Source organism: Magnolia sinica, chromosome 10, assembly GCF_029962835.1.
Source record: "Magnolia sinica isolate HGM2019 chromosome 10, MsV1, whole genome shotgun sequence".
NCBI lineage: Eukaryota > Viridiplantae > Streptophyta > Magnoliopsida > Magnoliales > Magnoliaceae > Magnolia > Magnolia sinica.
Genome location: NC_080582.1, coordinates 81,484,976 through 81,547,316, shown reverse-complemented (window position 1 = coordinate 81,547,316; position 62,341 = coordinate 81,484,976). Strand labels below are relative to the sequence as shown.

General features: G+C 41.1%; 3 protein-coding genes across 3 annotated transcripts; 2 read left to right on the top strand and 1 right to left on the bottom strand.

The window, feature by feature from the left end:
• The first annotated feature begins 17,383 nt into the window (after window positions 1–17,383).
• On the top strand, window positions 17,384–52,682 carry LOC131217145 (uncharacterized protein At2g24330-like). The gene is made up of 6 exons (XM_058211931.1): window positions 17,384–17,756; window positions 36,598–36,884; window positions 38,961–39,105; window positions 50,770–50,879; window positions 51,116–51,530; window positions 52,258–52,682. Exons 2-6 carry the CDS (start codon window positions 36,615–36,617, stop codon window positions 52,506–52,508), a joined length of 1,191 nt encoding a protein of 396 aa, XP_058067914.1. The 5' UTR covers window positions 17,384–17,756; window positions 36,598–36,614; the 3' UTR covers window positions 52,509–52,682.
• On the top strand, window positions 24,030–31,780 carry LOC131217146 (uncharacterized). Its single transcript, XM_058211932.1, has 2 exons — window positions 24,030–26,414; window positions 31,147–31,780. Exons 1-2 carry the CDS (start codon window positions 25,521–25,523, stop codon window positions 31,234–31,236), a joined length of 984 nt encoding a protein of 327 aa, XP_058067915.1. The 5' UTR covers window positions 24,030–25,520; the 3' UTR covers window positions 31,237–31,780.
• LOC131217640 (uncharacterized) lies at window positions 34,315–35,421 on the bottom strand. The gene is made up of 2 exons (XM_058212576.1): window positions 35,050–35,421; window positions 34,315–34,899 (listed from the first exon to the last, which is right to left on the bottom strand). Exons 1-2 carry the CDS (start codon window positions 35,419–35,421, stop codon window positions 34,315–34,317), a joined length of 957 nt encoding a protein of 318 aa, XP_058068559.1.
• Window positions 52,683–62,341: the final 9,659 nt, after the last annotated feature.

The window sequence follows — 62,341 nt, the reverse complement described above, 5'->3', positions numbered from 1 at the left end:
AAAACATGAATTGTGTCCTGTTTCCTTTTGTGTGGCCCACCTGATTCTGGATCCGTCTGGATTTTGATACCTGCGACAAGGTTAGCTGGGCACACAAAATGTACGGTGCGGATTCCACATAAGCATTACCGTGGGGAAACGGATTGGCTACTCCCCCTCCATCATCCAATTGCTGATGGTCGGTGCTCTGTGAGCCCCATCATGATGTTTATGTTTCATCCATGTTGTCCATCTATTTTTCCATATCATTTTATGGTATGAGACCAAAAATGAGGTATATACCAATCTCAAGTAGACCACAATAAAGGAAACAGTGTTGAATGAGCATCGAACATTAAAAACCTTTTGGAGGCCATAAAAGCTTTGGATCAAGCTGATTTTTGTTTTTTCCCTTCATCTGGGCCTGTATGACCTAATCAAAAGATTGGATGTCAAGTAAACAGTGGGCCTTAGGAGGATTTTAATGGTGGATATCCAATCACTATTATTTTCCTGTGGTGTGGTCCACTTGAGATTTATATCCCTCTTATTTTTGGAATCAAGCCTTAAAATGATCTGTAAAAATGGATGAACGGAGTGAATGAAACACATACATCATGGTGGGGCCCACAAAGCACCGACCATCAGCCACCGGGCTGGTGGCAGGGGGAGTAGCCAATCCGTTCCCCACCGTGGGACCCACGCAGTTCCAAGGCACGGCAATTCATGCAAACAAACCACCTTGGCTTGATTAGGTAATGTTGACCTGTTTCTTCCACCATTTATTTACCAAATCTACTTCTCGTGGGATTTTCAAATTTTGAGGTTTTTCTCATATATTATTGGGAAAATCTCCCTTAAAAAAAAAAATCAAGAAATTATTATTTTAAAATTTTAAGTATGATTACTATTGATAAATTAAAATTTTTAATAATTTTTACATGAATATGGGAATATTTCCATGATAAATTAGTGAAAAGTGAAGACTGCTGATGTATTGGAAATATCTCGATACTAATGAATGATTAATTTTTTTGTGATAATACATCCAGTTATTGGCGTATGATGTCAGTTCTGGTGAAGATATTAAGCAAAAATTTAACTTCAAAAAAATAATAATAATAATGAAGGGGTAAATTCAGAGAGCTAAAGCACGTCACCATAAATAACATTAGTCTTAAAGACATGCTTATCTCCATAAGTACGAATCTCGCATTGGGTCTCAATAAATAAGTCCCTAAGATAACACAACTCTATTTAATAAATTATGACTTTCATTGGGTACACATGATCTCTGCTAGATGAATTGAAGCTCACATGCACTGATTTGCCTAAAGGGAGGTTGCATTGAGAAAACTAAAGAGAGGATATTGATTTTTTTAAATTTTTTTTTGAGTGCCATTTGAATGAAATAGAATGAGCTTTTATAGAAAAAATATATATATATAATAGCGGTTAGGGCTTGAGACACATGCAGTTAGTGCATTAATGATCTATTAGTGCATATTAACTCAATTAATATTGTGTTAGTGGATGGCAGCTTTCTACCTACATGCACATGCACATGATCACGCTCAGGTAGAAAAATACACAATAAGCCAAGTCAAAGACAACACACCGTGCCTTGCCTTATCATAACCATAGTTGTAGCTTGTGGCTTGCACATGTGTGAGGTTGATCCTATGGCATATCAATAGATTACTATATATATATATATATATATATATATATATATATATATATATATATATATATATATATACACACACACACACACACACACATGTATTAAGTGAATGATTCTCATATAAGTTTTAGATTTTTTATCACCTCTCTAATGTACAAGTTCTAACGTAGGATTGTTACATCGGGTGATATTGGATGTGGGTTTTTTCAAAGCGGGGTCGTTGCATCAACAACCTGAACCATTGGCCACAAGCTGCACTTGCCCGAACTCGAGGGCAGAGAGCACCATATGAGTTCGTGGATCACACATTGGAACTCATTACTAATTACTTATTTTATGAGGAATAGACTTATTGGGTAATTCAATCTTTTGTTAATATTATACTTTTTAACCATCAACTATTTTCATTGGGGATAAAAAATACAAGTCCGCAGACTCGGACTTAATGCCTCGGATCACAAAAGGATGTGTCAAGTCCGAGGCATGGTGCGCTAAACCAAGACAAAGGTTGAGTCGGTTCGGACGACTCATCAGCGTCCCGGGCATGCGTCGGGCGGACCACCCTGCCAGACCGACCATCGCTAGGACGAGCCTCATCCCGGATATCTTGGGATAAGATCTCCGACCCAAGCTCACGGGATCGGATGAAGGCTCAAGATGGGCACGATCTTATCCCCGTGATCCCGGAGAAGATCCCGCGCTCAATATCGAGAAGAGAATCCTCGTGCGACACACGCCCCAGTAGCTATAAAAGAGGGACCCTGTCACCTTGAGAGGTACGGAACAAATCCTCTCTAAAAAGGCTCCTCAATACTCTTAGACCTAGAATCCAGGCGACTTTGGCATCGGAGGGTCCCCTGCTCAAGCGGTCTCCTTTGTCCCTTTTTCTTTTGTGCGGTACACGAAGGTCCAAGAGGAGGAATCGGACATTTGCATCAACTTGGCGTCTGCTGGGAAACGTACAAAAGCCATCTCGTATCTCTATACCGATTTCAATGGTGATGACTAGAAGGACGGTCCGAGAAGAAGATTTGAATGAGAATGCGATTACAGGGCAGCGGGTCCAATCGCGGTTCCCGCAGCCCGAACCCACCTAACAACCGCCGACGAGGGGCGACCGAAAAGCAACAATCAACGGGTCGCGACGATGGGCGGTTGGACAAGGAGGTTCAAGAAATCCGCTCCGATATGAATATGATGAAGCAGATGCTGGAACGAAGCAGCAAATGCAGCCACTCCCGCATCCTCAAGGGGAGACAGCGCACGTACCGGCGGCGGCGGTTGATCCTCAACCTTCCGCGCCGCAGTCTTTCCGGCCGAGCCAACCCCAAGGCGGATCAGAACCATCTCCAGCGCAGTCAGCCAACGCTTCCCTCCCCCCGACTGATCTTCGGCACGAGATAGAACGAAGAAGGCGCAATCGCCCATCCATGGAGGGCACGGCAGAGAGCAGTGAACCTTGGAAAGCCGACATTCAAAATTTTAAAAGAGAAGTGCGGGAAGAAATGGCGAAAGAGATGGCGGACATAAAGCACGGCCGGAATGTATATCCAACCGGATCCGAAGCGAAGGCGTCCCCCTTTGTGGACTCGGTACTGAAGGCCCGGTTGCCCGAGAGGTTTCGATTACCTCAAATCACTCCTTTCGCCGGCAAGACCGACCCAACGGAGCACATCGAATGCTTCAGAACCTATATGGAGCTCCACGATGCCTCGGACGCAGTAATGTGTCGGGCCTTTTCTCTTACATTGACCGATGTAGCTCGACTGTGGTTCAAACAGTTGAAACCAAAGTCCGTCAGTTCATTCGCTGAGCTGAGTGACGCCTTCCTCACCAATTTCATCGGCGGAAAGAAGAAATTGAAGCCCCCTGCACATCTGAACAACGTAGTTCAAAAGCAGGGAGAGCTACTGAAAGATTACATCAAGCGTTTTAATTTCGAATCCCTTCAGGTTCGAAAACATTCGGAAGAAACGGCTCTCAATGCGCTCATGCAAGGAGTTAGAGATAAGCCATTCCTGGCATCTCTAGACAAAACTCCGCCCGATACTCTGGCAGAATTTATGGCACGGTCGGATAAGTATGCGAATGCCGAGGAAGCGCGAATCCTGCGTGAAACTAAAACCTTAGCCAAAGAGTCAACCAAAAAGGAAGCCGACTCGGCCGGAGGAAGGAAACGCAAGGATGATCAAGCGCGCGATGAGCGAAGGTCGGGAAAGCGGCCGGACCGAAGATTTTCCGCGTATACTCCCTTGAACAAGACTCAGGAAGAGGTATTGATGGAAATAAAAAATGAAGGCTTTGTTAACCGCCCAGTAAGCTCAGGAGTAATCCTAATCGGCGGGACAAGGATAAATACTGCCATTATCACCGTGATCACGGACATAACACAAGTGATTGCCGTCACCTAAAAGAAGAGATCGAACGACTCATAAAAGACGGCCGACTCAGAGAACATATGGTTAAAGCTGGGGCAGCTGAGGCACGCCCGACCGAGAGCCAGCCTATGGAAGAAATCCGGACGATTATCGGCGGTCCACAAGGTGGGGGCGACTCAAACAATGCACGAAGGAATCATGCAAGAAAACTTACTCAGCCTCAGTCCGAGCTCATGATCATAGATCGGCCACCAAAGGAGAAGAAAAGAGAAAGATATTGCATCTCTTTCACGGAGGAAGATGCCCGAGGCATCTATCACCCCCACGATGACGCATTGATTGTCACCCTGACTATCGCTCCGAAAGGTGTTTCGGATACTCGTCGATACGGGGTCATCTGCAGACGTGTTATTTACCCAGGCGTTCGACAAAATGGGGATCGAACGGTCCACACTACGCCCAGTTCGGACCCCATTGATCGGTTTTTCCGGAGGACAGGTACTGCCTGAAGGGATTGTCTCGTTGCCGCTCACTGCTGGTAGTGCCCCATGTCAGACGACGATGATGGTTGACTTCTTGGTCGTCGATCAACCCTCAGTATACAACGCAATACTCGGCCGACCTTCATTGAGTCTCCTCCAGGCCGTGGTATCCACATACCACCTTTCAATGAAGTTCCCGACCGAGTCGGGAGTCGGAATTGTCAAAGGAGACCAGCAGGATGCAAGGCGATGTTACATGATAGCCGTAAAAGGAGCCGCCGACAAAAGTCCGACCAACATATTAACGATTGAATCATTGGACCCTCGGGGCGAGAATTATGAACGAGGGCAGGTCGAGGATCTTGTCTCGGTCCCCTTGGCCGAGACAGATGGATCCAAGACAGTGCAAATTGGCTCGTCTCTGCAATCCCCTTTGAAAGAAAAGCTAACCTGCTTCGTAGGTACGCCGACGTCTTTGCCAGGAGTCATGAAGATATGCCCGGGATCGACCCCTATGTGGTAACTCACCGACTTAACATCGATCCGTCGTATCGGCCGATCCGACGAAGCAATGCCCGCCGGCCCTGAACGATACGCTATCATTGAGGAAGAAGTCGACAAACTCCTCCAGGCTAATTTCATATAAGAAGTACACTATCCAGAGTGGGTCGCGAATGTCGTGCTCGTAAAGAAATCCAACGGGAAGTGGCGGGTCTGTATTGAGTATACTGACTTAAATAAAGCCTACCCAAAGGATAGCTTTCCGCTTCCAAGGATAGACCAGCTAGTAGATAGCACTGCCGGACATGAGCTCCTTAGCTTCATGGATGCTTATTCAGGATATAATCAAATTGCAATGCATAAGACAGATAAATCAAAAACTACCTTTGTCACCAACAAAGGCCTTTATTGTTACTGAGTGATGCCATTTGGTCTGAAGAATGCCGGCGCAACCTATCAAAGATTAGTTAATAAAATCTTTGCTCGGCTTATAGGCCGAACCATGGAAGTATATATTGATGATATGCTCGTCAAAAGTATACACGCGGCAGATCATGTGAATGATTTGGAAGAAATGTTTCTCACTCTACGAAAGTTTCGGATGAAGCTGAATCCGAATAAATGCGCTTTTGGGGTGCGCTCTGGAAAGTTCCTCGGTTTCTTGGTTAGTCAGCGAGGAATAGAGGCAAACCCTGAGAAGATAAAGGCTTTGATTGATATGGAATTCCCTAAAACCATAAAGGACATCCAAAGGTTGACTGGACGAGTCGCAACACTTAATCGGTTCCTGTCCAGAGCCACGGATAAATGTCTCCCTTTCTTCAGACAGTTGAAAGGAAGACAAACAATGGACTGGACGGAAGAATGTGAAGCGGCATTCCAACAATTAAAATCATGTCTCGGTTCTGCACCTCTCTTATCAAAGCTCGAATCGGGGGAGTCTCTGCTCCTTTACCTAGCGGTGTCCGAGGCAGCGGTTAGCTCGGCCTTGATAAGAGAATCCGAAGGAAAGCAACTACCGGTTTACTACGTCAGCAAAGCATTATTGCCGGCAGAAACAAGATACCCAAGCCTGAAAAAAATTACCTTGGCTTTAATTACTTCCTCTCGCCGACTCAGGCCATACTTCCATGCCCATACCATCATCGTAATGACCGATCTTCCGCTTCGCCAGGTATTGCAGAAACCAGAAGCTTCCGGCCGACTCACGAAATGGGCCATCGAATTGAGTGAATTTGACATTCAATACAGACCGAAGGCAGCAATCAAAGGGCAAGCAGTAGCTGATTTTATCGCCGAAGGAACTCCACCATTCGAGCTCCCGGTCAACGATATGCCAAAGGATGTTGCAGTTCCAACAACAACCGCTCTCCCGACCCTTACCTACCCTATTCCTTGGAAACTATTTGTCGACGGTTCTTCCAACTCGAAGGCAAGTGGGGCTGGGGTTGTGCTGGAAACCCCCGATCATACCTATATACAGTATGCCTTACGACTTGGATTCCAAGCGTCGAACAATACGGCGGAATATGAAGCATTGTTACTCGGCCTCCGTCTCGCCGCTAGCTTGGAGGTCACGCACCTCAGTGTTTTCAGCGACTCTCGGTTGGTTGTTAATCAAATTCGGTGTATACGAGACACGAAAAAGACCGATTAAGGGCGTACATGCGAAAGCAAAAGAACTTATCAACGGATTTCAACTCTGTCGTGTCACTCGGATCCCTCTGCGAAAGCGTCGCCCCTTGAGGCCATCGTCCGGAGTATTGTCTCGCATTGATTGCCCGGGCGAGATAGGTGATGACCGATTCGGGGATGTGATACCGATTCGGATTCTGTCTAAGTCGGGAAAAGCGAGGAAGCCGGACCGCTTAAATCTTCCTCCGATCCTTCTCCTTCAGACTCGGCATGCGCCGGTTCGTCAACGGGACCTGGGTCGGAGGTTCCCTCGGCAATCAACATTTCATCTTCTTCCTCCTCATCTTCCTCCATGCCCCTTGGGAAGTTAGGCCTTCCCGGGCGGGTTAATAAAGACGACCCACCACGAGAAGGAGCAACGAAGGTAGGGCGCTCCGCCGGAGCTTCAGCGACTCTCTCAGATAGAAAAGCAGCGTTGGCATCCACTGCTATCTCCGTCAGTAAGGAAGGCGATTCCGCAACATTCCAAAAACGTTGCGCTTCGCCTTCGTCTCCGGAAGCTCCCCCCTGGGGACTTCGAGAACCCCTATCCGCCATTATTATCTAATAGAGAGGGAGGAGAAACTCACCGGAGGGAGAAACGAAAACGGAAATGGCGGAAGGAAGCGCTGATTAAGAGAGAGGAAAGGAAGAAGATGAAAGACTGAGAAGGCTCCAAAGGGAATGAAAAGTAGGAATGGCAATAGAAGTTCAAAATGCGGACCCCCACCAATTTATAAGATCGCCATACGGCGGGAGTAATTAATGAGGAAATGATTCGACGCCTGCATCGATTCCCCCACTCGACACGTGGCGCTCGTCGACTGACGACAATAATGCTCTTGCTACGTGTCCAACCCTCATTGGCGGGATGAGCGACTTGACGGCTGACGGCGCATGCGATGTCAGGAACCGAACCGCCTCCCGTCAAAGGCGACATGGAACGCATTAAATGACCACCTACTGTCTCGGACTGGGTTATGAACCGACTCAAAACTCGCTACTCCTAAGTGTCATATGAAATACACGGAGTAGGGGGGGCTTACTGTTGGGGATAAAAAATACAAGTCCGCAGACTCGGACTTAATGCCTCGGATCACAAAAGGATGTGTCAAGTCCGAGGCATGGTGCGCTAAACCGAGACAAAGGTTGAGTCGGTTCGGACGACTCATCAGCGTCCCGGGCATGCGTCGGGCGGACCACCCTGCCAGACCGACCATCGCTAGGTCGAGCCTCATCCCGGATATCTTGGGATAAGATCTCCGACCCCGAAGTTCACGGGATCGGATGAAGGCTCAAGATGGGCACGATCTTATCCCCGTGATCCCAGGAGAAGATCCCGCGCTCAATATCGGGAAGAGAATCCTCGTGCGACACACGCCCCAGTAGCTATAATAGTAGGTCCCTTGTCAGCTTGCGAGGTACGGAAAGATTCCTCTCTACAATGCTCCTCAATTCTCTTAGACCTAGAATCCGGGCACACATTGGAACTCATTACTAATTACTTATTTTATGAGGAATAGACTTATTGGGTAATTCAATCTTTTGTTAATATTATACTTTTTAACCATCAACTATTTTCATTATCTGAAGGCCCATTCAATTAATTGAATGGCTTTGAATTTACAGTGAAGTTCATCTTTTTTTAGTATTAATTACTTACCAAAGAAGTTAGCTGGAAAGAAGGCTGTCAGAAGGTGATAGCTATGCCTTTTTGGCAGACTCCACTGAAAAAATGAAACGGATTCTATAAGCCCTGCTGTGATGTATGTGCTTTATCCATTGTCCATTTATTTTGCCAGTTAATTTTAGGTCACGAGCTTAAATTTTGAGGCAGATCCAAAACTCAAGTGGACCACACCACAATAAGTAGTGGGACCATTGAAACTTATGTAGTTGCCATCATAATGTTTATCTGAGAACCTATCCTATTCGTCTGGTCACACAGGACATGGATGGAGGGAAAACACAAATATCAGCTTGTTATTAAAATTTGCAAGTACCCAAGAAGTTTTCAATGATTATCGTTCAATTTTCATTGTGTTTTTGTGGTGTGGTTTACTTGAACTCTGGATCTCCTTCATTTTTTTGGCTTGTGTCGTAAACATGATATGATCAAATGAACGCATGGCATGGATATAACATATATATCATAACGACAAATGCATGGTTTTGGGACATGAGCCTAACATTTAAAATTTAGGCCAATGTTTTCAATGGGACTAAATGGTATGGACTTGTATTAGATGGGATTAACTCAATTATTGCACAATAATTGCATGTGGGGAAATGCCATAGTATTTGGGCCATCAAATCTCCATGTTTGGGATAAAATTCTTGTTATGGGAAAAATATTGGATTAAAAATTTAATTTGGTGGACCATGGAATTGTAATCAACGGACCAAATTCACAATGAATGTCGGTCACTTGTGGATATAACTAGAATATCATGTGTAAAAGGTGTGTATGGATGAACAACAGGGATAAAACATGTGCATCAATGTGAGGCCTACATGTGTAGTGGATTTCAAAATTCACAGAAATCCTACTGGAGACCAAATGGAATTCCATCCCACCCAATCCTAACTCTTCATGTCATCCTCAGACACTTAATGGAATTTGCACATAGGGCTGTACACGAGCAAATTTAGCTCGGAAGCTCGCTCGACTCAACTCAAAAAAGCTCGACTCGACTCGGTTCGAAACTGAGTTCAGGTCAAGTCGAGCTGATTTTTTGAGCTTGAAAAAGTGCCGAGCCGAGTTCGAGCTTGCTCGAGCTCGACTCAACTACTCAATATTGGCTTGAACCTGACTTGGTTCGACTCAGATCGGCTCGGATTAAAAACCAGGTATATTAATAATAGAATATATTATATATATAAATACTCGGGGGTGCTTTACTCTTTTTTAAAAAGCACTAAATTCCCAAATCCCCAAATCCGTCCAATGTCTGACCCTCTCTCTCTCTCTCTCTCTCTCTCTCTCTCTCCCTCCCTCCCTAGTGTCTAGCGTCCGTCGAGAAATCGCCTCAATCATATAATACTTCGGATCCAGAAATCTCTTCTCCAAAAACACCGAGAAGAGAGAGAGCAAAACCCCGAGATTTGCAATAGAAAAAAGCAAGGAGAGGATGTCTTGTACTTTCAGCGGCGACGAAACTGCTCCCTTCTTCGGCTTCCTTGGCGTCGTTGTTGCCCTCTTCTTCTCCTGTAATTTCTTTTCAATGGGTGTGCACACCTCTCGTCGGGGCATGCTAGGTTGTCGGCTGGGATGGCAAATGGGATCGTCGATGATGCTAGCATCCAGTAATTTATCCCTCCCTATTCATTTTTTCCTTTGTAGATCTGGAGGTAGAGTATGGTGACCAAGCAGTTAGCAATGCTTCAATTTTTTATTTTTATTTTTAATTTATAATTTGGATTTTTGAAGATTGGGTCTTTTCTAACTTGTGTTACGAGCTCAAACTCAACTCAAAAACTCGAACTCGAACTTGGCTTGAACTGGACTGAGTTGCTGGCCAAGCCGAGCATGAACTGTTGTTCCAAGCTCAAAGGTTGAGCCAAGCCGAGCACGAGCTAAGACGCAAGTTGTCTGAGTCGAGCATGAGCTAGGCAAAGCTCGGCTCAGCTCGACTCGTGTACACCTCTATTTGCATGGGACCAAATGCAATTATATCCCACCTAATCCCATTTAATACCATGCGCCAAACACCCCCTAACGACATGATCATCATCATCACTATTGATGGACTATATATATGCTAGGGTCTTTTTATGGAGATTGATTCCAGCCCAGTCATGAAAATAGGTTACAGGCTTACTATTTGCCCTAGAAAAGCCCATGCTAAAATGCTTATAGCTGAGACAAATTACGGCTCATGATCTAAAATATTCTATTTGGGGGCATCCTTATCCCAATTGTTCACTGTGGTGTGCCCCACTTGAGTTTTGGATCGACATGATATTCAACCACCAACGATAACATGGTAGACAGATTGGATGTTATAGCATTGAGGTGAGTATGCACATTCTATATTGAATCACAGTGTAATTAGATATATCAATTCCATGGTCCTTTAAATAGTCCATTAAGGGCCTCTTTTGTGTGTGGGCTTAAATGGTATGGAATTACATTAGATGGAATTAACATCATTATTACATAATGATTGCATGTCTTGAAATAACATGGTATTTTAATAATGTAATTCAACATGTTTGGGATCGAATTCTTCATCTATGAGAAAAACTTGATATTAAGTGAAACTTATGTTTAGCAGGCCATGGAATTGCAATCAACATAGTCGATTTCACAATTGTTGTAGGCAACTTGTACGCATATAAAACTTGACCGTCACGTGTAAAGGGTACATATAGATGGATGGAATAGATAAAACACCTGCATCAATGTGGGCTTGGATTTTGAAATCCAAAAATCTTGGTGCACGTACTGTTTGAAACCGATGATATGATGCTTGGATTAATCCAATCCGTTCGATAGTTTCCAAAAACAGTATGAATTTTGCACGGAGCAAATGCAATTCCATCCCACATTTTGAACATACTCAGAACATGGGTGCAATAAAAATCAACCCATTTAAAAAGCTTAGGTGGACCACAACAAGTGAATGTACAAGTTTTTAAATGTGATCTTACATTGCACTGGACCACAACAAGTGAACGTAGAGGTTTTAAACGAGGGTGGCAACGGGCCGAGTTCAGGCCTACAAAATCAGATTTTGAATAGCATTGGCCTAATGGCCTGGACTAAAACAATTCAAAATTCGAGCCAAGACCAACCCCAGCCCTGGTTAGTTGACAGCCCTAGTTGTAGATGTCATTTCAATTTACCACGTGCAATGTCCCAACTAATTTTTGGATTAGAGATGAGATTTTTACTAATGTACAACTCACTTCTGAGCCATGCGCCATACTAAGCCCTCCCATACTTAACTTCCAAGAATACTTTCTTGCTGTATGGACACACATTTACTGGACGAAAATGCCCCTGCTTTACCAGAAATGCGATTTCTGAAAGTTAGGGTTCTCTATGGTTACGGATTATAACTGTAGCCATTGAAATTGACTGTAAAGTGAATGAAATTGACCGCAAAGTGAAGAAAAATCACCGTGAAGTAAACGAAGTAAATGGAATTGGCCACAAAGTGAAGAAAATTCACCACGAAGTGAAGGAAATTGACTGCGAAGTGAATGGAATTGACCGCGAAGTGAATGGAATTGACCGCGAAGTGAAAAAAATTCATCACAAAGTGAATGAAATTCACCACAAAGTGAACGAAGTGAATGAAATTGGCCGTGAAGTAAAGGAAATTGACCAGGAAGTGAGTGGAATTGACCGCAAAGTGAAGGAAATTTACCGCGAAGTGAATGGAATTAACTGCGAAGTGAAAGAAGTTCACCATGAAGTGAAGGAAATTCACTATGAAGTAAATGAATTAAGGGCGTGTTTGTTTTTTGATTTCACAGCGGTTTACACTCTCCCTGAGCATTTATTACATGCTCAGGGAAATGCCTTGGGTTTGTTAGCGAACATCATCACCGTTTCTTTCGTTTGAAAAGGTTGGGTGGGAGTGTAAATGCCCTTGTGCGCGTTTGTTTTTCGACGCTATGGCAGTATGGTGAAACGTTCCAGTGGCAGTAGATTGGGTTGGCCAACCACATGTATTCAACGCCTTATACACGGGCGCAAATTAGCTACTGACAGGTTAGGTGCGAGACTCTTACTGATGTGACGTCACCAAGTTTTGTCGGCCCCACCATGATGTATGTTGTGTATCCACGCCGTCCATCCATCTGGAGAGATCATTTTAGGGTAATATCCAAAGAATGAATCACATCCAAAGCTCCAGTGGACCCCACCACAGAAAATAGTGGGGAGAGTGACACCACCGTTAAAAACTTTTAAAGGCCATAAAAGTTTTCGATCAAGCTGATATTTGTATTTTCCCTTCTTCAATGTCTTTTTTAACTTTTGAACAGGTTGGATTTCGAAAAAACATCAGGGTGGGCCTTAGGAAGGTTTCAACGGTGGTCATCAATCTTTCCGTTGTTTTCTGTGGTGTGGTCCACTGAAGCTTTGGATCTACCTCACTATCTGACTTATACCTGCCTCATTATCTGCCTCATCAATCTTTCCACTATTTTCTATGGGACGCGGATTCACTGCAAAAGCCTAGCATGAAGTTTATGCGTAAGGATGCTGGGTGAGGCCCACCGTGATATTTTGGAGAAATCCACCTCGTTCATCCATTGTGAGAGATTATTTTATATCATGCGAAAAAAAGGTTTGGATAGCATGGAAAGACCTTATATACGGTGGGGATTTCACTTCATCCCATGGAATGACCTTGTATAAGGTTTGGATAGCATACAAACATCAAGGTGGAGCCAAAGAAGGTTTCAACGGTAAAAAAATTATTTCCCATATTTTCCCTCTCGGGTGTGACCCACTTTGGTACCTGATCCGCCTCATTCTTGGTCACATGTCATAAAATGATCTCACAAAACTGATGGACGGAATGGATTTCTTACATACATTGCAGTGGACCTCGCCACCACAACGTGTAAGTGTCATCCAACCGTCCAAGGGGTCCAGAAGTATGGGGAAAGACAGGTTCTACCATGTCAATGGCCCACCCATTTTGATGGAATCTACGAGAACTACAATACCGGCATCCCTCGCCTACCGCTAACCAACCTTCATGTCGGTGGATCTTCATGAGATCTGCTACATCCATTGGGTATGGTCATCTCTTCACCTTGAAACCCAAAATAACATGATCTTCCCAATTTCAGGTGGGCCATACCTTGCGAAGCGGTTGTCATGAGGCATCCACTGTTTGCTCTGTAGGGTCTCTTATGGGGTTTATATGCCATCTAATCCATTCATCTGATGCGCCTCATTTGAATGAAATGATGAACGAAAAATCACAGAGTATATATAAATCAAGTGGGGATGGTGGACACTTGTACCTGTGGGCCACACGTCCCGGCCGAGTTCCCGACGAAGCTCTATGGTGGATAGAAGATGAACAATATACCTGCAAAGAGGAAGAACAAATATTTGTTTAGGGCGAATCTCGGCATTATGCTAGGAAGAATATGTAGGGATGGTGGACGCTCGTATCCGTGAAGAAGGCTGGAGAGGCACGGAGGCGTCCGTTTGAGAGGATGACATACTATATAAAGATTGTGTCTGACGCACCGTACTCTCGCGAACCATGGAACCGTTGTCGTCCTGTCGCAAAGAAGTCTTTGGAGATCGGCCGTATTCATCTAGGGATTTCTTAGCGTAATATCAGAGCACTGGATGTGCATTTCCCAGACACTTTGGATACACCGCCTTCCCACTCGTCAAATGCGCGAAAGGGTCATGATGACCATTTTCGCAGCTAATTCATCATACGTTAAAAAACAAACACAACCTAAATGAAATTCACCACAAAGTGAATGGAATTCACCGTGAATTGACCACGAAGTGAAGTAAATTCATCGCGAAGTGGAGGAAATTTACTGTGAAGTAAATAAAGTTAATGTAATTGACCGCGAAGTGAAGGAAATTCACCGCGAGATGAGTGAAATTCACCGCGAAGTGAAGGAAATTCATTTATGAATTGAATGAAGTGAATGTAATTGACCACAAAGTGAAGGAAAATCACTGCGAATTGAATGAAATTGACCACAAAGTGAAGGAAATTCACCGTGAATTGAATTAAGTAAATGTAATTGACCACGAAGTGAAGGAACTTCACCGCAAAGTGAATGGAATTGACCGCGAAGTGAATGAAATTCACTGCGAAGCAGATGAATTGAATGGAATTCACCACGAATGGAAGAAATTTCACCGCGAATTAAATGTAATCGACCGCGAAGTGAAGGAAATTCATCCTGAAGTGAAGGGAATTCATGCGAAGTAAATGAAGTGAACGGAATTCATCGCGAAGTGAACAAAATTGACCGCGAAGTGAGTGAAATTGACCGCGAAGTGAATGAAATTGACCGCGAAGTTTATTAGCCATCCAACATGTTGATAGGGTCACACATACATGGATGAAGGCAAAGCACAACTATCAGCTTGACCCAAAACTTTTATGGCCCATAAAAAGTTTTTAATGGCCATTGATCATTGTTTCTTATGGTGTGGTCAACCTAGAATTTCATTCACTTCGTGATGAAGTTCACTCACTTTGAAATAAATTTCATTCACTTCGTGATGAAGTTCACTCACTTTACAGTGAATTTCAATCATTTCGTATGAATGTTGATAGACCTTAATGAGTTACATGATTGACTAGGAGGAATGTTGATATTTCATAGCCAGGATCTTTTCCCTTATCTTTGTGTAATCTATCCCACCTTGATGAGTCCGATGAAGGCCAATGATGGCAATCACTACCCTGTAGCAGAACTCATCGCCAATTTCGACTCTAGGCACGCTTTCGAATATTGGCTTGCCAATGTTCACACACTTGTTCGCTTCTTTGAGAAGCTCACTAGCAACTAGGTTGATTCACCTAAGACCTTCCCTTGTCCAATCTTTCTTCCATTGTCATTGCGAATCGAATGAAATTCACCGCGAAGTGAGTGAAATTCACTGCGAAGCGAACGAAATTGACCGCGAAGTAAATGAAATTGATTGCGAAGTGAGTAAAATTGACCGTAAAGTGAATGAAATCGATCGCAAACTAATTTAAATTGACCGCGAAAAGAGTGAAGTTCATCGTAAAGTGAATGAAATTGACCGCGAAGTGAATGAAATTGACCGTGAAGTGAATGAAATTCATTGCGAACTAATTGAAATTAATCGCGAAGTAAATGAAATTAATCGTGAAGTGAATGAAATTGACTGCGAACTGATTGAAATTGACCGCGAAGTGTATGAAATCGACTACGAAGTGAAGGAAGTAAATAAAATTGACCGCAAACTGAATGAAATTGATTGCGAAGTGAATGAAATTGACTACGAAGTGAACGAAATTCACTGCGAACTGATTGAAATTGACCACGAAGTGAATGAAATTGACCGCGAAGTTAATGAAATTCACCATGAACTGATTGAAATTGACTACGAAGTGAATGAAATTAACCGCAAAACGATTGAAATTGACCGCAAAATGAATGAAATGGATTTTCAACCATCGACCTGATGGAATTTTAGAAAATAACTAGGTTGGTTGGCTAGCTGGCTAAAGTAACTTCTCCTACCCTAAAATCATATATGGTACGTCAATTAACTCATTTTGGTTTAGAAGATACACTTGTTAAATGAATAAAGAAAGAAATGAAAAAAAAGAGAGATGTTTTATTTTTATTTTTATTTTTATTTTTTATATGCTTGTATATACGTATTTATATAAATATGTATTAGAGAAAAATGTAAGGAGAAAAAATTTCTCCTTGAAAGAATAAAATAAAATTTGCTGAGAAGTTTTTTTTTTGCTGTTGCAATCTCCCACTCCTTTATGGGTCCCATCATGAGGTATGTGTTATATCAAAACCGTCCATATATTTGGCGAGCTCGTATTAAGGCTTGAGACTAAAAATAAGATAGATCTAACTATCGAGTGGACCACACTATAAAAGGTAGTGGGGGATTGAACGACTACCATTGAAACCCTTTTAGGGGTCACAGAAGTTTTGGATCAATATGAAATTTGTTTTTCCTCTTCATCCAGGTTTTTGTGACCTTATTAATGGATTGGATGGAAAATAAATGTTATGGTGGGCCCTGCGAAAGTTTTAACGGTGAATATCAATTTTCTTGTGGTGTGGTCCAACTGATCTTTCAATATGATTCTCTTTTTTCTTTGTTTTTTATAATACTCTGTAATCTCGAAATATGGATGAACGCTGTGGATATAATAAATACGTAACTATGGGCCTATGTAACTTTGATCTCTTTTGAACTGTTCGTACAACTCGGAGGTGGAGGAGCGTCAGCGCTCGTCTTCGCACACCAGCCCATCCTTCCGGAAGGAATGGCGGGGTATTTTGCTCCGGTGAAAAGTTGCCCGTACATTAGGAGCGTAGTCTAATAAGTTTGGACGGGCGTGATAAGGTTGCTAGCTTATACCTGAGGCGTACAGTGGGAAAACACTCATTAGAGATCTTCGGTGGACGTGACGAACACGTCACCCCAACCGTTGATCGTGATGTGGCTCACCTGAGTTTTGGGTCGGCTTGAAATTCGGGCGCCATGGATGGACGCCGATTGCGTCCTACCCTCACCCGGACAGTAATCCGTCCGGGCGGGGCTCTGTGGGGCCCAACGTGATGTAGGTGTTTCATCCATGCCATTCATCATTTTTCTTATATCATTTTAAGATATTAACCAAAAAATGAGATAGGTGCAGTTCTTAAGTGTACCACAAAGTGGGGATAGAACGTACACCATTAAAAACTTCTTGGGAGTTGGAGAAGTTTCGGATCAATCTGATATTTGTGTTTTCACTTCATCCACGTCTACATGACCTTATGAATAAGTTGGATGGTAATGAAACATCACAGTGGCCCTTGGAAAGGTTTCAAGGGTGGGTGTCATAATTACTGCAGCTTCCTTTGGTGTGGTTTAGTGGAGCAGTGGACTTGCTTTATTTTTAGGTTCGTACCTTAAAATGATACGAGGAAAGCAATGAACGGCGTGGATAAAATACTTACATCACGGTGGGCTCCACAGTGCCCCCGCCCGGATCCGTCCGGGCGGGGTTAGGACGTAGGCCGCGTCCGCCATGGATGACACGGTGGGTGAGTATCGAGCATCACACTCTGCCAGAGCATCAAATAACTCAAGCATCAGATTACGGGGCGCATGTGTATCAAGCATCACACTCCACCGGAGTATCAAATAAGCGTAAAAGGGGTACTTTCCGCGTTCATAGGTCTTTCGGTGGGTGGCGACGGGAAGAGAAGGAGAGAGGAACGTACCGGCGACTGAGAAGCGCCGAGACAGAGTTCCGGCGAGCTTCGCAGATACGGGGAGTTTCGAGATTTTCAGCGACGGGGATCAAGGCAGGGAGAGAGATAAACACGTCGGAGCAGGTACGAAAGCTCTGGATTCCGGCGATTTTGGGAGAGAGATGTTGTTGAGGGGTGAGAATATCCTTTTCAAAGAAAACCCCTCCAACGTTAAAAAAAATGTGGCCGTTGGAGAGGATTCCGATTCCTCCTCCGCCTGATTCATGGGTTTCAGAGAGGAATTCAAAAAAGTCATCTTTATGAGGATTCCAATTACCTCCAATTATATGCTCCCAAGCGCACTCGATTCTCCAATTCCTGTCAATTACTTCCAATTCGTCTCAATTACACTATTTGCACCAAATATCATGATATTTCATGATCAATCAGTCTAATCTGATGAAAAATTCCACGATATGTAATGGAATTTGTTGCAACCAAACATACCTAAGGGCTTGCTTTGATTTGTGAAAGCATGGGAAAGGAAACAGTGCTTCTCGTGAAACCTTAGGGCAAGTTTGGATTCATCCAAATGAAAGGAAATACCATTTCCCCATAAACTACATTTCCATTGTTTTTGAAGCCTTTCTTTGTGGGAAACACAATTTCCCACTTAAAAAAAGGAAAAGAAAATCAACAAATTTATTTTCCCAACTCTACCCTAAGAAAGGGATTTTCTGAAGATTGAAGGAAAATGAGTTTTTCAAGAGTTAGACCCAAATGTGCCACTGTCCATGCAATCATGTCACATGTGCCGCATGTGCCATTGTCCATCTCTGGTTATGCCCCACGCATGCCACATGTGTCAATGTGCTATGTGAGCTACCATCCATATTCTCTTGCACACAACATGTGTAAGGCATCCCACATGTGCTAATGTGTCGCATCTACCACCATCCATCTACTCCTGCACCCCACATTTGCAAAGCGTCCCTCATGTGCTAATATGCCACATGTACCACAATCTTCTTCTCTTGTGCTCCACATGTGCTAATATGCCATGTGTGCCTTCTTCTATCTTCAATCACTCCATATATGCCACATGTGCCAATGTGCACAAGTGCTACCCTCTAGCTTCAAGAGCCCACGTGCACCAAGCATATCAACATGTCTCTTGTGTTGCATGTGCCACCATGCAACTTTCAAGCACCTTAGACGTGCCACGGTTTAGCTTTAAGCAACCCACATTTGTTTTGTATGCCACATATACAATTGTCCATCTTCTAGCGTCCCATATGTGTGCCAAATGTGCTAATTTGGTATATGCCAATAACTATTAAGATTTTTTCTCAAGAAATTTTCTTCTTTTTTTGCCAAATAACAAGTTTGAGAATAGTCAAAATTTATAGGAAAATCTTGTTGAAAAACAAATCGGGAAAACCATGTTTCGTTTCTCACAGTTTCTTGGAAATAAGGTTTTATGAGAAACATTGTTTTCTTTCCCATGCTTTTCATAAATCCAAATAGGCCCTTATTTCTAAGAAACTGTAGGAAACAAAACATAGTTTTCCCTTTCAACAAGTTTTTCCTATAAATTTTGGCTATTTTCAAACTTGTTTTTTGACAAAACGGAATAATTTTCTTGGGAAAAAAGCGTAATAGTTATTGGCGCATGCCAAATCCGCACATTTGACACGTACGTGATGCTAGGAAATTGACAACTGCATATGCGACATTCACAACATATGTGAGGTGATTGAAGCTGTATGTTGGCACATGTGGCACAAGAGATACATTTGTATATTTGACACATGTGGGCAATTGAAGCTAGAGGATAACGCTTGTTCACGTTGCACATTGTCACATTGACACATATGGCATACATGGAGCAATTAAAGATGGACGAAGGCACATGTGGGTTGCCTTGCACATGTGGAGCACAAGTGAAGATGATGGTGATACATGTGGCACATTGGCACATATGGAATGCTTTGCGCATGACGGTGGTGCATGTGGCACATTAGCACATGTAGGATGCTTTGCCCATGTTGGGTGCAAGAGAAGATGGATGGTAGCTCACATGGAACATAGCACATGTGAGATGTTTTACACAACCCACGTGTGGGGCATGAGAAGATGGATGTTGGCACTTGTGGAACATAGATATGTTTCATACAGGTACATGTGAGGCATAATCGAAGATGGACAATGCCACACGTGGCACAGGTGAGGCGATTGAAGATGGAAATTGACACATTTGTAACTCTTGAAAAGCTCATCTTCCTTCCATTGTGGGAAAATGCCTTTCTTAGGGTGTAGTTAAGAAAATAAATTTATTGATAAAAAAAATTGGAAATTGTATTTTCCACAAATTCTCCTAAAGAAAGTCTTCACAAACTATGAAAAGGTAGTTTCATGGAAATGGTGTTTCCTTTCATATCCATATATCCAAATAGGCTCTAAGAAAAAAAAAAGCATCATACTAATAGAAAATGATACATTGCTTGTCATTGATGCCCCCTCCAAAGAGCTCTACAAAGTTATCTTCCAATGGAAATTAATCATGCCACCACTGCCCCGAACTTCAACAACATGCTCACACATCTTTGTGAAAATCAGCCAACTTCACTGATTAAGATTTCTGATTTATTCAGCCCCAAACACAGGAAAAATTGTGGATGGATCACAAAACAAAAATGAATGGCCTAGATTGGTAATTTGGGCCATCGATTGACCATAGAGGGAGGGAGAGCTATCCAGAGAGGTAGAGGGAGATTGAGATGCGCTTGTGTCCTCCTCCTCCTCTTCTTCTTCTTAACGGAGCCCTACAATGATGTCGAGGTTGAGAATGTGATGCGATCAAGATCATGGTCAAGATCGAGATGGGAAAGAGAGGGGTTTGAGGCAAATGGGAGAGAGGGCTGAGGATAGAAAAGGGGACATGTGTTTTTGGGATTGAGCTGTAAACGTACTCGCATTTACCCAAATCCTACTTGCAGTTAATATTTTCGGATGAACATTACCCTATCCTGCAAAAAGAATAAAACACATTCGGTGGTAGATTGGGGACTGGAATCCCCTAAAAATGCCCAAGTCTAGGGCCCACCATGTTTTTATTTATTTATTATTAAATAAAATGTAAATCCACTCCATTTATCATGTTTTATATGTACATTCACTCCGTCTACCAGAGAGCCCTACACAACCTTTAATCACTCGATGGGCCCCACAAAATCTTCGGATCTAGATAAGCCTCAAATACCCTTACAGATCTTGATGAAAGCAGGTAGTTTCTATATTTAGATGGGCGCCCCACACATTAGCAAGGTATGGATGGGCCTACAACCTTCAATCATGGGATGGGCCGCATGCATTTTTTGGATATAGATGGAGATAAGATTTAAAATTATAAATCCAGTTAGATAGTGATAGTTTATTTATTTATTTATTTTAGTTAGTTCCAATTGAAAGCACCTTTCTCTCAATTGAAGAAATAATTGCAAAATAAAACAGCTAGTACAAAAATGAGTAATAACTCCTAGTAGAGACTGGTACGATTCAATTCAACATTTCGTTTGTTCGGGTTTGATTGTGTCGAAGGGCATTTGCACCTGAGTTGGCATAAGATGTGATTAGGGCAGAATGATTATCTCTTTTATTTGTTTCCAAATATGGTAGGACTCTTGGCTAGTAAGTATTAATGAAATAATATGAGAAATAAGAAAGAATTTTTATTAACTCAGTGCTTCTTCATGCACCAGGAGGCCTGATCTTTCAAGCTAATCACGTCTTATGCCAACTCAAGTGCAGATGCCCCTTTAATTAGAACTTATTAAAATAAAAACTATCACTATCTATCTGGGCTTCTAATTTTGAATCTTATCACCATCTAGATGTGAAAAATGCGTGTGGCCTTGTCCTGTGCTTAAGGGTTGTGTGAGGGCCATACATTGTTGTTAATGTGTGGGGCCTATCTAAATATGGAAACTACCTATTGCCATCTAGACTTACGGCAACAACTGCTAAGCATTAGGACCCATCAGATACATTTCTAGGAAGTGTGGTGTGTATTATACGGATAGTCAAACCTTTCCAATACTGAAGTTGTTGGAGGTGTCGTTTGTTTGAAACTGAAGTTGTTGGATGTGTCGTTACTCGTTTGTTTGAAAACAATAAGGTGTAAATATCAACTCCCCTAATTAGTTGTAGATACTTTCTGATAATTAGAGGTGGTTGATTTTGATGCTCTATGTATGTGGACTTATTTATGCTACATCTAACATGACGTGAGTGCTTGTCTATTCACGGAAGACACCCATGCTATGTAGTTTTGCATGTGCAAATGAACGTGCACAAATACATGTGTGCTTGTATGAACTGTTTTGAGTGCAAATACCCCAGGATAGCAGTACATTAGAACCCAAAGATCTTTTAACCATTTTACGGAAAAATGTAAGGCCTTATTGATATGAAATAGACCATCCATCAGTGAATATGCAGATAATAGATATTTGCATGTGAAAGAATGCTTATTAACTTTCTTATTATAGTTTTTACCATCTGGCATTTATTATATTATTAACCCTTATGATTAAACTAAATTTGTGCAGTTCATCTTTATTGCACCATTAGTAATTAATTGTCTCCTCGTTTGGGTCTAGACATACAGTGGAAAGATTTGGTTTAGGGATACAGTTAATTGGAATGGAAATGAAGGATGTTAGAGTAGAGTTGACTTCACCAAGGGCTAATCCTAATCGTCCATCATCTGCACTTAATGTGTGTGCTCGCTGGCAGTTATACCCAGTTACACCAAGTCATACGCAGTTACACCTGGTTACACAGTTACAACAAGTTATACCCAATTACACCCGGATCTTTTATTTATTTATTTACTTTGAAGGCAATGATTTTATTATATAAGGCCAAAGCCTGAAAGAATACAAATTACAAAAAGAAAAAAGAAAAAGAAAAAGAAAACAACCCTAAGGTTTCAAAAAACCTTCGCCCATTCCATTGCATGCATTTTAGCCCTCTTGAATATATCACTACCTGACTACTTTGATTCTTACACCCAGATCTACGTATCCTATAGATTTGGTTTACCCTTCTGCACGAGATAATTAGCCCAATGACACATTCCATATATATTTCTTACAAAACATTGTGAGGTAAATGCTCTCTCTAACACTGTCCTTGCAACAAGTTGGATGGTTTAGAGACATAATCATTTTGCCCTTCAATGATCATTAGGGTTTCATTAGCGAGTATCAGAATCTGACAGCCTGATTACCATGTGCTTGATGTGTTGAACGGATGCTGTTACAAGATGTAAAAAAGACCACATTCAGAACCCCAAAAAGATTGAACAAGAAAAGAGAATAATGAGATCCAATAGAAGATCCAAGAAATTCCTAAAGAAAGTATGACAGATTTTCAATTAATGGACTGACATTATTGCTGATGGGCAGAACTAACATGCAAGATAGCTACATAAGTGACACGAATGCAATTTCATGTAACAAAAGTATGTTCAGAAAAATATTTGGATTTTGACCGTCTCCCTATCCTTTTTTTTTTTCCTCTGGTTGGCAAGAAACAAGATATAGACCATGAAAAGAAGATCTAACAGAGCATCATATGGAAAAAATTGTGGACATCCAAAACTTTGCGAAAGAAATCTCACTATCCTTGATTTGTCTATTGAAAGATAGCCTCAAATGATCAAATACAGAATGCCAAAACAAAACTTCAATTACTCTGGGTTTCACACTGACAAGCCACGACATCGTCTTTGAAGGCACAAAATCAAGGCAAATGATAATGGAGAGCAATGTCATGCCAAGCCATTAGGCAGTCTCCCACACTGAAGGGCATAGTCCAAACCATATGAAACTTATTGTGAATAGACCATATGAAGCTGACAAAGATGGCGGAAGACTGAAGCTGCACCAGAAACGATGGCGGAATCGGAGACGATGACAGAAAAGGCTGGAGAATCGGATTCCCAAGCCCGAGAAGCAACATGGGAAACGACGGAAGGAAGATTCAACGGAAAAGTTTCACATACAGAGATGAACGGGGGCGTAGATAACCAATCAATAGGGGGAGCGGGAGAATGGGTTCATGTTGCAAGGAGTAAATCCAAAACAACACAACCAAGGATAAAGACGCGTGATGCGGCTAGTTATCCGACTCTGTTTGTCAAGGGGTTTCCAGAAGGATGGTTGCCCATCAATTTTTCTAGAGTGTTCGGGAGAGCTGGAGTAGTGATGGACGTGGTGCTGCCTAGAAACAAGGTCAATGGAGCTATTAGGGGTTTCGCTCTGGTAAGAATGAGCTCTGAGACAGAGTTATACAAGGCGATTCAGGTCAATGGCGAAAGCTTCACACCGGGGGGGGGGAGATTTAGGCTGAAACTCAGACGCATCCGCAAAATAGGAGGAGATCTTCGCCTTCCGAAATCGGGCCATACGCTACAGAGACGCTCTATTTCAGATCGATCTGAGGGATCTCGGTCCTTTAAGGAGGTGCTTTTGAACTCCAATACACCACCAATTTCTCTAAGGGCGTGTTTGGTCCATGGAATTGAATGGTATTGAATTGTATTAGATGAGATTAATATCATTATTGCACAATGATTGCATGTCTGGAAATACCGTTGTATTTTAGCTATCCAATCCCATGTTTTGGATACAATTTTTGCTACGGGAAAACATTGGATTAACAAAATCATGTTTGGTGGACCATGGAATTGTAATCAATGGACCAAATTCACAATGGATGTCGTTCACTTATACGAATATATAATTAGAATGTCTTGTGTAAATAACGTATATGGTTTGGCGGCATAGATAAACACATGCATCAATGTGGGGCCCACACATGGAGTGGATTTCAAAATCCACGGAAATTCTGTGGGACCAAATGCAATTCCACAGGACTAAATGCAATTCCATCCCACTTAATCCCAACCTTTCCCATCCTCCCCAAATGTTAGATGGAATTGCATGGGAACAAATGCAATTCTATCCAACCTAATCCCATCTAATCCCATCTAATACCCTGCGCCAAACACCCCCTAACGATAGCCCCCTCAGGGTCAATAAATCACAAAAGGAGGAGTTGAGAAGAGTCGAGGTGAAAGTAGAGCAGGCTGAGGGAAGACCAATTCACATCAATCAAGATACTCTGAATCAATCCAAATCTGCTCTTAGGGACTCCGTGGTTGTGATTACCAAAGAGGGAGTTTCGATTCCCCAAGTTAGGAATTGGATACATGAATGCTGTGGTTTTCCATCGGAAACGTACTCCATTAAACCAATTGGATTTAAGGAACTATGGATAAGACCGAGTCCAAATATTAACTCGGATCTCCTAATCATGGCAAGGGCATTGCACAAAGATTGCCCAGTTCTCAATATCCAAACGTGGGAAGATTTCTCGGCGTTTGGTTTCGAAGATGTCTGGTTATTGGTCTGGTCGGTTCCATTAGAACTGTGGAACGAAGCTTTCTTCCTGAAAATCGCATCTTGGCTGGGTGATCTAATCCAACTGGACCCCAAAACGAAGTTTGGTGAGGAGATGGGAGTGATTAGAGTTAGGATTAGGAGAAAAGGGCACCTTGTTACCAAACTCTATTCAGGTCATGGTTGATGAGAGAAGTGTGTTCCTGCTGATCTAACAAGAGGCCAAAGATGAACCTATTCCCAGATGGGGTGATCTCTGGAGGGTCAGAGAAATGGCGTCTTCGTCGTCAACGACCGAGAAAGAAAGGGTGGTGGATGAAGGTACACATTCGATTTGCTCCGTAGAGACTTCAAAACAATGTGAACTATCAAACTCATACTCCGCAAGACTACCGTATCCTTCCTGTAACATGTGACATACATCAGATGTAACTTACGGATGCGTGGCAAATGCAAAAATATCATGTTAGTATCGGGCAACAGATACTCCAACAGTGGATACGTGTCAACCTTCAACGATTCCGGTGATTCTGCCATTGCATATGTGGACAGTCGAGAAAGCTTCTCGGTCTCCCCCACTTTGAGGGCGCGAGTTTTGACACCTAGTAGCCTCGAGGATCTCGGTGTCGATTTCCCGGAGGTTCGGAATGCGAAAGGTCGCTTCGGTACCTCCCTCGAGACTCCTTTATTCGCTTCGGACCACACGACCCTACATCCGATAAATCTAAACCTCTCCTTGAACGCGGAACCTAATTTTGAACGTCAGCTCATTCTCAAGGCTCCTTCATCAGCCTTCCCTCTGTATATCGAACCTTCTCCAAACAAGTTCGACATGGAAGGGGGAGCGTGTCTCGGATCTATCAGACACGGCTCATTGTCGTCGGAATGCGCTAACTCCCTCATCTCTCTCTCACCCATATCCATGATTCAGTCAAAGGATTTTGTAGAGCACACTCTTATACCTCTATTTCATGAAGACTTGGGGGAAGGAATCATAGAAGCAGAGCCCTTGCAGATGAGGGCGGGAAGATCAACAGAAGTTATGGGGGAAGATCGTCTGGCGAGGTTGAACATCGAAGATCAAAGAGCTCAGATAGCCAACACCATTCAGAAGAAAAGATGGATCAGGGATGCCATGGGCCATGTTGGTAGATCTATAGGCCTTTCGTTTGGGGATCATCCCGAAGACTTTCTAGCCCTATTCCACTGTATTGAGTCCCGGGGTCGACCTCTGTCAGCGTCCAAATCTCCCAGAACTGCTCAATATAGGTCGGGTAAAAATAAGGAATTGCAGAGCCTTCTATCCACTCCCAAAGTGGAGGATTTGGGAAGGGTCAAAGGAGGATCAAGGGGCGGATCAATTTCCTAAATGAGAATCCTTTCATGGAATGTTAGAAGAGTGGGGTCCAGGCAGAAGAGAAGCCTTATAAAAGACATCCGTGGTAGAAGCAAGGCAGACATAATCTTCATGCAGGAAACAAAGGGGTTTCAGATGCTATAGGTAGTACGGGAGGCATTCTGGTGATGTGGAATATGTCAATGTGGTCGCTGGAGAAAAGTTGGATTGGAGCATTCTCAGTTTCGGTCCTTCTCATGGAGGTAGTTTCCAAAGACTGTTGCTTCTTCACCTCTGTTTATGGCCCCAACCAAGCAGAAAGAAGGGCAGCCTTCTGGGAGGAGCTAAATGCAGCAAGGCAGGAGTTCAGTGGGCCATGGTGCATAGGAGGAGATTTCAATATTACTCACTACTTGAAGGAAAAATCTGGTGGGGGTAAAGTCTCTGTGATGATGCGATCCTTCTCATGTTGGAGTGATGATCATGGATTGGTGGACCTTCCACTCTAAGGGGCGAGATTCACCTGGTCAAATGATAGGGCTGATCCTATTCTTGCTAGGCTGGATAGATTTTTAGTTTCGACTGACTGGCTGGAATGCTTCCCGTTTGTCTCTCAATCTCTCCTTCCTAGACTCATGTCAGATCACAGCCCCGTTATCCTTTCCATTGACGATGATAACTGGGGCCCGAAGCCCTTTGGATTCGATGTTTGATGGCTGAGGTTAGAAGGCTTCCAGCAGATGGTTAAAGATTGGTGGGTAGGGTTCGTAGTAGATGGTTATGCCGGATTCAGAATCTATAAGAAATTAAGGCTCTTGAAAGAAAAGATCAAAGAGTGGAAATTAGTTGATCTTCAAAAAAGGGAGATGGAAACTAGTGCAATTTTGGCTGAGTTGCAGTCGATAGATGCTGTTGCTGAAATAGATCCATTGTCAAGGGAATGATGGAACAAAAGAATGGAATTAATTCAAAGTTATTTAGCCAGGGTTCTGTTAAATGAAATTTCATGGAAGCAGAAATAGCGGAGCAAATGGATAAAAGAAGGTGCTAAAAATACGAAATATTTCCACTCTATTGCCAGTGCTCGTGCGAGAGTAAACAAAATCAACAGCTTAGTGGTTAACGGGGTCCGAATAGAAGATAAGCAAGATATTTCTGAAGAGGTGACTTCTTACTTCAGTAAGCTCTTCCATAAAGAAGAATGGGTCAGACCAAAGCTCGATTATCTTCATTTCGATTTTTTATTGGGAGAAGAAGCCAATATTCTTGTATCCAAATTTTTGACTACTGAAGTTAAGGAGGCGGTGGATGTGCTGGGAGGAGATAAAGCTCCAGGTCCAGATAGGTTTTCGATTATTTTCTTCCGGGCTTTTTGGGAAGTCTTAGAGGGAGACGTAATGGCATTCGTCAATGAATTTCAAGGGAGAGGTCGGTTGTCAAAGGAGCTTGGAGCTTCTTAGCTATGATTCCAAAGATTCCTGGAGCAGAAACCATACAAGATTTCAGGTCGATTAGCCTTCTTGGTGCCCCTTACAAAATTTTGGCAAAAGTATTGACTTCCAGATTGAGAGTGGTGATGGGAAAGATTATCTCCGACAATCAAAGTGCCTTTATTCCGGGTAGACAAATAATAGATAGTGCTTTGATCGTGTATGAATGTCTTGATTCGAGCCATAAATCCGGAGCCAAGAGTTTGCTATGCAAGCTCGATCTAGAAAAAGCCTACGACCATGTTGATTGGGATTTCCTTAAATGTATGATGCTTCAGATGGGCTTCGGGGTCAAATGGTGCAGATGGATCAAGGAATGCGTGGGCTCTGCATCCTTCTTGGTTCTTATAAATGGTTCTCCCAAAGGATACTTTGGCAGCTCTAGGGGCTTGCGCCAATGGGACCCACTCTCTCCATTCCTATTCCTTATTGTGGGTGAGGCTCTTTCCAGAATGCTTAAAAAAAGTCAAGATGCAGGCGTCATTAGCGGATGTATAATCAAAGGCTTGGACTCTCCAATTTCCCACATCCAGTTTGCAGACGATACTCTACTATTTTGTCAAGCTAACCAAGACAAAATCAATAATCCGCATACAGTAGTTCGGAGTTAACATGGACGAAGCCGAGACAACTCATTTCGTTGAGTTTTTTAATTGCTCAATGGGTAGCCTCCTGACCACTTTTGTTGATCTCCCACTATGTGTGGGTAAGCCTCCAAAATTCTTATGGGATAAAGTTATAGACAGATTTGAGTCTTATCTAGCTAGATGGAAATGTAGATATTTGTCCTTGGGTGGTCGTCTTACTCTGATTAAAGCGGCGGTCTCCAATCTGCCGCTATATTTCATGTCCCTATTTAAATATTCGGGCGCGGTTTTAGATAGGCTTGAAAATTGAGACGAGATTTCCCGTGGTATGGTAAGGAGGACGAGAAGAACTTCCACCTGCTCGACTGGAAGATGGTGAGTCAGCAAGTCCAAGAAGGCGGCACAGGAATTAGGACCCGTAGGAGTATGAATCGGGCCCTCTTAGGCAAAGTGGATCTGGAGACTGGGTACAAAAGATGGAAATCTGTGGAATTGTGTGGTTAAAAACAAATACGGTCGATCAATGGGTGGGTGGTAGACAAGGACTCATCTGCCTATAGGGCTTCTGCTTTATGGAAAGGTCTGTTAGCTACAAAGCAGGAGGTTCTCAAAGGCATCGGTTTCATCATAGGTAAAGCTGAAAAAATTCGCTTCTGGGAAGATATCTAGGTGGGAGAAACAACATTAAAAGAAGATTTTCCGAATATCTATCGGTTGGCTCCAAATCAGGCTATTTTGGTAGCTGACAGATATCACATACAAGGCAAGGATATAGTGTGGAACCTGGCTTGTAGAAGAAAGAAATAGGTGAATTCGCGGCTTTCCTCAGTCGCATTGGTAATGGCAAGCTTGATCGGTTTTGTACAGACATGCTGCTGTGGAGATTCGATAAATCTGGTATATTTTCGGTCAAGTCCTTAAATAACCTCATCTGCGGGAAAGCCGATGTCTCATAAGAGATAATGACTAAGTGTGGAAATATAAGCTCCCTCCAAAGATTGCGGCCTTCGGTTGGTTGGTTGGTTGGTAAGGGAAAAGTGCTGACGGTTGATAACTTGAGAAAAAAAGGAATGACAATCACGAATATCTGTCTTTGCTGCATGGAAAATGCAGAATCTGTGAATCATCTATTCATCCACTGCCCCTTCATCAACCAAATTTGGTCAACAGTTTTATCTTGGTTCGTTATGTCTTGGTCCTTTCCAGATTCGACGGGGAGGCTGTTAAAAGCTTGGCATGGTGTCACCACTGGCAAACAAAAAAACTATGTTATGGAGAATGGCCCTCCTGGCTGTCTGGTGGGCAGCGTGGAAAGAAAGGAATGAGAGGTGTTTTAATGGAGTTTCCAATTCAGTGGGGTCCATAGTGTCAAAAATTCACTATTATATTATCGAATGGGCCATTTTTGTAACTCATCCAACAGATTGTAATTTGTTTTTGTTTGGTGACTAATTGCTCTGCTATCTCAGCGGAGTGACTCTCCTTTTGTAATTTTTCCTGTTCTAATGAAAGTGACTGTTATCATTCAAAAAAAATAAAATAAATATCAAGGCAAATGATAGAGAAGAAATGATCAAAATCCAAAACAAACTCCCAGCGTGCTAGAAAACTTGACAGCATTGAATCTCTGACCAAGCACAAGAACAAAATCCTTAAATAAGCAGAGAAATCGTACCAGAAAATAGATATAGACCACAAAAACAAGATCTAACAGATCATGATATAAAAAAACTGGTGAACATTCGAAATCATATGGAAAAATGAAATAGAGTGGAAAGACAAGCTAATGAAATTACTGTATAGAAAGCCTAAATCACATGATGTGAATGATCTCATTGGAAGAAAGGAGAACAGATCCAAGGCTTATCTCTGGCAATCTAAAAGATTCCAGAAAAGGTGAGAAATAGCTCGCCTTGATTTGAGATCTCAATTTTTGCGAGATCTCTCTCTTGAACTTTTGCCCGAACTGGGCCTTTGGCATTTCTTTTCCTTTATACCCTTTTCCAAGAAATAAGAAAAATGATCGAAAATCAAAACCCACCAAAGGAGGTGGCAAGGAGAGGGAGATATGCAAAGGGTGCAACAGGGAAAAGATGCAATTAGAAAGTCATTGGTATGTATGCATTGTATCGGGGAGAGGTTACCAGGTAGAAATTGCTTATGTTTAATTAATCAATAAAAGGGGAATTATACTTTCTTAATTAAAAGTGAGTGAGGGATCCGTTATGTTGTGCAGGGGCTGAACTCTCCAACTGGTGATCAAGAAATACAGTAGAAGACTGGTGCTATAGAAAAGTAAACTATTCTCCTCGGGATTCAAGATAACGCTGATAAGATCTGTTCTTGTGTCTATCCTTATCGGTTCTGAGGTGCCCTATTAAGGTTTCCAGTAAAAATGAGGAAAATCAGTAGTTTCTGTGAAATGATTGGGAGGGGCCCCACAAATCTCATTTGGTGGCTTGGAAGGTGGTTTGCGAACCTATCGGGTATGGCATTTTGGGGCTTCGAAATTTCTGATGGATTAATTTGGCGTTGCTGTGAAAATCAGTGATGCATTTGGGAAACAGTGAGAACTCTTTATTAGGAGGATTCTAGTTGCAGAATACAGGGTAGATGTTAATATTTGGGATGTGAATACTGCATCATGCAAAGGACATTCGCCTATATGGAGAGCGATATCATGGGTGCATACTTTCTGTGACAACAATCTTTGCTTCAGAGTTGGCAATAGCTCCAGGGTGAGCTTCCGGGAAGATATCTGGTGTTTGAAGTCCCCTAGGCTGAGAAGGTTTAAAGTTATATGTTAGCAATGTTGTTGTCAAATAGCATAAGCGATCGTGTGTGACCTAAGGTGTTGTGTGCATATGCGATTGTGTAATCGTATATGCCATCGCACAACCCCAATAAATTTACATTTTTTAATGGCATAAGTGATGGCATAATCGCATAAGCCATCGCATAATCACATATGCCATGGCATAATGCCCAATGGTCATAAAACCACGTATGCATCTATGGCACATGCGGTATATGCTCCCAAAATGGCATATGCCATCGCATAAGGGCTTATGCAATCACATATGACAACACTGGTTAGCAACCAATAGAGGGGCATTGTTGCATTGATCTTATCGAATAACTTGGTCCCATCTTTCCACTGTGACATCTGCGAAGACAATTGTGCGTTTTGCTAGTTTGCTGGAGCTGCTGAGTGTGTCCCAATTTTGGAGTTTGATAGGGGAATTCGGGATTAAGAATTGAATGTGAATTTTTCAATGAAATCCTTAGTGAGATCGTTGTCTGCTAGAATATGGGATACTGCTACCCCCTTAAAGATCAGTGATTTGTATGGTTGGCTTCCATTGATAACATTGTCACCAAAGATCATCTCTAGCACTAGGGATGTCCACGCCGAATAGATGTTCGTTATGCTATTCCAACAAATTGGCAAGCCATCTCCTTCACTGTGCCTATGTGAGAGACCTTTTTTTTTTTTTTTCAAAGATGACGATTATATTAATATCAGAAAAAGAAACAAAAAAAGGGAAGAAAGTCTGCTGAGAAAGCAGACTGACTAGACTCCAATAAAGCTAAGATCGCTAGTCTTCAAAGAATCTACATATGTTGCCCACTCTATCAAGAGACGCTTGGATTTGGAGATAACAACTTCAACTGAATTAGTGTCATCCGAGAAGCATCTCCCATTTCTTTCAACCCACACGGACCACCAAATGGCTAGAATGGCCAACCTCCATAGCCTGGTCTTCTTCTTGCCTATGTTCATCCCATGCCAAGCAAAAAGAAACTGATCCGCTGCTTCAGGAACACACCAGGAGATATTGAATCGCTGGCTGAATTCAGACCAAATTCTGAAAATAAAAGGGCAATGCACTAGGAGATGGTCTATAGTTTCTTCGTTCCTCATACAGCAAAGGCACATGTTGGCAAGCATCATCCCCCCTTTTCTCAAATTATTGACTGTTAGAAGTTTCTTCTTACTGACCAGCCACCCAAAAATGACGATCCTAAGGGGGGCTGGGTATCTCCAAATGAGCGAGGGCTGCTGAGAATCTGAAAGTAGCGAGTTGTTGTGAATCAACTTATAAAGCGATTTGACAGAAAATCTGCAAGACTTATCCAGTCTCCAGATAAGTCTGTCATCATTCGACTGAACCGGCCTGACTGAATAAATCTCTTCCAGAAGATCTGCATATTTTGAGACCTCCCAGTCTTGTAAATACCTTCTACAATTCAGATTCTAGACTATCTTGTCTCCAACTACAGAGTAGCAATCAGCCACAGAACTATCTTTGGAGGAAGCGAGAAGGTAGATGTTCAGGAATCTTACCTTGAGAGGGGCCTCCCCCACCCAGATATCTTCCCAGAACTGATATTAGCACCTTTCCCGAGTTCAAAACCGATGCCCTTGAGAACCATCTTTTTTGTCTTGAGAATGTCTTTCCAATAGCCGACGCCCTGTAGGTCAAAGAATCTTTAGTCCACCACCCGCCCACTGATTTGCCATATTTGCTTTTGATGATAATGTTCCAAAGATTCCCGTTTTCTGATCCTAATCTCCAAATCCATTTCCCTAGGAGAGCCCGATTCATCGATTTAAGATCTTTGACGCCTGCACCTCCTTTTTGAATTTGATTACACACTTCTTTCCACTTTAAGATGTGAAATTTCTTCTTATCTTCTTTACCTTGCCACAGGAAGTCCCTTCTAAGATTTTCGAGAATAGCCAAAACTGGTCCCGGGCATTTGAAGACAGACATGAAATACAATGGTAAGTTGGAAAGGGCCGCTTTGATGAGGGTGAGGCGACCTCCCAGAGAAAGATAATGGCTTTTCCATCTGGCAAGATAAATATGGAATCTTGCAATGACTTTCTACCGTAAGTATTTAGGAGGCGAGCCTAAGCAAAGGGGGAGCCCAACGAAGAAAGATGGGAGAGAGGCCACCGTGCAATTGAAAACTTCAGCATAAGATTTAAGCTCCTCTGTCTTCAAATTGACCTCATTCATCTTGGATTTCGTTAAGTTGACTCGCAGACCAGACATGGCCTCAAAGCAGCGGATCGTTGTACGCAGGGAGTCGACCTTATCTGGGCTAGCTTCAGAAAAAAATTAAAGTGTCATTCTCAAACTGAATGTGGAAAATCGGATTAGACATACCTTTCATTCTACACCCACAAAGGGAGACCTTCAGCTTGACCTTTATGAAGCAATCTAGAAAGGGCTTCTCCAACAATGAGGAAGAGGAACGGAGATAGGGGGTCTCCTTGCCACAAACCCCTCGAACTTTTGAAGAACCCTTGCGGGGATCCGTTGATAAGGATTGAGAAAAAGGCCGAATCTATGCATTCTTTAATCCATCCTCTCCATTTGACCCCAAATCCCATCCGCAACATCATGTAGTCCAGAAAATCCCAGTCTACATGATCATACACTTTTTCAATGTCCAGCTTGCATATAATAGCCTTCGATCTGGACTTGAGAATAGAGTCCAAGCATTTGTTAGCTATAAGCACACAGTCCACTATTTGCCTGCCTGAAATGAAAACACTTTGATTTCCTGAAATGATCTTTCCTATCACCTTCTTGAGACGGGTCGCTAAAACTTAAGCCAGAATTTTATATGGCCCTCCTACCAGGCTGATCGGTTTGAATTCTTTGAAAGTAGCTGCCCCTGCAATCTTAGGAATCAGGGCTATGAATGTGGCCCCAAGACCTTTAGACAGCTTAGATCTGCTATGAAATTCATTGCAAAAATCTATCACATCTGCTCAAATAACCTCCCAGAAGGATTGAAAAAATTCTATGGGAATCCATCAGGGCCAGGAGCCCTGTCATTCCCTAAGGCTTCAATTGCCTTCCTCACTTCTTCCGCATTGAAAGGGGCTTCGAGCTGAATAGCTTCTTCTGGGGAAATGGAGTCGATCTGAAGGTGGTCCAACCGAGGCCTGCGCCAGCCTTCTCCCTTAAGCAGCGAGCTGAAATGAATGATAGCCTCCTCCGAAATGCTGTTTTTGTCTTCTATCCTTCTCCCATTAACCACAATACTACTAATTTTGTTGTTTCTAGCATGCATATTAGCAATATTGTGGAAATAGCTTGTATTCCTGTCTCCCTCCTTTATCCATTTTGCTCGGGATTTTTGCTTCCAAGAGATCTCCTTTTCTAATGCCCTTGTCGAAAGATATTGAATCAGCTGTATGCTTCTGGTCTGCATTTCGGTGGACATAGAAATAACTGTAGCTTCCTCATCGATTCTCTGCAACTCTGAAAGGAGAGAATCCGTTTCCGGTTCCCTAGCACGCAACTCCTTCTGCTTCCACTGTTTCAATTTGTCCTTCAGCTGTTTAAGTTTAGAAAATAATCTGTAACCCGCATAGCCCTCCACCTGGAACCCAGCCCACCAACAGGAAATCATCTGATGAAAACCATCAATTAAAAGCCAAGAGGAATCGAACCTGAAAGGTTTCAGACCGCAATTCTGCTCGTCGATAGACAGAAGAACAGGTCAATGGTCGGACGTGACTCTGGGGAGAACCAACTGGAAGACCGAAGGGAAGATGTCCAACCAATCAGGAGAGATCAGGAATCTGTCTAAACGAGAAAGGATAGGGGTAGCTCTCCCATTGGACCATGTAAATCTGGACCCGAGCAAAGGGAGATCCACTAATTCCTGATCTTCAATCCAACGCGAGAAAGCAGCCATTGCAGGGGTGATCTTATTCCTGTGAGATTTTTCATCCACAAATCTGGTAACGTTGAAGTCTCCCACCATGCAGGAAGGACCTACAAAGCTCTGTTTAACAGAACTCAGTTCTTCCCAAAAATCTTTTCGTCTGGCGTCTTGAGTGGGACCGTAGACTGATATGTGAGAGACCTTTTTATCCGCTGGCATATCTAAAATTGGCATGGTGCTGGGTGTTTCTAAATTTGGTCCTAGATATAATCAAGAGTCAGCTGGTTGCTGCTTGGTGTCCTATTGTGCATTGCCTTTGGAACATGGCGGCTTATAGTATGTTGTTGTTCCTGTGGACTGACAGAAATGTCAGGATCTTCAAAGGCAAAGCCACCTCTATGCAAAAATTAGTGGTCAGGATTTTTGCCTCCTACAGTGCAAAAATTAGTTGTCAGGTGTGCATTGATGGTTGGAGGAGTAGGCGCTTGGGGGCTTTGAGGAGTGAGCCCCAAATTGTTGGTAGGAGCTGGTTTTGGAACTGTGTATTTGTTTTGTTGTTTCTTTATGCGTTAATGTTAGGTTCTTTTTGTATCTTGCTTTTCCTTATATTATTTTAATAATTTTTTCTCAGTTTACTCATAAAATAAATAAATAAAGGGTTTTGCTAAAATGCCCACCTTCATGGGGATGTCAGCAACCTTCCCAAACCTTTTGAATGGCACGTGGGGTGACCTATTGTCGATCCAAACTGTTCATTCATTCATGCAACTAGGGCCATGGTGCAAAACTCATGCTAATCGGTTGATCCTAAGCTTCTGCTCAATAGCATGAAATGGACAGTCAAGATTGACCAGAGAAACAAAATTGATTCAATCATCATCTTGAAACATCTACTAGACAGTCCCACTTTGTGTTTCTTATGATTCTAAAGTAACAGTTTGATTTGATGATTCTAACCATGTGATATATGTCTCATGAACAATGGACGGTTAAAACAAATTGATTCAATCATCATCTTGAAACATCTACTAGACAGTCCCACTTTGTGTTTCTTATGATTCTAAAGTAACAGTTTGATTTGATGATTCTAACCATGTGATTTATGTCTCATGAACAATGGACGGTTAAAACAAATTGATCCTATTCAAAGTGTTAGGATCATCTGATTGGTGTCATTCTTGCACCATGGCTTGCTCCCAGTCTAGTTTTATGAATGAATGAATGGTTCAGATCAATGATAGGTCACCCCGTGTGCAATTTAGAAGGTTTGGTTCAGATCAATGAAGGTGGATGTTGGCAAAACCCATAAATAAACAAAATAGGGCAATGTCCCGCATCCCCCTTGCAGCACTTGACAGAATATGCTACATTTACTTTTCTCATTGAGTGTCTAACAATTGGAACTTGCAGTGTATAATCTGCAGGAAATGGATGAGGATGCGAATCAGCTGCCAGCTGTCGCTGAAAATCCAAGGGTTGCTACTGATCAAAACATAAGTGGAAAAGTAACAAAGCAACGGAGAGGAATTCTTTCTCGCATCTGGAATGGGATCTTCAGAGCACGCGATGAGGATTTCGAGAAAAAATTGCAACATCTTTCCAAGGAAGAAGCTTCTATTCATGCAAGGATGAAGAAAAGGGCTCAAAGATGGCGAAAGACAGCAAGGAATCTTATAGTTTTCTCTGTGATTCTTGAGGTGATTCGTTAAATGCATTTCTTTTTACATGACTGCTTGTACATTGGCGTGCTTCAAAATGAAAACTTGAGTATATGCATACCTTTTTGCGTTTAACAAGGTAAATAATGGGTTTGAATTACAATTTTTTCTCTAAAAAAGGGGGGGTTTGAAGAATCATTGAGCTCTATACTCTACATGTGAATGTAGCTGCAGATTTTTTGATGCACATGTTTAACTATTATATTTTATGATAGACCTTTCAACGTTTGTCTCAAGCTTTTGTTGAGTTCGTTGCAAATCTCATTGATTCGGTAATATGGGAAGATGAATGATTAATGGGTTCTTGTGGATTCATCTTTGGTTCTGGTGATATTCCCTTCTTCTCTGCAGCAGCTTGGTCGTGCAAGTCTTCTTTGCTCGTACACTCTTGGGAGAACTTTTTTCAATAGATGCGTCACACTGTTCCACGAATTAATGTAAGGAGCAGAATAAAGGAAGTTGCCTGTAAATGGATTATTGGAGTCATTTCCTTTTTGTTGATTTATCCACTTCTTTTCTTTCTTCTTCTTCTTTTCCTTCTATACTAGTGGTTTTGGCTTTCAAAGATACAATTATTTTCAATTATTTCCGTCAAAACTCCCATAAGAAGTAAAGCTATCCACTGTTGATGTGGAAACGTGCAAGAAGAAAATCTGTTTGGACAACAATGATTGAGAGCTTGAAGTTTCTTCTTATATTATGTAGTGTTTGGGCAAAAAGAAAATCCAAAACTCAAAGTTCTCTCTCTCAAGTGCTTAATGCAAGTGACGGGTTTTATTTGTGGCTTAAAAGGTCCCAATATATATCTAGACAGAAAAGAAGTAAAAATTCAATATTTACTCCATGCTTCAGCCAACAGCCTTGACCTTTGCATTTTGTTTGAATCATAGGTTCTGAGTGGAACCATAATATTCAAATTGCAGACCATTAGATTCACCCAAAAAAAAAACAAACAGTGAGATTCAAGTATGATTTTTTGGAGAATGATGATCAAGCATGTTAATTAATTTCCAAATATTAGTAATTTGAGCTGTTAACTTCCAGGTATATTTCAAGGCCTTTTTGTAAAGGTTTTCGTTTTGTGAAATTGATACGAAATATATCTTTTAGGATTTGAATCAGACATCTTGACATGCAAAGGCCACAGTTCTTTCAAACCATTGCATATGCATATTGGATAAGAGGAATGATAGGATCCTCGACGTGAAGCTTTGCACTATGCATTGGGCTTTTCAGTTTTGACATGTTGGGCCAATGGCTCAAAAATCCAAACCATTGGTCTATTGGGCCCATGGCTCAAAAATCCAGACCACTGGTCTGTTGTGTCCCACTGTGAATGGACCATGCCCCAAAACTCTCCTAGATTGAATGATCCTGATTTCCTAACCACCAAACTTAGGCCTTTTCTATTACCTCTGTACGACTATGGGCCTCGAGTACGTGTAGATCCTCATGATCCAAAATTTCAGGTTACGTGTACAGCAAGGATCAGTCACCTCTCATACTTATAGACATGTTAATTTAGTTATCAGAAGTTGAATTTTTTGCCCAATCAGCATGATTTGCGTTGAATTCTTTATACTGTTAGCTTTAGAATTCAAAATCCCAGAAAATTTGAATTTCGGGCCTTGGAGGGGCTCCCTTTCCCTTATTGGAGTATTCAACTCAGGATTTTTGAAGGACCCATGTACAGTGGGGCCTTTTTTCAGTTGAGTGTGGAGTGTTGCTGCATTACTCTTTTCAATCATCTGTTTGTAGGTCATGCATTAAAATGTTTGGGCTGTCCTATCCAATAAAATTTTTGGGCATTTCGATCCACGGTGGGGCCCAGATTACCAGTGGTTTGGATCACTGAATTGTTGGTCTCACTTGTCAGAATTGAAAACTCAAGTATATTGTGCAAAGTCTTGGAAGAGGATCCTATTTCTCATGGATAAATCTTTGGTTTCTTTTCATGACTTCTTTGGCTTGATACTTTTATTCTCAGGAGAATCTTCTTTGCTAGAGGAAATGTTTTCATCTTGAAACAGGTGCTCATTGCAGTCTATTTTCCAGGTTGCTGCGGTGGCTTATGCAATTATGATCACAAGATCATTCAATTTGAACTGGAAAATGAGGGCAGTGCGAGTTTTTCCTATGTTTGCCTTGCCTGCTCTGTCGTCTTTACTCTATTCAACACTTGTTAGCTTAACAAGGATGTGTGAGTATCCCAAACTCTACATCTAAGCAGAAATCTCATTTCTTTCCTTCATTGGTGAAGTCTTTATGACCAATTTAGTAACTTTTGTTTGTTGTGATTTTACATTGATACCATATTCTTTTTCAATTGATCTATCTCATAATGTTATTCTTTTGCGAGTAAGCTTGCAGCTCAGAAGGTTTGGTATGCGATATTTTATAGGATGCAATGCAAAACTAATTTTCTGTTTGGTGTTGATCATGATAGTGGCAAATTTAGTGGTTTTAAATTCTTTATGTTTGTTTTTAATTTGCAAAGAGGTTTGGATGTATCAAGTATGGGTAGAGTGAATTTTTATTTTTATTTTTTGACCTTTTAAATTTCTTGTTGAAATGTTTAGTGAGGATGTTGGTGGTAGTATTATTAAAAATATTTTCAAGATCCTTACCCTCTACAAATGCTTTATACAATCCTTCTGGACACATATGATTAATAAACAAGGCTAGGTCAAATCTGATTTCTCGAGTTAAATTGCAATGTCAGTACCCAAGCGAATGCCATACAAGTTTCCATAACACGACAATCTCAACTTTTATAGATTCTTGAGGGGTAATAGTGTTCACTATATCATTCTTGAGGGGTAATAGTGTTCAAAGTATTACAAGTATTGCATTGGGGATACAGAAACAATATCGATATCACCGATAACCAGAAATGCAGGAAAACATTGGGGAAACATGGGGAAAATGGTGGAAATTTTCAGTGAAACTTTATGAGATGTTAAAATAAACATATTTGCATATTTAGGAATTAAAAAAAAAAAAGAAAAAAAGAATGCTTACATAACGAGTATCCATTTAATGGGGGCCTAAAAATGATATGCCGTCGTAAGAAATCAGTCCGACCATCCCATCAATCCCAACCATCTAACCTTCCATCCAAACATCCATTGATATTTCAGAATATTGACAATACATGATATTTTGCTGAGAAATTGTCGACAATTAGAAAGGAAACAAAAGACCGTGGTCTCTGTTGAGATGTGGAGCCACATCTGGGGGTCGCTCGACTAGTCCAGTGGGCCACTCGACCGGTTAAGCAGGGCACTCGACCGGTCGAGTAGGGTACTCGACTAGTCGAGCAACCCCCAGATGTGGCTCCACATCTCAACAATCTCCCACTTGGAGACACATCACCATAAACCTTCGTCTTCTACATTCGGAGTACATCACCTCCCTGTCTTCAAGCCTGAAGACCAATCAAAGCTGAATAGAGCTTCAGCTTCTCCCGTGTGACCGCCTTGGTGAGCATATCCGCAGGATTCTCACTTGTATGAATCTTCTCTAGAGCAATCGATCCATCTTCCAGTAACGAACGTATGAAGTGATATCTGATGGCAATATGCTTGGTCCTTGAATGAAAAGTTGAATTCTTAGCCAAGTGTATTGCACTCTGACTGTCATTGTACAGCTTGCAAGCTGCTTGCTTCTTACCTAACTCTTCCATGAAACCTTGCATCCACACCATCTCCTTGCACGCTTCTGTAGCTGCAACATATTCTGCTTCCATCGTACTGATAGATACTATCTTCTGTAACTGAGAGACCCAACTGACTGCAACACTACCCAGAGAAAAAACGTAACCTGTAGTGCTTCTTCTGCTGTCGATATCTCCTGCCAAATCAGAATCCACGTAGCCTTATAGCTTGATTTCCGATCCTCCATAACACAGCCCTACATCCTTAGTACCTACCAGGTATCTAAGGATCCACTTCACAGCTTCCCAATGTTCCTTCCCGGGGTTGTTCATGAACCTGCTAACAATTCCCACTGCTTGAGCAATGTCTGGCCTCGTGCTCACCATAACATACATAAGACTCCCAATAGCTGACACGTATGAGACTTTAGCCATGTAGTCCCATTCCTCCTGCATCTTTGCCCTTTGCTCCTTAGATAGCTTGAAGTGGTTGGCTAATGGATTGCTAACCAGCTTAGCACCTCCCATATTGAATCGATCAAGTACCTTGGCTATGTACTCTGCTTGTGACAAAACTAGTTTCTTGTTTTCCCTGTTACGCTTTATCCTCATGCCTAGGATTTGTTTTGCAGCTCCTAAATCCTTCATGACAAATTCTTTAGACAGTTGTCTTTTGAGATCCGAGATGTCCTTCATGCTTGAACCGGCCACAAGCATTATCATTAACGTACAGAAGAAGGATGATATACGACGTATCAAACTTCTTCAAATAACAACAGTGGTCTGCCTGACATCTCCTAAAACCGTTTCTCGACATGAAACTGTCGAACTTCTTGTACCACTGCCTCGGGGCTTGCTTCAGGCCATATAGACTTTTCTTCAGTCTGCACACTTTGTTCTCCTTTCCTGGTGCCACGTATCCTGTCGGCTGATGCATATATATCTCTTCTTCAAAGTCCCTATGAAGAAAGGCTGTCTTAATATCTAACTGCTCTAGATGTAAGTCCTCTGTAGCCACTATACTCAAGATCATGCAAATCGTAGACATTTTCACCACAGGTGAAAATATTTCAGTGAAATTGATACCTGCTTTTTGTTGAAACCCTTTCACAACTAGTCTAGCCTTGTACCGTTTCGAACCATCGTGCTCCTTCACTCTGTAAACCCACTTGTTATGAAGAGCTTTCTTACCCTTGGGTAGAGTGACTAGCTCTCATGTATGATTAGACTCGAGAGAATCCATTTCATCATCCATGGCCTGCTCCCACTTAACCTGTGTATCTGACTGTAACGCCTCTTCAAAACACTCTGGTTCACCATTATCTGTTAGCAGTAGATAATGTAAGGAGGGTGAGTATCGGACCGTGGGTCTCCTCTTCCGAGTAGATCTCCTCACAACCGATGTCTGTGGCTCTGCCTCATAATGCTCCCATGCATGATCATCCTGTGGCGCTGTAGCACCCGTGTTCGGTAAGTCTTCCAACTCTACGAATTCTTTCTCCTCGGCCTTATTTTCTTGCACACTGTCCTTATGCATCACTTTTTCATTAAAGAATACGTCCTTACTTCTGATGAGTTTTCTATTTTCTGTATCCCAAAACCTGTAGCCAAAATCATGCTGCCCGTAGCCTATAAACGTGCACCTCCTGGACTTCGCATCTAGCTTGTTTCTATGTTTTGCATCAATGTGAACATATGAAGTGCAACTGAATACTCTGAGATGTGCAAGATTCACTTCTTTCCCAGTCCACGTTTCTTCTGGTAGCCCACTATCCAATGGTGCTGAGGGGCTTCTATTGATGAGATATGCGGCAGTATTCACAGCATCTGCCCAAAAGGTCTTGGGCAATCCTGTATGTAACCTCATGCTCCTGGCACGCTCAAGGATGATCCTGTTAATGCTCTCAGCCACACCATTCTGCTGTGGTGTCCCTGGAATCGTTTTTTGATGTTTGATTCAATTTGTTGCACAATACTCCTCAAACCTCTTATCACAGTACTCTCATCCATTATCAGATCTGAAACATTTTACTGTTTTACCCGTCTCATTTTCTACCATAACTTTTCACTTCTTAAATACATCAAATACATCAGATTTATGCTTTAAGAAATAGATCCACAGTTTTCTACTAGCATTATCAATAAAAGAAACAAAGTAACGTGAGCCACCAAGAGATAATACCTGTGCCGGTCCCCACACATCAGTGTGTACAAGCTCAAACAGATGCGTCTTTGGAGCACGTCTTGTCTTCTTGAAACTTACCCTCTTCTGCTTGCCATACACGCAGTACTCACAGAATTCCAAATCAATAGACTTCTGCCTTGGTAACTTCCCTTTTGACAATAGCACTTTCATCCCTTTCTCACTCATATGTTCCAACCTCTGATACCATAACTGCCCATTCACTCCAATTGATGCGACTGCGAGTGAACTATACGGTCCTGAAGTCACGTATAAGGTACCTTCCGTCTTGCCTCGAGATATCACTAAGGCACCTTTTGTGATCTTTCAGGAATTACTACTGAATGTCGTTACATAACCAGTATCGGCCAATTGGCCCACTGAGATCAAGTTCTGTTTCAAACTCGGTACATGTCTGACATCCTTCAATTTCAAAGCTGTTCCGTCTTTCTGATTTATATGTACGTTTCCCTTTCCAACAATACTCCTCGGCTCATCATCACTCAGGTAGACTCTCACGAAGTCGCCTGATACATAGTTACATATAACTTCCCTACATGAAGTGGCGTGAAACGAAGCACCCGAGTCTATAACCCAAGACTCATTTCTTGCATTAAGAGATAAGATCAACGCCTCTGTGTCACTCTCTTCAGATAGATTCACTGAATCCTTCCCGCCTTGAGAGCTTCCTTCTTGTTTCTTGAGTACCCTGCAATCACGTTTCATGTGTCCCTTCTTCTCGCATTGTCAACACCCGTCTTTGTCTTTCGGTCCCTTGGACTTTTTTCTCGACTTAAAACGTCCGTGTTTATTGCTTCCTTTGTTCAGCGATCTTCCTCTTCCTTCAACGTTTAGAGCATTCCCTGAATCTCCTGAAACTCCTGATGCCTTTCTTCTAGATTCTTCGGTGAGAATTAGACTGGCCACATCATCAAATTTCAGTTTTGTCGACCCTGAAGAATTGCTTACGGCAATCACCAAACCATCCCAACTGTCTGGCAAACTGGACAAGATCAATAACGCACTGACCTTATCGTCAAAAACAATGCCGACGGATTCTAACTGGCTTGTGACTGTGTTGAAATCGTTTAGATGTTCAGCCACGCTCCCACCATCTGACATCTTCATGTTGAATAGCTGTTTCATAAGATGAACCTTGTTGGATGTTGAGGGTTTTTCATATATGGTGGCTAGGGCTTCCATTAATTCTTTTGTAGTGTTCACCTTGGACATATTGAAGGCGACGCTCTTAGACAAAGAGAGTCGGATCATTCCTAAAACTTTCCGATCCAATAAAAACCATTGATCATCTGTCATCTTTTCTGGTTTCTTCTCTTTTCCTTCTAGAAGAATATAGAGGTCCTTCTGATATAGATAATCCTCCATCTGCATCTTTCAGAAGGCAAAGTTTGAACCATCAAACTTCTCAATTCTAGTCTTCCCTTCTTCCGTCATCCCTTCCAATAGAACTAAACCAATAGCTTTGATATTAGTTGTTGCGCAGCATGCCAACAACGCAGTGAACCGAGATCTAATGTCCGGTCTCACCCACAAACGATAAACAAGAAGAAATATAGACTAGAAACAGAATCAAAGCGTTCCAAACAAACCACAAGACAAGATATATATGGAAAAACCCCAAACAAGGGTAAAAAAAACCACGGATGCAAACTTCCACTATGAAGAAAAACGAAGATTACAAGACAATATACTAACATCTCCCTTGGAAGTACAGAGAAAACCCTTTGCCCACACCTTTGTCTTGTGGTTTGTTTGGAATGCTTTGATTATGTTTATAGTCTATATTTCTTCTTGTTTATCGTTTGTGGGTGAGACTGGAGATTGGATCTCAGTTCACTGCGTTGTTGGCGTGCTGCGCAACAGTCTCGATATCGCCCATGTTGCGATATTATTGTTGACAATTTGAACACTGATACAACCATGCACCCATAACAAAATTGAAATGGTTTATTTATTTATTTATTTTAAATATTAGATTTTTGGTGATATTATCGAAATATTGCCAATGCACTGGTGATACAAGTGACACCTGAAATCTACATATTCGAAAATATTGGTGATTCAAGTGGCACCTGAAATTTATACAATTGAAAATATTGACGATATCAATAGATTGGCGATACTTAGCAATACATCACTGATACCTGAATTTTTTTATACTACCAATGTTATTGGCATCGTTGCTAGTGTTATCGGTGTCACCGAGCTGAAGATATGGATAATATTGGGGATATTTTGATAATATAAGTGGGTACTCCAAACAATGAGGGCATCGACACATATCTATAAAAAACAAGAATTTCAGAGCATTTTGATTTTGGATATACTTAGGGATTGACTAGTCTTAATTAATAATGATCTATTGAAAGTAAACTTCATAGTTGGTGGAAATGGCCATTTCAGGCTTTTGAAAGCCCAACTTCAGTGCATGGGTGGGTCTTAAGAGATGACATGGTGATGGGGACATCACGCGCACACGTGCACTCACGCCGCCACCCCTACGCATGTACGTACGTAGATGGAGGACCCCACCATCGATCTGTCTCGATGACGACGTTCAGGGAGGGCCTCCTAGCTAGAAGTCAAGTTTTGGTTCAGAAAAGTGGCCCGATTGTCAAGAAAAGCCCACCATGGGATCTCATGATCGTGGCCCACTCGTCAGATTGGTTTTATATTTTAGATTTTGCTTATTGTTATTATTTAGAACATCGTGAACGCTTTAGATTTTCTCGTTTGGTTTTTATTTTAGTTTACTTCATCGCCAAGTAATAGGTGTCGCACATGGTGCGAGTTTTTGAGTATAGGGTTCTCCCTATAAATAGGCACCCCTTGTAGTTCTTTTCATTCATTGAAGTTAATAAAAAATTCCTGCTTTATTTTTCTGCTCTCTTCGTGAGTTGTGGAAGAATTCAAAAGTGGGTGCGAAGCCCTCCCTTTTCGAAGGGCTAACTACCGTGGTGCGAAACCACATCGATCCCCATTCACTCCCATCTTCCATCATCTTTTTTTCCATCTTCCCCACCATCCGCACTTCGAATTTGTCCTTTTGTTGCATTAGATTTCTTCATTGAAGCAGGTTTCAAGATTTCGGCCCGCAGGCGAGACTTCGGCGGAGCACTACGCACAAACCGTACATCGGATCGAGCTGAAATTTGGAGGTTTTGAGTCCATCCTGGCCGACTAGGGTCAAGGTGGCCTTTTTCGAATAGTGGGTCCCACACACGTGCGGCCGGGATCACGCGCACGTCCGTCTGGCCATTGTTGATCCACACGCGGGATCATCTTTTGGCTCGAGTTTTTATCCTCTTTTATCCTCTCATAGCCGTTTTCATGAATCATAACCCTAGATTACATGATCCCTAATTGATTTGCCCCTTTTTATCACCTTAGGGTTCCTTGAATTGAAATTACGAATCCCTTGGATTAGGGACTGATTTTTATGCATGAGTAGTTGATTTTATTTTCCTTTGACATTGTTTGGTTTATAATTTTATTGGTCCAGTCCTAGCCAGTGTCGGCTTGGACCCGCATAGATTCCCCTTTAATTGAATGATTGGATTTTCATGTGGGATGTGGAATTTGTGTGATTGTTTCTGAATTGGTGTGATCTAAGCCTGTAATCTTCAGTGCATGGGTGGGTCTTAAGAGATGACATGGGTACCATGTACATGAGCTTTTATGGCCCTGTTGGACTGGGTAAAGCTTATGCCCAAAGGCCCTTATAGGAGGGTAGGGAATCTTTGTGAAGAGTTGCTTATATCCAGTTGTCATGGAGGGCGACTCTTCTAATGTCATCTCTTGGGCATCTATACCTTATTTTTGAGCTTGGTGCAAGCTCAATTTTGTGTGCAAGGGGATATGGACTATTGCATCTTGAATAAACTGTTTGTTTGCCCATGCCACGAGGGAGGCTATCTCTATAGTTGATAAGCTTGCTAAGGATGGTGTTAGCTATGGAAAATGCTTTGATTCTTAGCTCTCTCTCTCTCTCTCTAAGTGATAATGAAACTTTATTAAACCAAGAAAAAACATTCAAGAGAGTAACGTGGAGAACAAGAATATATACCTACCACAACTCAAAGGGATTAATGATGAGTAGTTGTCACGCCCCACAATTTGGATACAGAGTAATGCAGGGGCATTTTCACATCGGGCTCGAGTGGGGTGGCCTGTGAGATGCAAGGGCACACCTGGGGCGAGTGGCTTGTGTGAGGCGGGCCTCACCCGTGCGAGGGGGGTTCGGCTAAGGTCCTAATCCAGATAAAGGGATTAATTCGCCATGCTCTATTAGTTCGAGCTTTTAGAGCAAGTGGTTAATTGTCCTGCATCATAGAGTGTGCACCCTCAGACCCAAGTTATGGTTTATGACTCGTACACCAAGTGTACATAGACCAACTAATCGTACAATTGCTTAGAGGCGTAATTTAATGTATTTTAAGTTCACACTAATTTACATTCATACATCCACACATGCCTCATAATCTCACACTTCATTACTACTACTAATGCATTCTCAAACCACATTATTCAATAAGTAACCGAGTCCACCCATTTGGGACTTTATTCAACCCTAATATCAATTACCGTTCAGCATAACATGTTCATAAACAATATTATATCAAACCTAACTATCAATAACTATAATGAAGAAACAAAATCTCCTAAACAATAATTCATATGAGCAATCCATCAATTCACCACAGTTAGTTCATCCTTCGTTAAATACGACCATTGATCTTGGGATTCATCCGGCAATCGGGCCTCATTCTCTAGCATCTGATTTATGTTTTACGTCTCAATCACCTCTATACGGTTGTCATTCCACAACGTTACCTAGCCAGGCTAGTGAGTGAACTCATCATGGTTCATACACAGCATATATATATATATATGTATGTATGTATGTATGCAGGGATATCATAAAATGCATGTCAAGTGGGATAATTGTCCACTTACTTGGGTTGGATATCCGTCAACTTGCATCTGCACCTGGCAGGCTTCTACCATAGGTAGGTATGGGCAAGGTCCGCATGTACTCCATGAGTAGGCTTCCACTAAATGTGGGCATCTGGTAACGATTCTACCAGGAAACTACCCAGGGAGATCTCCCATGAACCCAAGCACGAGGCGTGCATGCAATTATCTAGAGCAGGCCTGTAGGAATTAGCACAAGAGCACTATAGATGCATGTAATGCATGCTCATTGCACTATTCATCAACATACGTAATCATTATACACATCTCTTCACATGAGATGAAACAATGAATTCATTATTGTAATGATGTACATCTTCATATATGAAATTTCATAATTTTAACCCTTCATCATAATCATCATGTATCAACAATTCAACGTAATATGGAAATACAATCAATCATAGCAATCAAACAATCCATCTCATCTGTACAGATATGAGACATGTTGGGATTCACTCACCTGTTCTTGATAGAGCTAAATCCGCCAAACAATCGTATGGTTTTGAATCTAGAATCCGAATCCCTATTAAAATAGTTTAAACAATCATGCATTTAATTAAGGTATTCCATCCAGTGGGGCCCACCTTTGATCAATTCAAGATGACCCATTATTATTAGTTCCTTAATTAATAATTGAGTCAAGGAAATTACATGTATTATGGTCTTATTAATCCAAATATCTCATTTTGGAAATATGATGATCAATTCAGGGGATTGTTGATCAATCCGGTCGATCAATTGAGCCAGCTTGAAGGCCATCGATCGATTCAATCGATCATAGATTGAGGAAATTTGAATTTTATTGCTTAAGTCTCTGGACACTTTTGGTCACTTCTTGATCGATCGAAACTATTTGTTGATCAATTGAGAAAACCCAACATTAATTCAATTTGGTTGTTGGACTATTTTTACCAACTTCGGTCGATCGAGACCGCTCGAGGAAGCCCTCGATCGATCGAAAGCAGACATCGATCAAAACTTTTGGTTGCTGGACAAAAATCGAACTGTTCGATCAATTGAAAGTCTAACTTCAATCGATCAATCGAAGCCGAACAAGTTATGTTACATGATCTGGTTTTCCAAAAAAAATTAGGGGTTTTTCCTCTCTCATTGTTTTTTATGGATTTATCATATTCAAAGATTGGTCCAAACCATCCAATGATTTCCCCATCACCAAGTTTGGAAAGACCAACGGATTGCCCGGATCTGAAATGTAGAGATATACAATTGTTCTACGGCATGGTTTATTATTGCTACTATCCATAGATCATTGTGGACAATCCAACGGTAAGATCACTTTAGAATTTGGGGAGATGGTATGTTTTGGCCTTAAGGAATGCATGATTCAAACTGATCTAGACGGACACTGCTAGATAGTCCAAAGCAGATCCCTATGACAATAGATCTCACACAATGCCTTCCTCCATTCTTCAAACCTTCCCATGGATCAAACAATGGACGTAAGGCTGATCCGCCCTGTTCATGGTGCAGATCTAGGGTTTTTAATCGAAAATACATAAAATTTTAGATAAAAATAGAATTAGGGACTTATCGATGGAAACTCTTTTCCTTAGGGTTTTCGCAGGAGAATTCTCTGCGATCCCTCCTTATATAGAGAGAGAAGTCCTGGATCTAAAAGGTTCTTTCGGGGTTTCGTAATTTTGTGCAAAAAGTTAAATATTGCGGTGTCAGGAATCAATCCTTTGACCTTATCCTCTACCGAGAGTACCTCTACCAACTTTTCAAGTGTTTTGTTTTTGTTATTAATCACAAAATCAAACTCTTAATTCGATTAATATGGGGTCCTATGTGGCCCAAAATTTTAGGGTCGTTACAGTAGTCATTCAACACGTAAATACCATAGAATCAACTCTGCACTATCCTAAAAATGCTATTTACAACATCTTTAAAGGCTCTTTAGCCACCAGTACAAGCTACTACTTTTGCCAAGCTATTTGAAAAACTTATTCTGCTTTAAGTTGCATCGCTCAAGCTAGAAGATACAAATATCTGTTGATCAACCCCCCCACAAAAAAAGTGATCGTCATCTATCATTTGCACGAAGCATTAAGCTAAGTGGCAATTGATTCAGGCATGGAAGTGGGGGAGTGCCCATAAAACGTTAGCAAGTATAAACAGCTCTGAGCATGCAGTGCCAGACGAACCCCTGAGCATGTCGTCCGGTAATTTCAGCATGTTCCATGAAGAGATGTTATACATAATGAAGATGTGCCTGGTTTCCAAAAGTATTGTCTGTTGAAGAAGCCAATATAATTCATAGCTTTTGAAACTTATTGCTTCATGTTCACATTCGGGAACATTTAGTCATGGACACTGGTTAAACGAGTTTTTAATTTTCCTTCTTTTCTTTAATATAATTCATAGTCATGGACATTTGGTCTGCTAGCTCAACAGTCCTTTTTGTTTCCTTCTTTTCTTTAATATAATTTCCGTTATCTTCCAAAAAAAAAAAAAAAGTTTTTAATTTTCTGGTGAAAATACTCATTGTGTGCCGTAAATGACGTTGTGGGGCCGTAAAGGTAACGGTGGCAACTGTTAAACGTTACGTGGTTGTAATGGTTGTAACAGCTGTTATGGAAAAAAAATGGCTCATAACCGCTGTTAATGGCCTGTTATGTCCCCTATAAAAGCCATAATAGCCTCGTAATGATCTGCTATAGGGCAAATACACATTTCTTGGATTTATTTTTTTTCAACATTACAGGAGAGATACAAGTTTTTTTTTGTTTTTTTTCCCCAATAAAGAAAGAGACTGTAATGGCCGTGGTGGCCGTTATGGCCACTGTTACCATTATGGAATATCTTGAAAATATTTTAATTTCTCAACATTTTCGAACTACACATCCATGAGATGAGGAAGTCAGCAGACAAGAAATTTCAAAAGGCTGGCTGAGATATTGTTGAAATCCAGAAATTACCTGCAGAGAGCTAGTAGTTGGTAGTAAGATTGTGGTAAGATGTGAAGTGGCACATTTCGAATCTTATGTTTCATTCTTGTTTATTGGTAGGTGATCGCAAGGACCAGAAAACACTTGAAAGGTTGCGTGCTGAAAGGCTGGCAAAAATCAACGAGCTTAAAGAGCGAACAAACTATTACATAACACAGCAGCTTATTCAGGTGATGAACAGGTTTGATTTATGTTCTATTTCATGGTATGAATTTTGGGTGGCTGGCAAATAATGCCCGAGCTGGATGCATCTTCTATTTACGGTTGATCGTCTCTTCCATTGCTTATGTTGGTGTGGGTCTGTGTTTGGCCAAGCTCACGTATGTGGTTTTTACTTGTGTGTATATGCTTCTATGGGGTCTATATTGTATGTATATCGTACTCACATCATGCATGTCGTGTCCAGAGATATGATCCCGATCCTGCTGCAAAGGCAGCTGCTGCAAGTGTTCTGGCATCGAAGTTGGGTGCAGACTCAGGCTTGAAAGTATATTTAGGAGATGAATCTAATCTCAACGCGCCGATGGGGAGAAGCAGTGATGTCGAGTTGGTGCAATCCAGAGGGCTTCGGAATAGGAAACAACCTCTTTCCAAAGCTAGCAGCACGACAAGTAATGAAATGCAGCAATTAGTCGAGGAAATGTCCCATGATTACGACAGCCCAGATTCTCCCTCACAGAATCAGGCAGCTTTTGTAGAACATCATCCAAGATCAGCTTCCAATGACGGGGGATGGATTGCTCGCATTGCGGCCCTGCTTGTGGGCGAGGATCCAACTCAGTGCTATGCACTTATATGTGGTAACTGCCACATGCACAACGGTGAGCCTCACTGGAGACTTGCATGTTTTTTAACCTTATGGTTCTTAAAAGCTTTTCATAGTTTTTGGAAGCATTTGAGTTTGTGTTTGCTTGCACCAAATATCATGAAATTTCACGATTATTCAGTCTAATTTGGTGCAAATTATCATGAAATTTCATGATATTTAGTGCAACCAAACGCACCCTAAAGAAAGCCAAGGGGTAAAAAAAATTCCAGCTAGAAAGCAGATGAGCGCTTCCAATACTAGGTTTGTGGGGCAATACACCCTCTTTGGTGAGAGGATGTTACCCACCTCATTTGCTTATCTAGGAACAATGGAAAAAGCAAAGTATAGACTGAGCCAGTGAAGCTGTCGCTTTGGTCCAAATCAACTAAACCATTGGCACATCGGTTTAACCATGGCACCATCACCCTCTTATGAATAATGTATTATGTTTTTTGTAAAACCAAATGGTTTGAACTGGTTCATAGCGGCATCGCCCACCTGAATGTTTGTTTGTTTGTTTGTTTTTTTTTTGTTTTTTTGGAGTTTTAAAGCGGTTTGAATCGAACCGAATTAGAAAGGGGTTGCAGTTGAATTCTGCCAGACGGGAAGTTTCATGATAATGACTAATCCGTATCTGATGCATGTTTGTGCAATGCATAATCTTCAATCCCATCCCTTAACGGCCTATGTGTATTTTCATCGTGTAGGGAAGTTAACTGCATGGTATCTTTTGTACGCAGGACTGGTCCGGAAAGAAGACTTCCCATACATAACATACTACTGCCCGCACTGCCATGCACTGAATGGGTCACGGCAACCAGAAGAGCAAACTTCAGGTATGATTTCTGACAAGCCAAGCTCTCCAGCTTCAGTCACCGGCGATGCAAACAGCAATGCCGGCAGCTCTGAGACTCCACGTGATGCAGCAGCTGTTACGGAAACTTCTGCAAAGACCGACGACTTGAAGGAGTTGAGTGCGCTGGCTAGCTGAGGATTTTGTTTGTGAAATTGCCTATAGAGTGTTGCTTTTTCTTTTATACATATTTAATGTGCATCAAATCTTGCTGTGTGAAGCACTTGTGTTGAGAATAGAGAACAATGACTCGTTCTGGTTGTGTAACGGGACCATATACATATTGGAATGTAACGTGGTGCATTCGTATCCTGTACCATGTGCTACGTATATGAACTGATTGATTTGGCCTCATCCATCTGATGGTCTTATGATGGACCCTTGAGGGATCTCCACGACGTCCGTTCTGAGGCCCCCTAATGGAACGGTTGTGATGTTCTGTTCTACATTCATTTTAAGAGGAATGATCTTATGCCTATGTGTACAATGTTTTGCAGCAGGCCTGCGGTTCTTTGATCCTGCCTGTTGATGTGATCTGATGGATGGGGGCGCCCTAAAAATATTCTTGGATTGGGAGGAGATTAGAATATCCTAGCCCTTTGATCTTTGGCTGCCTAATGGATGGATAAACATAATTTGGATTTTACAGTAGAGGCTGGTGGTATTTTATTCATCTCATTAAAATAAAAACAGCAATGATGAATGTTTGAAAGTTAACAATGAGGTGTCAGCTACATGCCTGACATCCAAATTACGTATATACCCTTATATATGTTGAAAATTCCTTTAGCTTTCTTTTTAGAACCCAAAGTTCAAGGCTCTTAAAAGACTAATTGTGTGGGTAAAATTGTCAATAACCATAAAAATGGTGGAATGACCTTTTTTGGCTGGGACTTTCATGGAGCAAAACATACTATAAACAATGTGTCACCAGAGAAGCTCTGGGCTGCGTTTGGTTGCACCAAATTTCATGATTTGTTGTGATTTCATGATTTATCAGTCTAATTTGGTTGAAAAATTCATGATATATCATGAGATTAGGTGCAACCAAACGACAGCCCTAGAGATAGAGATGGTGGGCAGGGCTCTCACGTTTAGGGGTCCCACTTGTTTAAATTGATAAATTCACTGATTTACGTAAAGAACATTCCTGTTTTGAGAAGAGCTTTTACATGTGGGCCCAATGGTTGGTTTACCAAACCATTGATCTGACGGGCCCCATCATAAATGAGTCATAATCTCCCAAATTGGGAGATCCTAGCCATTGAATCTTTGGTCTTTACTCCATTAAATATGGTTTGTTGGTTAGATTTTTCTAAACCATGTATTAGCTAGCTAACAATGAAAAGGTTTGAGTTGATCAGCTGAGGAGATATTTAGGGGCAACGAGGATCTGCGATGGGGTCATCAGATCAACCGCTTGGATAAAACAACCATGGACCCCACATTTACAAAGTAGGTGCAGGGAAGTCCCAACTGGGAATTCACCCTCTAAGATAATCTTAGAGATGACTAATGTCAGCTTACAATAACAAACGTTCATCAAATTTTTTTGGGGGGGGAAGTGTTTTGCTCCAACGGCTCAATGACCGTTTGGTCACAGAATCCAATATCATAATCATGCATCTCAATGAATTTGAATGATTTTATCCTTATCATATATGGTTGTGGGCCCCACCTTTTACGTGAGATAATATTGTTTTACTAGACTTCTTAGCCGTATGATTTTCTTTTCAAAACGTGCCTAAAAAATTAAATAAAGGGGTATAGAATATACGAAGCACTCGAAAAAAAATATTTGACAGTTGCTTTCGATGCAGTAAGAGCCAATGAGTCACCAGAGGTTGGTCAATAAGGGTTCCTTTGGTATTGCTTACAATGTAGAGATGGCTGCTTGCCCATGTCGCATGACTCAGCCAAGTGGTCTGGTGGAACACCCAATTGGCGGGAAAGGGCTATACATAAATGATGGTGACGAATCTTTTTGAGCCTCACTTGATAAAATAAAGTGTACTTGAATTATAAAACTTAGTGGATTGAGTAAAGTAGGGCATCGACTCGAGTTGGACCGAGTTAGGGTTGACTTGACTCAATCCGATTTTGAAATAGACCTGACCCAAACTTGACCCGACTTGGTACCGAGTCCAAGCATGCTTGACCCAATGCGAGTCTGGGTCTGACCTGGAGTAATCTGGACCGAGTCGGGTTGGGGGCAACGGGTATCCATAGGCTGAAATCACAAATCGAAACCAAGATGCACCTGCTGGAATTGCAGCCTCTCCATCAGCTCACACGGCATCTCATATTTGAAATATCAAATATGGGGTTTTATATATATATATATATATATAGAGAGAGAGAGAGAGAGAGAGAGAGAGAGAGAGAGAGAGAGAGAGAGAGAGAGAGAGAGAGAGAGAGAGAGAGGCACGCTCACCTGCTTACCTACACACGTGCGCACCTATGCACACATGTCATGGGAGTCTAATCCGGACGGTCCATGTGATGCGGAATCCCATGAAATCCCAAGGGGCCAATTTTCACTTTGATTTAAAACTCTGGTGGGCCATAGCAAAGAGAAATGCAAATCAAGGGATGAAACAATTTTCTTTTTTCATGGCCCACTAAAGTTTTGGATCAAAGTAAAAGTTGGTCCCGAGGGGTGTTGCATCATGTGGACTGTTCAAATTTCAAACTCACATCATGTATGATGGGCCCACCAAAAATTTCACAGGTGAGCATTAGGCTATATATATATATATATTAGTAATGGTCTCCTGCGAACCATCCCGCAGGCTACCTTGGTGTGGTCCAATTCCCACCGCAGAGAGGAAATCGGGGGGCCCAACAAAGTTTGCTTAGTACGTAGTCCGATTTCCTCTTTGTAGTGGGAATTGGACCGCACCAGGGTAGCTCGCGGGATGATTCGTAGGAGACCATTACCAAGGTAGCCCGCGGGATGGTTCGTAGGAGACCATTACTTTATATATAAACACACACACACACACACACACGAGTTGAGTTTTGGATCGAGTCGAGTCAGTACCTAGGTGGATTTTGGGTTGAGTCGAGTTACTATGTGACTTGAACTACACGGTTCAGATCGACTTAGCCACTAGGTTCAGATCGAGTCGAGTCTAAACAAGTTGGACGAGTCGAGTCATCCTGTGCCCAGTTCTAGAATTAGGTCTTGAATTAAATTTCCTTTATGTAGATTATACACGAGACCCACAAGTGGCCTAAGGGGCTGTTTGATTTTCTAATTGCAGTGGTAATTTAAGGTAAATGGATAATAATTATATACTTTTGAATTTTTGGCAACATTTTCAAGGTGATATTGACAGCCGCCTTCATTTAAAGCATTAATTCTCACGTCACCTTGAGGTAAAAACCATTACATTTGTGGGGTCCACCATGATATATGTGTCTTATCCACACCGTTTATCCCTTTAGCCAGCTCATTTTAGTGCATGAACCGAAAAATGAGGCAAATCTAAAGCTCAAATAGACCACACTGTAGAAAACAATGGGACTTGAGCTCCTACCATTGAAAACTTTTGTGGGCCTTAGAAGTTCTGGATCAAGTTGATATTTTTGTTTTCCCTTTATCCATGGCTATGTGACCTTATGAATAGGTTGGATGACAAATAAACATCAATTTAGCCCTAGGTTGAAAATAGCTTTCAATGGTTGACGTCTTTACAATCACTCTTTCTTAAGGTGTGGCCCATTCGATTATGGAATTTGCCTCATTTTTGGATTCATGCCCTAGAATGTGCTGTTAAAAAAGTTGGATGGTGTGGATAAGTCACATACATCACGATGGGGCCCACAAGTTTAATCGATAATAACATGGCTTTTGTGACCCGTTTCCAAAATGTAATTCGTAGCAAATTTCAAACATGTGAAATTAGTCATAATTATTTATTTAGACTTATTTACCTTGAATTACCAATATAGTTAGAAAATCAAATAGCCCCTAAGTGTCTTTAAGATTTTTAGTTGTACATTACGAAAATGTTCCACACTCATATAAGTGAGTTTATCATGAACGGCTTTGTAATTGTCACCTCACCTTTAACAAAAGTTTTAAACTAGAGTTGAAAGTTAGGCGGGTTCAATCCGGCCGACCTGTGACTAACCTGACATTGGGTTGGGTTTGGGCAGGATATATTGGGTTTGGTCTCAGGCTTGGGCCATACAAACACCAACCCGATAAAACTTGGGTTGGGCTCGGGTTGCTCGACCCAACCCGTACCCGATCAATATATAAGTTCTTTATAAATTAATTATAATTGAGTGTGGATCATTTGTGTTGAAGGCACAGGAAATTCCAATGCCGTTGGATTTCATTGGTCCACGTCATTTCCGATGATACAAGCTAACAAGATATGCCTGATTTCTCTCTCCCAAATAGATTGCGTGATACACAATACGACTTTAAAGGAGTAGTTGTCCTATATTTTAGCTTGTTTGAACTTCTTTACAATAAATAACTGCATATATAATTAATAAAATCATATGTACAAAAAATAATACGTGTGTTGAAAATATAATAACAAAAATATTAGCATATATCTACCCGACCAACCTGGCCAACCCGATCGAGCCTGCTTGGGTTGGTTGTTGGGTTGGGTTAGGGTTGAGGTATATGAACCTTGGGTTGGGCTAGGGTTGAGCACCAATTTGACCCAACCCGCCCGACTTTCAACCCTATTTAATTTAAACTAATCAACGGATATACTTGACATTGATTTGTTAAAGAGATTCACTTTACTTGTATAAGAAAAAAGGATTCAAAAGTTCTCTTAAATACATATAGTGCATTTTAACTAATAATTACACAGAAACTTTTTTTTTTTTTTTCATTGAATCTAATTCGTGAGATCTCCAATCCTTAAGTTGGGTTTACTATTTTTGGTGATTCATTTTTTCTCTCCATGTTTTTTCAAATTTTTTGGGCTAAGGGATTTATTATTTTTCATTAGATCTTATAAAGTCAAGAGTTATTACACTATTTTTTTTATTAGTGATCTTACATAACCATATTGTAGAAGGATTTAATTGGATTTTGCATCATAACTCTTGTTATTAGCTTTATTATTATTATTATTATTATTTTATTTTTTATGACAACTAAACTATCATAATGAATGGATATATGTGGTATCAATTGAAATTGCGCAGTTATCTAATACGATACCATGATAGGGAAGCTTTAAGAAGTTTAGTTAATCCGTGACTTGTGTGGGCCACACCACATACAGAAGTGGAGAGGGGCCGTGCACCATTAAAACATTCATAACCATTTTTGGGCCCACCGAGATGTGGTTTGCAAATCCAGCCCATCCATTATGTGTGTCCCACTTGGATGAGGGTTCGTACAAAGTTTCAGCAGCATTCAAAACGCAGGTGGGCCCCACCAAGTGCTTTTATATGTTTAAGTCAAGAGTTATTACACTATTTTTTTTATTAGTGATCTTACATAACCATACTGTAGAAGGATTTAATTGGATTTTGCATCATAGCTCTTGTTATTAGCTATTATTATTATTATTTTATTATTTTATTTTTTATGACAACTAAGCTATCATAATGAATGGATATATGTGGTATCAATTGAAATTGCGCAGTTATCTAATACGATACCATGATAGGGAAGCTTTAAGAAGTTTAGAATTTGTCCTAGAGGGGGGAGGGGTGAATAGGACATTTTAAAATTATTTATCAATTAACGCAATTAAGCTACAAGATGACTTGGGTCTAAGTTCTCACATATTATGGAAGAATACAATTATATGTGCAAAGTAGTTCCATATACAATAAACAAACCAAATTACAAGTATAAATAGAATTGCATACACATTTATAATTGCAAATATAATGATGTATAATGGTTTGGCTAAATCCTCACTCAACTCCTGGATGACGAACTTAAACTCGAGTTTTTCAGATTTCCCTATCTCAATAGTTTTATATAGATTTACTATTAACCTTTACAGTGGTTTTGATAGGTTTATTGCTAACATTTGAGATCATATGCAAGGATATATGTACACTCTTGTCAGATGCTCATATAGAGATTACGTACACTCCTGCTGGAGGCTTACATAAAGACTACAATGGTTTTCTATAGGTTCACCATTAACCTAATGGTTTTCTATAGGTTCACCACTAACCTTTATGGTTCTACATAAAGACCCACGTATACTCTCGCTGGAGGCTCACATAGAGACTGCGTACACTCCCACCAGGCTCACATAGAGACTTAATTTCAAGTTTGAGTTTCAAACTTTATACTCAAATCTACACAAGACTTGAGTATACTATGAAGTTAAAATAAACTTTTACAAGTTGTATGAGCCCCGTTGATAATGCCTTTCTTAATATGCTCGATCAATCATGATGTGGCTTCTCTTCAGCTCTCACGATCTTAAAGTTGGTCTTCTTCAGCTCTGACGATCAACTACCTTGCAATGATCTGGGGATGCTAAGGTGTTGGGAGAGTGAGATAGTGGTGAAATCTTCCACAACTAATGAAATAGTTGGTTCCAAATGGAATTCACCTAGATGGGCATTCTAAGGCTGTTAGACTAGAGATTTATCTATGAGATTGAAGTTTAGCATCTACAGAATGCAAGTGAGCATGTTCATCTTCAAGGTAGGCTTGGAATGCTCATGTAGAGTGATAAATCAAAAGAAAGATGACATAAACACCTTGGATTAGAGCCTAAATAAGAATTAAAAGAGTTCTGTGTATAGGACTTTTAAAACTATAAAAAAACAATCTCAAATGCCAAGGTCCGAATGCCCATTTTATAAGGAAAAAAAAAAATGCTCCAACGGATCCATAATGGCTAATTGTCAATCGGACCTAAGGAGGTTCGGTTCGACCGAAAATATTCAAGGCAAAGTCTGTAGGTTGGACCTAAGGTCCTGTAGGTCAGACCGAAAATCCTCAAGTCAGACCAAAAATATATAGAATTTGCTGATTTCTTATTGGACCATTTTGGTCATTTTCGGTAGGACCGAAAATGGTCCAGGTTAAACCAACAATCCCTAGAATTCCTCTAAAAGCCTGCTAAACATGTTCCAATAAATTTTTAAGGCTTGATATGATCAAACAAGGATTTTCCTATTAAGGAGTGGATCATCTAGAGGTTGGAAATGAATGTTTTGGTTCTAAGGAGGGTCTAGGTTTATGGATACCAAGTCACTTGAATATTTACTTGATTTTCTCACGCCTTGAACTTCTTCAAGTCTTCAAGCCTTCACGTGTCTTCGGCTTCCAAAGGGCTCAATCAAGTCACTGACATACATGATTGACAAACAAGGGTACTAAAACTGATTTCACCCAAGATGTATATTTACTAATAAATTTTTTATCCATTTATCATTTTCACTTAATTTCCAAAGCAATCAATTCAAATTTCATAATGGAATGAGCTATATAGGTTTGTTATTTGATTTCTATGAAATAGCTCAGCATACCATGATAAAAATATAACCACTAGTTGATTTAGAATAATTTAGGCTTTAATTTCAATTGACATTACTATAATTTTTAATTAAAATAGGAGATCTTTGACAATGAAAAGTAAGATTCAAGTCATTTTAAGTGTCTTAGGACCTTATAACTAGTATTCCAATGCTTATAATTTAGATTGTTAGAGTATTTACTCATGAGTTTCTTACTAACAAGCAACATCTAGCTTAGTGCAATTCATAGCACATGCTAGGCTACTAATGATACCTGCATATTTTAACTGAGATATATGTTCACTAATATTTCATTTTAATTTTATATTAGGGTGAATAGGCGTACATGTGGGTTTACATTTACAATAATTATATTTTCTATGCAATGGGATTTTGTTAGTGTTATACTGGTTTCACTGTAAATTATTTTAATTCATAAAATGACATTGTTCTCTCCAAAATCTTTCATGTCAAAATGAGATTTTTTTTTTGGTCTTGCTAATGACTTTTAAGTTTGTACTAAAGATCAATAGATCTAATATATACTGATGAATTGAAATTCTAGAGTTTTTAAACATATAAGAATAAATGCATTTTCATTCTTATTAAACTTCAAATCATTAGACATCATAATCAGGTCGAACTTTTTGTGCCACTGTCTAAGAACTTGTTTAAGACCATGTAAGGACTTTAAAAGCCTACACATTGTGTTTTTAAATGATTCTTAATCTGAAGAGTATTATAATCGTAGAGAGAAACATAGTGACTTGTTTTGTAAAATGATCAATACAAAATAACTTGTTGATTTGTCCTGATTTTCAAGGTTTTTGGTTCTTGTGCTTGGGTCTAGGCTTATTTGAAAATTATTTGTTCTAGTTCAACTAGCTTAGTGCAATTCATAGCTATAAATACCCTATTCTCTCTTCATTCCACAACTAAGCAACTCTCACCAAGAGAAAGAGAGTGAGAGAGCGAGAGAGAGTGAGTGAGTGAGAGTGAGAGGGACCTTGTCACATCAGAAATCTGACCTTGCCTAGTCCCCCCTTTTAGCCTCATAAATCCCTTTCTTAGTCTCCTAGTCCCACTTAGATCAACCCTCTTACCTAAGTTCACCTAGGACTACAAGTCCAAGCCACTTCGAGTTGCTAGCCAAAAATCAAACCACCACCACTTGGATGCATACTCCATCATTCACATAATCACTTCCCTTCTCAACCCACTGATTTTCTAAGGTTCCATTAAATGTATGACTTGTCAAAACTTTGGATCCTATCACATTAGAAACTTGTGGTAGCCTAGTTGTTTTACATAACATTATAACATCATCACATATCTTCTTAGCCCCATTTCTTTTCTAAGACATTCTTTAGACGTATGCTTTATGGCTTGTCAGAATTCTAAATCCTGTCACATCAGAAATCTGACCTTGCCTAGTCCCATTTTAATACATTATATCCTATCATTTTATTCCCTAAGATCAACTTACCACGCAAAGTAGATATCGTACACCCGTACGGCCAGAGATAGTACCTAACACCCTTCTTCTCTGTAATTAAGGTCCCTTACTCAGAATCCCAAGTCACATATTAGAAGTCAACTTGAAGTAAGATACTTTGTAGATTCTTTGGTCTTTATAAATTCTGCAGGTTTTAGCTGACTATGGAATTTTGAGCTAATTGGCTAGTGGCCACTGTTGACGGTCAAATATTACATATTAGACCCCAGTTATTACTTGAATTTACGAACATGATACTATTTAACGGCCTATTTTAATTGTGTTTGTGTTGCAAGGTGAATTTAGGAGCCCGGACTGAAAAAGGATACTAAAAACATGGATTTAACGCTCAGAAATCACCAAGGCAAGAAATCACCAAGGCAAGGGACGAAACTCAGGGGACCGAGATTGAAGAATTTACAAGCAAAGATCCGAGAAAATCAAGTCCAAGAGGCTTGAAAGTCATCTTAAATGCAAGATCACAAGGTTCCCAGCATCCGTTTGGCTCGAAACTCTATATCTGGTTTGAAGATCGTAAATTAACCGTACACGTTAAATTTTAGCTATTGGATCCATGTAGAAGTGGTGCAACGGAGAGATTAGAGGGCGCTAGCCATTAAAGAGCATCTTGGTAATCCATAAGCGATCAAGGCTTAAACTTAGGCGTTAGAAAGAGCACAAAAAATGGTGGATATTCGCCAAATTTCAGGGCGTTTGGACGGTATACTCTAACATAATTGATGTCGGGAGGTGGTTGAGGAATTGATGGCAATTCTGTAAATAAAGCTAGAACCACGCGTGCCACTATTCAACCATTACTAAAGATTTAACGGTGAGTGTGAGTGCCAATTTCCACTTATTTAGATGGTGTAGCCCACTTAATTTACAAAACCTCCTCATCTTTTACACGGTGTCCTAACATAGTGGGACAAATACGGTGAATGGAGTGGATTGGTCATCAAATATCACAGTGGACCCCACTTGATGCCATGATCAATAT

Excerpts from the sequence above, each read along its gene's own strand:
- LOC131217146 (XM_058211932.1), top strand. The coding sequence starts at position 25,521 with ATGCGTGGCAAATGCAAAAATATCATGTTAGTATCGGGCAACAGATAC. Across the intron at positions 26,415-31,146 it reads AAGTGGAGGATTTGGGAAGG|GACATTCGCCTATATGGAGA; the intron begins GTCAAAGGAGGA and ends CATCATGCAAAG.
- LOC131217640 (XM_058212576.1), bottom strand. The coding sequence starts at position 35,421 with ATGCCAATTTTAGATATGCCAGCGGATAAAAAGGTCTCTCACATATCA. Across the intron at positions 34,900-35,049 it reads TCCCTTCGGTCTTCCAGTTG|GTGGAGGGCTATGCGGGTTA; the intron begins GTTCTCCCCAGA and ends GCTGGGTTCCAG.
- LOC131217145 (XM_058211931.1), top strand. The coding sequence starts at position 36,615 with ATGGATGAGGATGCGAATCAGCTGCCAGCTGTCGCTGAAAATCCAAGG. Across the intron at positions 39,106-50,769 it reads TGTTAGCTTAACAAGGATGT|GTGATCGCAAGGACCAGAAA; the intron begins GTGAGTATCCCA and ends GTTTATTGGTAG. Across the intron at positions 50,880-51,115 it reads TAACACAGCAGCTTATTCAG|AGATATGATCCCGATCCTGC; the intron begins GTGATGAACAGG and ends TGTCGTGTCCAG.